This window comes from Macrotis lagotis, chromosome 6, assembly GCF_037893015.1.
Source record: "Macrotis lagotis isolate mMagLag1 chromosome 6, bilby.v1.9.chrom.fasta, whole genome shotgun sequence".
Lineage (NCBI taxonomy): Eukaryota > Metazoa > Chordata > Mammalia > Peramelemorphia > Peramelidae > Macrotis > Macrotis lagotis.
Genome location: NC_133663.1, coordinates 18530193 through 18602281, shown reverse-complemented (window position 1 = coordinate 18602281; position 72089 = coordinate 18530193). Strand labels below are relative to the sequence as shown.

Genomic DNA, 72089 nt, shown 5'->3' with positions numbered 1-72089 from the left:
ATAGGAAAATAGGACCAGGTTGCTAAGGGCTTTAAAAGTCAATCAGAAGACTTTGGATTTGATTTTAACCACAACAAGGGTTAAGGGTTGCCTTACACAGATGGCATAGTCTTAAGGAAAGTGTGGCCAATGCCTTAAAAAAAACCAGAAGCAAGAATTAATCTGATTTACAAGTTTATGGAGCAGGAGTGGAACATAGTGGGATCTGAGCTTTAGGAAACTTTTTGGCATCCAGGTAGAGATTAGAGGTCGAAACTTGAAAGAATCTGTCAAAATGTGTACTAGGCTAGCCCAGACTTCTAGAACCCAGGGTTGTCTTCATATCACAGTGCCACTCTAGAGTAAAACTTAAGCGGAACAATTTTTCATATTACTTTTTAGCCCAAGAGACAATATATCATTGTGGGAAAGACTGAGAAGAAACTTGAATTTAAACCCCACCTCTGACACCTACAAACTCTGTGCATTTTGGCAAGACTCTTAAGCTCTCTGAGATCTCAATTTCCTCATCTCTAAAATGGGAATTAAAATATCTCCTAATTCTAGATCTAACCCTGCTTCTAGCCTAATAAATTTATGGCAAGAATCAAAACATGGCTTATAAAGGGATTTATAAAGCTCAAGGCACTACATAAATATCAGCTTTTATTATTTTGACCTTTTCGTGTGTAAAACTCGAGTTTCCCCAACTAGACTACAAGGTCTTGAGAGCAGGAACTGAAGTTTCTCGTTCTTCATTGTTCTTCAGAACTCACTCCAAGCACATACAAGGGCATAAAACAGACTCCCATAATTCAATCCAATAAATGTTTACTGAATGTCTCCTATGTATTAGAACTACATCAAATACTATGGGGATGAAAAGAACCATGTCCCAATATCTGCCTTCTGGGAGCTCATAAACATTTACTAAAATTAATACAGCAGTGAGGGTATATGACTTATCATACCCGTATTTGGTATCATTCATTTATTGCCCTTACACAGATGGACAGTCTCAAGGAAGGTGCGGCCAATGCCTTAAAAAATAAAAAACAGAAGCAACAATTAATCTGATTTACATGTAGAATTTTCATTCCTGCTGCAATCTTGGGAAGGTGGATTTTTCTTCTGGAACTTTAGCATAAACAATCATAATTGATAGACACAAGTTACTGTCCATTACTTCTTGTTATCCTGGAAAGGATTTGGTGGTGTGGCACCATGGGCAGTAGTAGGCAGTTTATGGAGGAGGACTGGGACATGGCAGCATCTGGGTTTTAAGAAATTCTTTTGTGAGGTGGCTAGGTGGTGCAGTGGATAGAGCACAGGCCCTAGAGTCGGGAGGACCTGAGTTCAAATGTGACCTCAGACACTTAATAATGACCTAGCTGTATGGCCTTGGGCAAGCCACTTAACCCCATTTGCCTTGCAAAAAAAAAAAAAAAAAGAAACTCTTTTTGGCAGCCAGGTAGAGGTTCAGAGATCTATGCCATGCCCTCAGTCATTGACCATGGAAGTATGACAGACATGCCCGGGGGTCCATCAGCACTGGACATTATTCCACATTCTTAGCTAAGGGCCCTAATCATTTCCTTATCTGAAGATGCTAAATCACTTGGACTAGGCTTGGAAACGATTCCTCCTGATGTCTAATTCTAAAAACTATACATTTTTATGTGTTGCTGCAGTTGTTGCTACTGCTACTGTTGTTTAAAATTCAAGCATGAATGCATGGGCAAATAAGAAATCCCCCTCATTTCCCTTTCCTCAACAAATGGCCATTTCCTTATCAGAATCGTATCATGACAGTATATTTTGAATTTTTCCAAAGAAAAATAATCAACAGTCAATAAGCATTTCCTGAGAGTCTACCATGTGTCAGTCACTGGTCAAACTATTGAGTTACAAAGATGAGCAAAAAGACTATATCTGTATGATACTAAGGGAAATAAGTTTATTGTATTTTGGGGAGATCTGCCTCCTCTTCACTAAAAGGGATTTAAAATGCAATGTTTAACTTATCAGTAATGGTGACCTCAATGAAGTAACAATTCAATTTAAATTTCCTCCCCATCATCTTCATTTTCTGACATAAAAAATCAAGAGTGCACCATATGCCTCTGCTCAGGTTTAGAGTTTTCGTTCATATTCATTTTGTATCTGTGCCCATGATGCAACCCCTCTTGTCCAGAAGGTAAACTCTTGGAGAATAAGATCTGTCTTTATAGAATCTCTTAATAAATGCCTCTGAAATAGAATGTTTTCAAATGAATTTATAGACTTTACTGAACTGCTTAAATTCAAAGTAGAGGAAATTCGTGTGTCTAACAGTCTATAAAAAAGACTTTTCAAATTGGATAGATCCTTTTTCACCTCAGTCATCCAAGCTGTGCTCTGTAAATCACAGCTTCTCTCCATCAGGACATTTCCCAGGAAGGGTTGAAAGCTCTTTTGGCAAAATAATACAAAAATCAAACAAAAATTTGCTGTAATTTCCAATTGAGACTGGGTATGCTTTTCATTAGAAAAACTGGGAAGTTTTTCTAAATTTTAAAACTAATCTATTTCTCAGCCCACAGAATTCTGGTGGGTTTTGCTACTGATGTTTGGGGTTTTTTAATTCACACCTCAAAAATGCCCAAGTCATCAGACAGGTCTGAATTTCCACCATCTTCTACATTCTCCCGGTCTGTCCATAACTCCTGAGAATTTTTCTTTTAGCCTGCCAAGAAGCAAAGTGGTTTAGCAGCTTTCATCAAACTTGGAACTCATAGACTGAGAATGCTAATCCTGGATTTGCCACATGATTCATTGAACTTCCCAGCCCCACCTTTTTGGCAAAATGAGGATGGTCACCATGCCAAAGAGTCCCATTGAGAAAACCAGGGACTAATATCATGCTAGGAACAAAGAATATATCAATGAGACTTTATGATTAATTGATTAACACCATGAGATACTCTCTAATGTAGATCAATGGGAAGAGTATTAGATTTTTAATAAGAGACCTGGATTTGAATTCATCTCTGTCTACTTCACCAAATGTGAGCTTGGACAAATTACTTATTGTCTCTGAATTCCACATCTGTAGAAAAGAAGATATTAAGTAAGATCCCTTCTAACTTATAATCTGTGATTCTGTGAATTCTAATAACAGATTAATGTGCTATAATTCAACACATGGAGACATTATGCCTCTTATGAATATGTGCATAATGACAGGTCCATATTGCCAACAGCTAAGATGAATGTGGAGCATCCCACTCTGGGTAATTATTATTCCCTTATTAAGCTTCTGTTTTCCTGACAACCATTGGTGGCCAAGTCCTCACGTTCCTGCATCCTGAATTAGACTTCTCATTTCAAAAAAATGGCAGCAGTGATCAAATTAACCATGAACTCCAACTCTCTATATGTACCTTCATTGTCCTCCAGTGAGTAGCAGTCAAACCTAATCCCAGTCGACCTTATTCATCATTAACACAGGAGTATCTGCAGAATTATCTGTTACCAATTAAATTGGAGCAGCTTCTCTGAGGCTGTGGGGATGGCACTATCCCATTCAGAAAAGATATCCATTTCCTGCAAAAATCTACTTTCATTCAGCCTTCCTTGCCCTGACCCATTTGACTTTTAATTAACTATAATAAGTATATCAAGACAAAGCCAAGGAGTCAAGATGTATTTGTTATTGTAAAGAATTACAGATCTCTAATTACATCCACATTCTTTGGACACCTACAGCATATCTGCCAGAGCAGAGATTATAGATGCTCTAGAAACCCACAAAACCCTGTAAACAGCTAAGACTGAAGCTATAAATGGAACAGACTTGGATGCCTACTCCCTCCTTCCACAGGTGTATAGTCACAGCCCTCAGTTTTGAGTGGCAGAGAGGCAACATAGAGCAGTGGAAAGAAGACGGGATCTGGAATAAGTTTATTATCATGAAACCGCTAGGTGGTTCAGTGGATATAAATGCCAGACCTTGAGTTAGGAAGACTCCTAAGAGCCTTGCTAAAAGGGAAATGGAAACTTGTAGAGTAAGTGCCTTGAAGAAAGGTATCTCAAGAACATGACTATTGAGTAAAAGCCAGTCTGTTATAACAGGTGACTGGGATTAGTCAAAGAATGCTCAATCATTATGAGCACATAGGGCCCACTCTTCCTGAGGCACCCAACACAAGAACTTGGACATGGGTGGGGATGTTTCCAAGTCAGCTTATACCATAAGAAGACCTTGAGTTAGGAAGAGTTCAAATCTGGCCTCAGATATTTTCTAGCTGAGTAATCCTGCTAAAGTCACTTAACCCTGTTTGCCTCACTTTCTTCATCTGTAAATGAGCTGGAGAAGGAAACAGAAAAGTACTCCGACATCTTTGCCAAGAAAACCCCAAATGAAGTTACAAAGATAAAGAGAACAGAGGCAACAGATGTGGCAGTTTGGCTCACAGAGAGTGAACCACTTACCCCAAGTTATATAATGAGTGAACATCAGAGATGAGAGTCCAACTCATGTCTTCTTTCACTTCAGGTTCAACCCCTACCCACTATATCAAAATTGACTGGTGGGCTCAAAAGTCAATTTGTAGGAGTTGAGAAGAGGGAGAAGGGAAGAATGTGGAGTCAACAAACACATATTTATCTAGAAGCTGGTTATGAAAGGAAGGCAATAAAAAGGACAGTTGTCAAGTGAAATTTTGTTGTTATTGCTGTGGCTTTTAAAGATTAGAGAGAGGTAGGCATATTTGTTGGCAGCAGTGATAGAGATGGAAATTTTTAAAAAGAGAGAGATTAAATATTGGATGAGGAAGTATTGATCCAAGGGGAAAGCTCCCAGGAGGCAGAGCAGGGCATCACTAAGGTCTTGACAAGGAATAGGGTCACTTCTTTTTCTGAGGAAGAGAAAGGAAGAGAAAATGGAAAATGACCTTAAATGGGTTTGAGGAGAAAAGAGAGCTCACTATAGCTGGTCTCTATTTTCTAGGAAAAATATGAGTCGGGTCCTCTGCTAAAAGGGAAATGGAAACTTGTAGAGTAAGTGCCTTGAAGAAAGGTATCTCAAGAACATGACTACTGAGTAAAAGCTAGTCTGGTATAACAGGTGACTGGGATTAGTCAAGGAATGCTCAAACATTATGAGCACATAAGACCCACTCTTCCTGAGGCACAAGAACTTGGACATGGGTGGGGATGTTTCCAAGTCAGCTTATACCATATGAAAAAGAGGAGGTTTTTGATTGGCTGCTTAGCTAGAATGCATTCTGCATTCAAAAGGTACTAATCTACTAGGTTGTATTCACTTCCCTGCTTGGCTGTGCTCAGGTGAGAGTCCTTCTATAAGCCTTGAGATGGAGAAAGGGCAGAGGGCTTCCTTCCTCACCTGAGACTGGCAAGGAGCCAAAAAATATGGTCCTTCCTGCTTTTAGGTGAAAAGATTGGAAGTAACCATGACTTTGAAAGATCAAGACATTGAGCCACCACAAGACCTAGGATAAGAATCTAGGCCAGAGTTTACCACCATGTGAGGATCACACCAAGCCCAAGGGGAGCAGGGAGGCTCACCATCATCAATGCTGATTCCACAGGTGATTTTGGTGACATAAATGCTTTATAAAGTTTGAACCTACTCTCCCCAGGGACCAGGGTATTTTAGAAGAGTACCCTCCCCCTACTGTTGTGGTAAAAAAAAAATTTTTCCTTCTAATCTTGTTGGATCTCTGGAAATATGCCTTTATAAAAACTCATTAGTATTAATTGGTTAAATGGCATGAGTGTTAAACAGAGGTGGTTGCTTTTTAGAAAGAAGATACCAGAATAAGAACTCAAGTCAATAACATTAGAAAAGAATTACCTGAACACCTCAGGGGTACTTCTATAATTCTGAGGTGGATGAGACATGATTCATGCTCTAGGAGACCAGATTTATCCTTATGAGTGGGAGTCAGAATAAGTTATCTTTAAAGTTTTTAAAAACAACACTATAATTAAAAATTCACCATACAAAAAACACAAACTGGAAAAACAATTATGAGTAACAAGGGGATCGATCACTTTTATAAGATTATCAACTATATTATTTTATAAAATTACCAAAATGGTAAATCAAGAGAATGCCATTGATGTAGGACACATGTATGGTCTGCAAAAAGAGAAGAAAATGGAATCTGCAAACCATTGAGTTCAATTACTGCCAAAAGTCTCAATTCTACTATTAAAGGAATGTTTAGTGAAGAGCTAGAAAAAAAGCAGAAATCACAGAGAACTACCTTGACATTATCAAGAACATATCATTCCTAAATTTCCCTTTTTTGCCAGTGCCATAAGACCAAAAGATCAGGGGAACAACATAGAAATATTTTAACAAAGGATTTCATAAAACTTCTCATGCTATTTTTATGGAAAAGACAAACTGGACCAGTGGTTAGCAGACTATGGCCCATGGGTCAAACAAATCTGACCCATCTTCTACTTTTTTATAGTCTAAACACGGTGAAGCTTTATTTTACAATGTAATAACCATTTTTAGCTCATGGGGTCAAGCAAAAACTGGGATGGATTTGGCCCCCAGAGCTAGACAATAGTACAATTAGGCAGAGACAGAATTGTTGAATAAAGTGGTTATTAATGGTTCTACATCAATATTCAATATTGTTCCATTCCAGGTTTCCTTCCTGGCTCTCCTCCTGGGACTTTCCTCCACCCTGACCCAGAAACCTCTTCACTTGAGAGCATACTCCACCCCGAACTTCACACAATCCCAGCAATTCTTCCCTCTATTTGACTGCTTTCTCTCATATCCTCTGTTTTATTTCCTCTCTAGCTATACTCTTTACTGTCTTCCTCCATTAGACTATTATCTCCTTGAGGGCAGGGGTTGTCATTCTTTTTGCTTCTGTTTGTATTCCCAGAGTGTAGTGCTAGTAAGTGTTAAATCAGTACTTGCTGATTTGGTTTGAAAGTAGATTTCCGAGGTGGCTAGGTGGCGCAACGGATAGAGCACCAGCCCTGGAGTCATTAGTACCTGAGTTCAAATCCAGCCTCAGACACTTAATAATCGCCTAGCTGTGTGACCTTGGGCAAGTCACAATCCTATTGCCTTGCCAGAGAGAGAGAGAGAGAGAGAGAGAGAGAGAGAGAGAGATTTCCTGTGTCATTAAACAGATTTAGAAATAATTTATATAAACAATAATGTTGTGCGATGATCAGCTAAGATGGACTTGCTCACTTCAGCAGAACAATAATCAAAGATAATTCTAAAGAAATTTTGAAATTTTTCAGGGAAAATAAAATCATATCCAGAGAGAAGGAACTGTGGAGTTTGAATGCAAATCAAAGCTTAATATTTTCAATTTTCAAAAATTCTTGTATGTATGATGAGCTTTTCTCTCTAATGTTTTTGTTTTTTGTTTTGATTCTTCTTTCCCAACATGATTAACATGGATATATATTTAATATAGTTATTAGGTTGCTTTCTGTTAGGGGGAGGGGGAAGGGAAGGAGGGAGAAAAATGTGAAACTCAAAACTTTACAACACAATGAGTATTGAAAACTATCTTTGCATGTAGTTGGAAAAATAAATAAAATATTAAGGTAAAAAAATTTTATATATTCCTAAATTATTCAATTATCAGGCAGCCAAGTGATACCATAAAGCTCAGAGCACTGATTCTGGAAGATTCATCTTCCTGAGTTCAAATCTTACCTCAGACACTTACTAGCCATGTCACTCTGGGCAAGCCACTGAACACCATTTACCTCAGTTACCTCAAATTTTAAAATGAGCTGGAGAAAAAATGGCAAACCACTCCAGTATCTTTCCCAAGAAAATCCCAAATGGGGTCCCAAAGAGTTGGGCTCAGCTGTAACAATGAAACAGCAGTTTAGGGAATATAAATCATACCTTGTGACGGATTCAGGATTCACAGAGATCTTAAGGAGCTAGACCTTCAAGTCAGAATAAATAAGATCAGACTGAGTGGGGACAGTCTCCCTTGAGCTCCAAAAATCAGCTGCTCAGAAGACATTCTTAGAAAAATGATTTACAAGGATAATTTGGGGCTCTCTGCAATGGAGAATCCCATCTACATCCAGAGAAACAACTGTGCAGTTTGAACAAAGACTAAGGACTATTCCCTTCAATTTAGAAAAAAAAAAACAGCTATCTTATTGTCTGATCTTGCTATCTCTTATACTTTATGTTTCTTCCTTAAGGATCTGATTTCTCTCTCATCACATTCAATTTGGATCAGTGTACAACATGGAAACAATGTAAAGACTGACAAATTGCCTTCTGTGGGGAGTTGGGGGAGGGAAGTAAGATTGGGGGAAAAATTGTAAAACTCAAAATAAATAAAATCTTCAATAAAAAATTATTTATCTGAAAAATAAAAAAGCTAATGGTTATACCAGCCTATGATCCCAAAATGTGAAATGGTAGCCCCTAAATGGACAATCTTAGTCAGGATTAAAAGAGACATAAAATCCAGGACTATACAGTTCTGTGCTTTGATCACATCTGGCGTTCTGTGTTCAGTTCACATGCTAAGTTTCATTAAAGATACCAATGAACTTAAAAGTATTAGGCAGAGAGTAGCTTGTACAGTGAAGGGAGTGTTGGAGTAAGAAGGTCTCTACCCTTTCTCCACATTCTTTGGCCATAGGAGAGGTATGTCCCATATCTTAGGTCTCCTCCAGACTCAGAAAGACCATGAATTTGCTCAAATAGTAGAGAGAAATGAATTTTTAGCTGAACAACTGCAGTCAATGACTAGTGATGAATAGACCATTGTGGGAAGTCTTTGGTATTATACTGCAGGGTACTATGTGATAGCCTTTTTTGTGACTTGGTTGAAAATCTTGAAAAATGTATTTTTATCAAATTGGAAGATGACACAAAACTGGGAAGAATAATTAATAGGGTAAAAGTCATACTTAAAATTAAAAAAACATCTCATTGGTATAGAACAACAGGCTACAGTAAATAAGATGAAATGTAATAGGAATAAATTGAATCTATGACCTTAATGTATCAGCGATGCAGTTATATAACTATAGGATGGAGATACCTCAGTTTAATGATGGCTCCTGGGTATTGTGTGTGAACACGGGTGCTCTCTTGGTGTAGGTATCTAGACATGCTCTCTTTCTGCAATTCTTCCGGGGTATCTTCTGTCTTCTCTTTTATCTTGCTATCTTCTCTTTTATATTAACTTCAGGATTTTTTTGCAACATGTTAGATAAAGACAAAGCCCACATTTATAATGGTTGCAAAACCCCACCATCTGAGTGGAAGCACAACCAACTCTTCCTTATAGATATATTTTGAGTATGCCTGTTTCACATCTTTCCTTGGGAAAGATGTGGGTTTATAGAGTTGGCTCCTGGTTGTGCAGTATCACAGTAAACAGAAGGGCTGATGATGCCAACAAATGAAGTGAAAACAAAACAGAACCACCCTCAAAATTCTAGGATTTGCCAAGAACTACATGGGTAGATAATTGTGATTTGACTGCAAGGAACAAATCCAAAAAAAAGAAAAATTGTGATGGTTAATATTTTATTCTTGGTAGTTCATTTAGGGAAATCATTGCAGAAAGGATGGGAGGGAGGATTGAGTAAGATTTTTTTAAAAACTTTGATGATATTAGCATTGTTGCTCAAAGAATGTTCAGTAGGAGCCATCTGTTCCAAGAACAAAAACAAAATTTTGAAAGTATAAGCCAAGATGAAGCAAGGTTTGAATGTGAGGCAGGGTGGGAGTTATTACTGAATATCCTTAGCAATTAAGAAAAAGTTTAAAGAGCTATTTGATTACATATTTGACTTTTTTTAAATAATAACCTTCCCTGTTGCCTCACTGGTCCATGACAAGTGGTCACCTATCTCAAAATGTTTCCTAAAATGTTATTTTTTCTTTTGCATTCGACAAGATAAGGAAAACAAGAGTTTAAGGACTCATAGGAGTAAGTTAGATCATTAGATATGCCACCACCTCCCTGGTGACCTTGGATAAATAACTGAATCTTTGAGCTTCAGCTTCCTCATCTTTAAAATGATATGGTTGGAAGAAATTATTGCCAAACTTTCTTCTGACTTAAAAGTTAAATGACCTCCTTTTTTGATATCCTTTGGTTCTGGCAAGGTGATGGTATGGTTGGAAGTGCCATTCCTTTTATTCAGAAAGGGGGAAGCTGCCACTACCCTCCCTGGCTAGCCTAGTCCACTTTTTCTCATCATTATGAAAGTTTTCTTTATCTAAACCAAAATTTACCTCTTTATAATTTCCAAATCCTTCCTCCTATTTTTCCATTTAGAGAAGAGTTAGGTGAGGATGTGCTCATATAGAACAATTCCTGCATTTGGAGTCAGATCTGAGTCTTGACTCTGACACTATTTATGTGATCTTAGTTACCTGAGATCCTAGACCCCCACTTCTTGAAACAGCCCTTCAAATAGAAGATGACAGCCATCATGGACCCTTGGAAACATCTCCAAACTACCAACATCCCTAATTCCTTCCATCACTGCTCAGATGCTTCTCTCTCTCTCTCTCTCTCTCTCTCTCTCTCTCTCTCTCTCTCTCTCTCTCTCTCTCTCTCTCTCTCAGAAGGAGGGGACACCAAGCAACTGCAGCTATTGCTCTACCAGCGGGACCCCGGGAGTCAGTGACACTTGAGAATTGGGGAATGGATGCCAGAGACCAGGCAGGGTACCAGCTGAACTCAGCTCAAAGGCTTCTCTGCAGGATGAAAACTCCAGAAATTCTTTCTCTGTGTGTAGCTGCATTATTCAGTGACCTCTCTTAGAAGTTCAAGAGAAGCAATCTTGAGAAGAGCTTCATGGCCACTGAGGAACAAAAAAAGGGTGCGTTGCATCAACAAAAAACTCCCAGGGAAGAGGGGAGAGGCAAAAGAATTCAAAACTTACCACTGACATCATTTATATAACTTTGGGCTCATCACTTAATTTCCTGGGTCTCTTTCTCCATCTGTAAAATAAAGGGATTAGACCAGCTATCCCTAAAGTTCCTGAACAGGAGAAGGAGAATAAAAATATAATTGTATAAGATTTTAGATCAGTAATAGTATCTTTCTGGAACTATCAACATATAGGTTAGAAGAATATTCACTGACTTCTCAAAAACAGGTTTGCTTTGAGTTCAAATCTGACCTCAGATACCTACTGGCTATGTGACCTAAGTCACTTAACCACTCTGTGCCTCATCCGTAACATGGGGCTGTTGTTTGTCCTTCATTCTCAAAAAGGACCAATGACATCACGGTTTTGGTTTGACCTGCTAGTGAATTGGATTTAAGTGAGGCAGAGCTCAACAAATTCACCCGCCTTACTCTCTCTTCCAAAGTAATTGGATTCCAGTGGCAGGAAAATGGTCAAGACGATTGGTGATGACCCAGAATGCAGTGGATGGCCTTGGCATCTCCAAAGCCTGACCAAGCTCTAAGTGCTCTGCAAAGTCTGTTCCACGTACTTGGGGTAGACATCCCCCTAAGTCACCAACAGTTACCTTTAACCTGGTTTAGCCCATCTGCCACAACAGTTTGCCAGGATGCAACTATTGTGTTTGCTCCAGCTTCGACCACAGGTGAGCGCTAAGGGCATCAGAGGGATGCTAGAGGTGAGTGAGCAGCCCCCATATTAGAGGCACTAGTCCTCCTGAATACCCACTAAACCCTGATGGGGATAACAATGGCACCTAGTGGCATTGTCAAAAAAAGATGAAACTATCTGGAAAGCACTTTGGAAAGTGTATATAATGCAAATTGTTCTTCTTGTACTTCCTCCTTCCTATTCCAGTGCTTTCCCAAAACACCCTCGGTCTGATTTGCTTGGTCCAACCTAGTGACCCTGGTGGAAGACAATAGAGGAAAGATAAATGAAAAAGAAACTACACATCACTCCAAATTAGTGGGAGGTGATGACGGTGATCACTGATGATGGTGAGAACAACTGGCTTTCGAGGGGGAAGAAGACCGTTTTGGGGTGGCAAGAACCAAATTCATAACATCTAGGTAACAGTAAAGTATCAATTATGGGAAGAGAGGGAATGAGCAATTATTAAGTACCTACTGTGATCCAGGCCCTGCGCCACACTGCAAATCTCATCACATTGGATGTTGTTGTTAACACCATTGTGCATTTAGCAAATGAAGTTACGGGGTGATCGGTACCATCCATTTTTAGGATCTGAACCTTGGAAGGAAAATGGCAGAGGAGTGGCAGAGGAGAAGGAGGAGGACATTCTAGGATTGAGAGATGCCACACAAGTAGGAGACTGAATGGAATCACAGGTGGCCAATTTGGCTGTAACCTAAGACTATATAAATGGGAGTGATAAGATGTTAGTTTAGAAAGATAGGTTGGAGCCAAACTGGAAAAGACCTGGCATGCCAAGCAGAGAGACTGGCATCTATCCTGCAGGCAATGGGGAGCCACTTCTTGAACTGGGGTGCGGCCTAAGAATACCAGTGTGACAGCTGTGTGAAGAATTAATCTTCAGAGAGGAGATAATAAAGAATGAAAGATGAATTTGGACTTAGCTATAATCTGGGTGAGAGATGATGAAGTCCAAAACTAGCGGTGGTTGTAAGAGAGAAGAGAATGAATTTAAGAGAAGTCAAAATGATTAGACAAGATTTGGTAACTGATTGCATTGGAGAGGGAAGGGTTTAACTGGGCAACTGGAAGACCACCCTCAACAAAAATAGCAACATTAGGAAAAGGAGAAAAAATAATTACATTTTGGACACGAGCTTGACCTGATAATGGGATATCCAGTGAGAGATCCCTGGCAAGCAGTCAGTGATGCCAGCCCAGGGCTCAAAGACAGATAAAAGACTGGATATAGAGATTCAGAAGCCAGTTACAGGGAAATGATAGGTGAACCCATGGAGATGTAAAGAGAACCCAGAAACAGTTTAGAGAAACAAACGCTTGGACCCAGAACTGACTCCTAGACATGGATGATAATCCAGCAAAGGAGAGGGAGGAGGGAATAGAAAGCTAGGAGGAAAATCGGGGTCATGGACTTCTTTTGTTTGCTGATTGTTGGAGGAAAAAACAAAAACAAAACAAAACAAAAGAACATAGTGTATTGGTTTTGGAATGGCAAGAACAAAGCAAGTCCTATATTTCTAGTAAGAGTTTTGATGTTTCAAAAAAGGGGTGGGTAGGGTTGACATATTTCTGTAAGTCCAATCACTTCCAGACAAGCTCCTATACAAAACTGGGATGTGCTCCAACCAAAGAAATGTAGGGGGATGATTTTCTCAATTGCCACATGACTTTCTATTTTTAAAGGTCATGTACTATGAAATTATTGGTCATCCAGAGGGCAAAGAAGAGATATACAGTGGGTATGTGTGGGCTGCCACATATAGCAAACAAGAGAGTAGACTCAGATCCTGCCTCCACTTGGGCCTCAGTTTCTTCAGTGTGAAGAGAGGAAGTTGCAAAAGATGACCCTTCTTGTCCTAGATCTTTGAGCCTATGGAAATCTCTTATAAAATATAGCATCCAAGGAATGAATAATTCAGATGGATTGGACATAAGAAGGGCAAGGTATGACTTGTGGATGACTTGGCGGATGACACCAATATAATCTTTATATCTTTATGCCCCCAATACCCACAGGTTAAAAGAGAAACGTTTTCTTCCATTGGTGCTTCCACAACATGTTCTATACTTGAGGCAATTTCACTTCTCATGAAATATCCTCATAGTACAATGATTTTATTCTCTACAACTGTTGCTTGGGTACAGGATACTTCCTTATCTTTCTGGTTGACTTGATTGCTTTCTTTAAACTCTGTTGGCATAACACAATCATTTTTGACTTTTAAGGTCAACACATAACTCCTTTTATTTTATTTTTTATTTTTTTTATTTTTTAACACGTAACTCCTTTTAACACCTAGTCTCAGTCCTACACTACAGCACTGTCAATGACCTTCACTTACTTTGGCTATCCACAGAAATACATATTCCTTGAACCTCACCACAGGAACTTATCTGGGATTCCAAAGCCCCTTATGACACTCTGTGTCTGTCTGTCTGTCTGTCTGTCTGTCTGTCTGTCTGTCTCTCTATCTCTCTCTCTGGATGGGGATCAGGGGAGAGATGAGAGGGAACAGACCAGGAGTAAGAGGGGGGAGGTTCTTCTTGTATAGATAGTCTTTGTTTCCAAGCCTGATCCTCCTTGCTACCTCTGAAAAGTGAAATCTTGGCCCTGAGGAGAAGACCAGGGTCTTTCTAACCCTGTGGGACCTCACTTTCTGTAAATCTCCATAGGCCAGTCTCCTGTCTCAGAAGAGAAGGCAAAGACCTCTCCCCTCTCTGAGATCCTTCTCCCTCCCCAGCTCAATATGCAGGGGACCAAGACCTGGTCCAAGCAGGGAGTCAGAGAGAATGACCCTTGAGAACCATAGCCCCACCCTCCAACTGAGGTGAATGAAGCCCATCCACAGACTTGACCAAGATTATCAATCAAAAGTCATTTCCCTAGACATAGAGGATAGTCTATGATGCTAGCAATGTCCTACGTATAAATCATTTCTTTCTAAAAATAGGCATGAAAATAAATGTAGTGGTAACAACACCACCCTGCTTCCTCTGTATTTCAAACTGATTCAGTGGCACCCTAATTTCACTAACCCTTCTCACTCCCCACCCAAGACCATCTCCAATCATCCTGATCCAAATCTGGTCATTGGAACCAGATGACTTTTGAGGAGAAAGTGGGGCTAGTGACTTAGTATAGTCCTCCCCTCACTAAAATCCAATTCTTGTGCCTGTCATGGTGTCACCTCCCTGATGTCATGGTCTTTTTCAGGAATGAAGGACAAACAACAATCAACTATAAATCATGGACAAGGGTTGAAGAAGATGATCAAAGAAAGGTTGCAATCAGTGGTATTGATGAGAATAACCACATCTGTGAGAACAGAGCCATTTTACTTTGTCTGAGAGATTGAAGTCATCACTAACCAAAAGGTATTTATTGAGCACCTACTATGTGCACAGGACTACATTTGCATAACCAATCTCTAATCTGTTCACTAATCACAAAAACGTGAAAGCATATTGAGATCAGAAATGCTTTTTTGTCACTGCCAGAAATATAATAAGTGGTTAATAAATATTTGTTGACAAATCATATCTGAGGCACTATGGAATCATGCGGGTGAGCTAGCTGAATTTTAAAAAATGTAATTAAATGTCTGGAATGACCTAAGGAAAGTTGGAAAAAATCCAACCTAAGTTAGACCTTCTATCCTGTGCACCCCCACCCTCCAATACACCATAGTAAGATACCAAATGTCTGATTTCTGGTTCTATTCTGGTTCTGTTTAAAGTAGCAGGTTTGGAGTTTGGGGAGGAAAACATCTCTCAAGTATTTGCTTCCAGCTGCCATAGTCAACAAGTCAGACAGATAAGTGTCCCCTGTTAATATGGCAATCTGAGCAAACAAAACCAATCAAGTAAAAGCTAGAAGGGAAACAGTTCATTGAGAAAAAGACCTTTGCAGCCAATTTCTCTGATAAAGGTTTGATTCACATGTATAAGAATGAGTCGTTCCCTATTAGGTTGTCAGTAGCTATAAACAGGTGGGCTTCAAAGGAAGAAATTCTAACCATCAACAGCAATATGAAGAACTGCTGCAAGCTACTAATAATTAGAGAAATGTAAATTAAAGCAATTCTTAGGTTCTACCTTAGATCTCCTCAGTTTAGCAAAAATTACCCAAAAAAGGGGCAAAGTGACCAATGATGAAGGGTCTGGGGTATATAATCTCATTAATGCATTGTTAGTGGAGTTTTAAAATTGATCTAGTCATTTTGTAAAGTATGTAAAGTAAAACACTTAGAAGTATGCTTCAAATGTCACTAAACTGTGAATAACCTTTGAGCAGGGATTCCACTACTAGGCCCATATCCTCAAGACATCAAAGAAGAGAAAAGTTCATCTATAGCAGAATATTCTTTTTTTCTGATAACAAAGAACTGGAAACTAAGAGACTCAACTGAGGAATAGCTAGACACAAAATGGCAGATGTGGCATAATGACCATCAGCAATAGAATACTATTTCTCACCAAGAAAAGATGGACAGGATGGTTAGAGAGAAACCTAGGAAGATTCATCTGAATTGATTCAGAATGAAGTGAGTGGAAGGAAAAGAACAATTTTTATAACAACAACATTATAAAGAAGACTGTAAGAACTCTGATCAATGCATCAACCAATCACAGTTCCATGAACCATGATCTCACCTCCCAAGATTTTGGGATTTAAAATGCAGAAGAAAGTCCATTTTTGCATGTAACCAATGCAGGAATTTGCTTTGTTTGGCTAGGCATAGTGTTGATTTTATCCTTTTTTTCAGATGGGCAGAGAGGTGAGAAGGGAGAGAAAATGAATTCTTGTTAATTGAGAAAAAATAAAAGTCTAAGAAAGGAGACTGAGCTTCAAAAAAATGGTCATCCTGGGGCGGCTAGGTGGTGCAGTGGATAGAGCACTGGCCCTGGAGTCAGGAGGACCTGAGTTCAAATCCAACCTCAAACATGTAATAATGACCTAGCTGTGTGGCCTTGGGCAAGTCACTTAACCCTATTTGCCTTGCAAAAAACCTAAAAAAAAAAAGAAAGAAATGGTCATCCTACTCACCATGACTTGAACTTAGTTGTTTCATTTACTTCTAACTTCAAAGATTCCAGGAAAGTGCACAGCAAACTTGCAGTGGCGGCAGATAGCAGCAAGCTTCCTAGCACTTAGACTGAAAATGGTCAGGGCCTGACTGGGCATGCTCAGAAGCAAATCTACTCAAGATGAGAGACAAACAATATTTGTTACATGCCTCCTGTGTACCAGTCACTGGGTCTTTAAGTACCAGAAGTCTCTGGAATAAGCAGTTAAGGAAAAAATAGAAAAAGAACTTTAGCCAGGAATGACCTGACCAGTTAGAGAAGTAGCATGGGATAACCTGGACCTGGAGTCAGGAAGATTTGGATTCAGATTCTCCCTTCAATCTTTGCAAGCTGGGTGACCACAAGTAAGTCACTTGAGGTCTCTAAGCCTCAGTTTTCTCATCTATAAAATGGGGATGATCCTTATGGCATTTCTTCACAAGGCTCTACATTAATGCCAGATGTCAATCGATTAATAATGTCCCCATTTGACAGATGGGGTAATGAAGTCCAGAAAATGGAGCAATTTGCTCAAGGTCATGCAGCCTAGTTAAAAGCAAGGCAGAGGCTCAAACTCAGGTTTTCTGACTCATACTTTGGTACCCTGTCCAGCGCACCATGGCAGTGAATCAATAGAATAATTGACATTTTATTGAACAATAGTACTTTGTCAGCCTAAACCAAATTCCATTCTGTTCTTTTTCTGTAACAATAAGAAAACAAGCAGTTTCCCTGCATGCAACAATATTTCTCCTGTCCCAAAAGTACAATGTGCTCCAGGCTTCAGGAGTGGGACACAAGGATTTGGGACTCTCTTTATACACAGTTCTTGGGGCCAGCTTCAAGACTTTCCACACTGTGTACTTTTCCTCAGTTGCCTTCACCTCTGAACATCCTCATCCTTCTACCAAACACTGATAAGCTACGGCGACGAGCCTTGGAGTAATTTTCTCCACGTTGGCCACCATAGCTTAGACACCCATCCCTGAGTCATTCCCCACCCCTAGACTTGCTCAGCCCTCTGCATTTGGTATTTCCAGAATACTTGGCATTTGTTATCTCCTAAATACCTCCCAAGAGGCATATATAGGTATCCTTCCTTAGGTGAGTTAGAAGGGGTATGTGACCTGCCTGGGTCTGGTCCAAAATATGGTGTGATAAAAATCTATGCTTTATATTAATCTCCAGTTAGCGTTTATATAACCTTAAGATTGGCAAAGAGCTTTACCTCTAGCATCTCATTCAATTCTCACATCAACTCTTTTAAGATAATTGCTATTAATTATCCCCATTTTATAGTTGAGAAAAATGAAGTTAAGAGAGGTTGACTTGCCTAGATTCACACTAGTAAGTGTCTAAGGTGGGATTTGAATTCAGATCCTCCCAACTCCAGGTCTAACATTCAATCCTATGTTCTACGGCCCTGATTATTTACTGCATTTTGGGGTGTTAGACCTTATTTAATGCCCTCCAGAGGGTTAGCTTGAGTTGAGCATGGTTAATAAATTTTTATGCAATTATAATTTGGTATTTAATATCCTGAAGATAAGATTTAAGTGTACCATATCCCTCAAGTTGTTGGTATAATAGAAGGAACCATTTTGGTTCACTTGCTGAATTGTCACTTGAAGAAACCTCTCCCCAAAGATCCCACTCTCCTGACTAGTGTCTCCCTATCCCTGGCCCATAATTTTAGAAGAAGCCCAGGGATGCTCATGCCTCAACTCTCCCAGCTCCCTTTCTTTGGTAGTCTCCACTAAGTGATATCTCCCCCCCCATTAGCATGGAAACGCCTTGAGAGCCAGCACTATTTTGTTTGCTTGCATTTGTATTTCCTCCTCTTAGCAATGGGTCTGACACATTGGTGAGTGCCTAATAAATGGGTCCTCTATTCATCTATCTGCTTGGGATCAAATCATGGCTATCTCTTACATCGTTCATGAGCTTGGTCATTTCTTCAGCTACTCCCTGGACCTGAACTTCCTCCTGATCTTTTCCCCAAGTCCATCCCTCTTCTGAACCTCCCTCTTATCGCACCATTATCCTTCCCATCACCAGAACACCACCTCAGTGCCATCCTGACTCTTACTGCTCACATATCAAATCATCGGCCAAATCTTGTAACTAATTTCTCCATATCCCTCACACATATCCTTAGCTTTTCACTCCCACACCCACTAAGGGCTTTGTCACTTCTCATTGAACTACTGCAAAAAATTCTAATTGCTCTCTCTGCCCCAGTCTGTTTCCAATCTTCTTTCCACTATACAGCTGCCAAAGTGTTTTTTCTCAAAAGGAGATGTGCATGATTCCAGGGGATCAAAGATGAATTAGGCATGTTCCCATCTCCTAACAGGGAGATGATGTACTCAAAACAGAATGAGACATTTTGGGACCTGGCCAATAAGAGAATTTGCAGCACTTGACTTTGTATGTTTTTGATTTTCTTTTGTAGCTGTTGTTCATGGGGCAGGAGAAAGATGGGAGGAAGGGGAAAGAATACTAGGTTGTTGAAAAATATATTTAATTAAAAAATGAGTGTAGATTTGATCATGCCACCCCTCCATCATGGAATGATTCCCCATTATTTCCAGGATCAAATATAAGTTCCTCTATTATTTAAAGTTCTTCCCAACCCAGACTCCTCCTACCTTCACATTCTTCTTCTTCTCCTTCTCCTTCTTCTTCTTCTACCCTCCTCTTCTGTCTTCTTCCTTCTTCTTCCTTCTACCTTCTTCTTCTGCTTCTTCTTCTTCCTCCTCCTCCTCTTCTTCTTTCCTTGTCTTTCTTCTTTTCCACCTCCTCCTCCTCCTCCTTCTCTTCCCTTCCCTCCCCTCCTCCTCCTGCTTCTGCTACTTCTACCTGACTATTAACAAAGCAAGACTCTTAATTAGTAAAGACAAGTGTTAACATTCATATTTTAGAAAATTTTGGGTTCCCAATTTTCTCCCTCCTTCCCTTTCCCCTTTCCTAAAAGGCCAATTATGTGCGATCATGTAAAACATATTTCCATATTAGTTATGCTATGAAAGAAGAAACAGAACACAAGGAAAAAAACCATAAAAAGACTAGATTTTCACTCTACCTACCACTCTACATACTATTTTCACTAGTATGCTTCAGTCATCATTCAGACTCCATAGTTCTTTCTTTGGAGTGAATAACATTTTTCATTATAAATCCCTCACAACTGTTTGGATCACTGTTTTGTTGAAAATAACTAAGATCAATTCATAGCTGATCATTACACAATGTTGCTGTTGCTAAGTGCAGTGTTCTCCTGGTTCTGCTCTCTTCGTTATACATCAGGTCATGTGAGTCTTCCCAGGTTTTTCTGAAACCATCCTACTCATCATTTCTTATGGCACAATAGTAACCTATCACAATCATACCACAACTTGTTCAGTCATTCTGCAATGGATGGGCATCCCTGCAATTTCTGGTTCTTTGCCACCACTAAGAGAACTGCTGTAAAGATTCTTGTACATGTGGGTTTTTTTTTTCTTTTTGAACCTTCCCAGTCTTCTTATTCCCCATCACACATTATCCAGTCCAGTCTTACTGGCCTTCTGACTGTACTTCACACAAGACACTGCCTGAGTCTATCATCTCTTCACCTTGGCTCTGGCTGTGTCTCATGGCTGAAATATTCTTCTCCCTTTCCACCACAGTTTCTTACATTCCCTAACTCTCTTTAAGACATAGTTCCTAGATGCCTCCATAGTGCATAGAACACTGGGCTTAGAATCAGGAAGACTCATCTTCTTAAGTTCAAACCTGGTCTCTGATACTTATAAACTGTGTGACTCCAGGCAAGTCACTTAACCCAGTTTGCCTCAGTTTCCTCAACTGTAAAATGAACTGGAAAAGAAAATGGAAATCTAGCACCTTTGCCAAGAAAACACAAATGGGGCCTTTCTCAGGATCTCCAGCTGCTAATGGCACTCCCTTCCAAATATTCTATGCATGTACCTAAAATCATCCACAGATTATTTCCCTTATTAAAATATAAGTTCCTTGAAGTCAGGAATTGTTTGCATATTTGTCTTTATTTTACTTAGTAAATTTACTAAGTAAAATAACGTACTTAGCTTTGCCTGTCATGCAGAAGGGAGTTTAGCAAATATTTTTGATTGATTAATTGAAGAAGCAATGTGGTACAGTACTATCCAGATCCCAAATCAAAATGATTTGGATTCAAACCCTAAATCTGTCACTTTGTCAATGTGACCTTGGACAAATCTTCTTACCTGGGGGATAGGGGGAAGGGGTCTTTGTTTCTTCATCTGTAAAATGAGGAGGTTGCTCTAAACCTCTAGCTTGAAATCTATGATTTTAATATATGAAATGTCTCAAAAGTCTTAGTGCAGGGGTGGCTAGGTGATGCAGTGGATAGAGCACCGGCCCTGGAGTCAGGAGTGCCTGGGTTCAAATCCGGCCTCAGACAATTAATAATGAACTAGCTGTGTGGCCTTGGGCAAGCCACTTAACTCCATTGCCTGGCCAAAAAAAAACTAAAAAAAAAAGTCTTAGTGCAGTTTCAGTTTTTATTTTATTTTTTTTTTTAGTTTTTGCAAGGCAATGGGGTTAAGTGGCTTGCCCAAGGCCACATAGCTAGTTCATTATTAATTGTCTGAGGCCGGATTTGAACCCAGGCACTCCTGACTCCAGGGCCGGTGCTCTATCCACTGCATCACCTAGCCGCCCTGCAGTTTCAGTTTTTAAAACTTAATAAGTAATTGTTGTTCAGTCCCATTCAATTCAGTCACATCTGACTCTTTGTCACCCTATATGAGGTTTTCTTGGCCAAGATACTAGAGTAGTTTCTTAGCCATTTCTTTCTCCAGCCATTTTATGGATGAGGAAACTGAGAAAGTCAAAGAAAATCAAAGTGACTTTTCCAGTGTCACATGGTTAATAAATGTCTGAGGTCAAATTTGAACCCAGGTCTTCCTGAGTCCGAGTTAAGCCACTGTGCAACCCAGCTGTTTTGAATAAGTAATATAATACCAAACTAGGCTTTTCTTTTACAAAATACTTTCCTTAAAAATTCTTTCAAAACTTTTAAAAAATCCTTTCTTCCCTATTAGAATAAACATATCCCTTCCATGAATAGTGAAAAATTAAACCCCATTTATCCAACCCTTGTTTAAAGACATTTTTCCTGGAAAAGAGGTATGTTTTTCATTGTTCCATAGTGTGCATTTCCATTTATGGATAAGCACCTGAATGTTTATCCATTCTTGGAAAATTCCCTGACCATAGTGATTGATGGCAGAACAAAACTTGGGCATATTTTAGCCCAAAAGCATAAATGGGGCCATAAAGACATTGTTTTCCTAACTTATGAGATGCCAAAATCAAACTTTATTTGGTAAAAGTTGCAAAATTCAATACATGTGATACTGACGATATTCATTTCATTACATTACAAAACCATCTGCTAGTAATTATGAGCAAACACGGCCTCATAAAACATTTGCAAGAAGAATAACTCTTTTTAAAACAATATAATCTTTAAAAATAATAAAACTATAACTCTTTTAAAAACAATATAATCTTTAAAAAATAATAAAACTTCCTTCTCAAAATTTCCTGAATGATAGTGAAGGAAAATGTTGAGATTCTAAGCACTAGAGAATCAGAAATAAAATGATGATGATCAAACCAGGACAGCAACAACTTTCTCAGAAAAGGAGGCAAGAGATTCTTGAAAAAAAGAAACAAGAAAATGCAATGCTTTGCTACATATAAAACAGGAAAATTGTCCAACTCAATCAGAAATGATCAAAACCATTTTCTGTCTTTTGAAAATAAAACCCTTATTTATTTTTCTCTGGTACACTATGAGCTCTGTACCCAGCCTAATTTTATTATTAAGTTTATAAAAATTTGTGTGTGTGTATGTGTGTGTGTGTGTGTGTGTGTGTGTGTGTGTGTGTACTGAGAATTTCATATTAAAAGTGTACTTTGGAAATTGTCATTGAATTATCATTGAAATCAACTTGTGCATTGCCGTGAAACATATAATTAATAACTATCATTTATGATTATATCCAAGGATATTTCATGCTCTGATTTAAGTTAGGATCCCAAATTTTATTACTCCCTCATTCCCAATAATAACTCTGCAAGAAACTGGGCAGCACAGTTAAGATGTCTCCCATTCCTTTTGCTAATTGTCCTAATTCAGATGTCTGACTCATGGAGATCATGCAAAAGAGAGGGAAGGGTATTAGTGAAGTCCTTTATCTTTCTTTTGAGGCTGAATTATGACTAATGGAAATGATCTTAGCCCAGAAGGTCTGAATACTGTCATATCTCCTTTATTGCATTCTGAGTCCTCTGTGACTGCATTTCTCATGCTCACTGGACATCTGGGAAACAGCTCCTCTGAGTTTTCTTCAAAATCCTGCTCAGGTGGCAACTGACTTAAATGAGGCCTTTCCTGATCTTCCCTCCAAATACCCTAAAATTTGGGCTTTCTGCCCCCTGATATCACTGTGTAGGATGTTATAGTTACTTATGTCCTTCCAACAGGACGTTAGCTCCCACAGAGCAAAAGCTGTTTTCTTTTTTGGTCCATGTATCTTAGGGACTCGGGAGATACTGGACATGTTGGAGGGTAAGGAGAGGGGTGGGAATCTACCTGTCATGCTCAGGTGTAATAAGCTCTCTGGAGGAATTTCCTCTACCAAGGTTGAAGATCATCTTTCACCTCCCCTTATAGCCTTAGAAAGTTGTCTGGGTATGAGAAAAGTGACTTGTTCAGGGTCTCACCAGCCAGCATGAGGCAAAAGCAGGACTCTGAGGTCAGCTTTCTAACAACTATGCCCAAGTAGTCACCCTACTTTAAACACAACAGGCAGCTGGGTGGTGCCAGGCCTGAACCGCCTGGAAGTCATCTTCAGGAATTCAAAACCAGTCTCAGACATTTACTAGGTATGTGACCCTGGGCAAGTCATTTATTCCTCTTTTCCTCATATTCTTTATCTGCAAAAATGAACTGGAGAAGGAAATGGTAAACTACTCCAGTGTGCTTCTCAGGGATCAGAAAGTCATATACACTTGACATAACTGAACAACAAAAGAGATTAATCAAAACTTACTGAGTTGAATGGACCAGAAGTGGAAAGATGGGTCCAACCCAGCAGCTGCTACTGAAAGCACAATAGATACAGTCTTAGACTCTACTGAGGGGAAAAACATAGATCCATAAAACAAAGAGAATGCAAAGTAACTTTGGGGGTGGGCAATGTGAGGAGGAGAAGGAACAACTGGGGGGTGGAGAAGACTTCAGGGAGGGAGCAGCCTCTTTGGCTGAGTCATGTTGGAACAGAGTTCCCTGAGACAAAAGTAAGGGAAGAGAAGCATTTCAGGCATAGGGGAATAGCCTGTGCAAAGGCATGGAGGTGGGAGATGGGATAAGCATTGCCTCTGTTGCAAACTCTTTTGTTATATATTTTATATATAGAGAGAATATATTAATTATATTATATATTTACATATATATACATAAATACTGCTATATTGTCTTCTTTTAAGATCCAAATCACAAGTCCTCCTTCTATCCTCCTCATCATCATCATTCTCCATGATCATCATCATCATCATCATCATCAGAAAGCATTCCTATGAGCCAGGTTCCCTACTAAACACTAAGGACACAAAAAGAGGCAAAAGATGGTTCTTGCCCTCAAGGAGTTTGTAATCTAATGGGATTTCATGAAACCTTCCTTCATTCTATCTTATCTCCCTGTAACAGGAAAATGTTGATAATGGAAATTTTGAAAAACATTGATCCTGACCCCATAATCCTTTGAAATAAACCCCAGTAGCACACCCTAGTGCCTGTTCCCTACTAACTCATGGTCCCCAAAGTGTTACCTGGGGTTTAGGGTTCTCTATAAGTCTACACTCCAAAAGTTATAACTGATAAACTCCTACTAGTATGTTTCCCCTTAATAATAAGCCAGTTGACACAATTCGATCAAACAAAGGCATTTACTGAGATTGCATAGTAATTAGTATCAGCTAAAAAAATGTCCTTCATGAACTTAGGGCACCCTCTCCCACAAATACACATCAGTGGGAAGAGTAAACACATCCATACAGCTCATTAGAAAAGAGGCACATATTTAAGAAGGATGTAACCAAGTCCCATCCCTACTGCTGCAGAGTTCCTCCTCCTCCTATGACATCTGGCTGGCTTCACTGGACTGCCTACACTTCTCCCCACTGGCCAGTTCTAATCTCACCGCCTCCAACTTCCAGTTTAACTGCAATCCTCAGATGCCACCTTGACTTGCTTTTTCATCAACAGCAGAGATCCTTCCCTTAGGATTGACAGAAATCTAACCAACTCTTTTCCCTCAGGTTTTTCTGTCTCAGCACTGGCCACCTCTTAGGCCAGTGATCAGAGAACAAAGTCATGCCAACAACTTAAATGCTCTGAGAATTGGCCTTTCCTATCACAATTTTTCCTGCTGTGGGCCTAAAGTAAGAGACTTCCTCCTAATTAGTGATAGGTATCTCTTCACACTTCCTAAATCTTCAACTCTTTTGAAGCTCATCATAACCAGGAGATGGTCATTTGTCCAGTCATCAGAAAATGCCTCCAAGGGTCAGGGTTTTCCAGTTTAAATCTCTCCTGTTGGTCCATACAAATACAAAGGTAGAGAACTGCTCCAGAGGCATTCTAAGTCTGGGGACAAGACTAATTGAACTGCTTTTCTGACTCTTCCATGTCCAAATGAGCTACTCAAAACCTCATATCCTTGACAAGGTTTAAATGAATTAAATTCAAAATTTGCTCCCTTATAAGGTTCCAAACAATCCCCTCAACCCCTAAAGGGGTTTTCTTAGTCTCCGTGAGGTGGTGATTCTTTTTCATTATCTCTAGATTATTTGCCCCAGTACCATTCTTAAAAACTTAACCTATGTCTTCCTTCTTCAAGGTAGCGGCCACTCTTAGTAAAACCATCTTTGAGCAGAAAAGATAAATCAATCACATTTAAAATTTTCTAAATGGTGTTTATTTTTCCAGGGCAGTTCAGATAAAAGTCATCTCACCTGGTCAAGTTAGTCTCACCTGGCCTACTCTCACCTGCCCACATTCTGGTTTTTGTTAAGCAATTCTTGGCTCCTTAGATGTTATGCTCCCTGCCCAAAGCATTTTCCCTAATAAATTTTCTTGCCTATTAGCACTGTTAGGACAAGAGGATAAGCAGAAAGGAAAATTTTCTTGAATTTCTGTCTGTTTATTGGACATCTCTTTCTAGACTCAATCCAGTTTCCCCAAGACCAGAATTGCTATTCCCTCAGGGCAGTGTCCGTTTTTGTTCATTTTTTTGAAGAAAACCACAGCATCAAGGAGGTGATGCCATGACAAGCACGTGAATTGGATTTGAGTGCAGGAAGGCTGTGACAAGTCACCAGCCTCACTTTCTCCTCCTGAGCCATCTGGGTCCAGTGGGCAGATATGAATCAGGATGCGAAGTAATCAGGATTGAGTGACTTGCCCAAAGTCACACAGCTAGTATGAGTCAAGTGTCTAAGGCCTGGATTCAAACTACCATCCTCCTGACTACAAGACCAGTTCTCAATCATTACAACACCCAGTTCCCCCGGCGGTGGATTAGCTATCAAGGAGATCTCATTTTCAGACACTTACCACCTGTGGGGCCCTGTATAGCTAGCTCATTTAACTTCTCTGGGCCTCAATTTCTTCATCTGTAAAATGAGACTTGGTGAATTCTAAGATCCTTTCAAATTCTAAATCTATAATGCTATGTTTTTAAAACCTGAGTTCAAATCCCACTTCATCCATTTATAAGCTAGATGACACTAAGTTTTTTAATGTCTCTGAGCCTCAAATTGCTCATCCTTAAATGGGAATAATAGTAGTGCCTATCTTATAGGATACAATGAGACTTAAACAGAATAACAAATGCAGAAAGTTTATAAATCTTAAGACACTAAAGACTTAGCAGTTATTTATTATGATGATTGTTATTACTATGTCTTAGAATTCTCATGTGTCTTCAAGGCTGGGTTTGAGTACTGCCTTCCCTATTTTCCCTTGGATTACTAAAGCTATCTCACTGGTCAATTCTCCTCATACCCAACCTTTTTGCGTTAGCTCCTTGTTTTCAAGGACAATCTGACAGTCTGCAGAGCCTCAGAGCCTTGAACAGGACCTCACTGAACCTTAGAGGCCATCTCAGAATCACCCCCATATTTTACAGATGAAGAAATGAGGCCCAGAGAGCTTAACTAACCCAAGGTGAGGCAGATGAGAAGTGGTGACATTAATATTTGAACCCAGATCCATTGACTCTGCATCCAGATTTTTCTTCCCACACTGCCTGCCACCCTGGTAGGTTAAGAAGGACCCTCTGGACACTGGATGGCCTTCGGGCACCTCAGATCTTAATTGACCAAGCCCGAATTCAACTCATCAAGTGAACTATAGCAGAGAGGCACTTTGCAAAGACTAAAGCATTGTCTGAATGTTCACTCATCTTCTTATATTGGTATTTTCCCCAAAACTTGTTCTTCCCCAAAATGAGTCTTTTCAGAAGAGACCTAGAGACACGTAAAGAATAATGATAGATAAATGCATGATAAGGTTGGATAGATAGATAAATGATAGGGAGACATAGTAGATGACAGCAAGTTGAATGGATGAGAGATAGGAAGAAAGATAAACAGACAGAAGACTCTCAGATGGATAGACAGGCAGACAGAGACACTCTTCGAATGTGATTTGGGCTGGATCATTTGGGTCCAGTGGAACTCACATCCTCAGTTTGGTCATTGTATTCCAAAATTCTACCTCAGGGTCATGCAGTCCGGAGATGTGAGAGGCAAGATTTGAACCAGGCTCTTGGACTTTGAGGTCAGCTCTCTAGCCATCGTGACATGTTGCCTTAAGGACTGGCGTATACACTTCTATTTTTTTTCATTTAAAGAATGCTGCATTCCATAAGGTTCCCCAATGTCACTTCCCTCCAAGTCTATTGTCTTTCAGATGAAAAATACTTTGATGCCTGCCCCAACCTGGTTGTTGGGAGGAAAGTAGCTTCCCAACTTGAAAGGACTCTGTGTGATTTCACCAGGTTGGAATTCCCTCCCCCATGCAGATTCCAAGTCAATTTATAGTTAAGAGCCTTGGAGATTGCCCAAGGTATGTTGCCTAGGCAATGTTAGAGGTGGGACTCCAAACCACATCTTCCCACTCCAAGGCTTATCCTTGGACCACTTGCACCATGATGCTCCAAGCTATTGCTCTCATAGGATCATAATCATAGCCTTAGATGGGGCATCAGAAGTCTAGCCCTTCATTTTACACCTGAGGAAACTGAGGCCTAAGGAAATTCAATTATTTGCCCAAGTAACAATAGTCAGGCTCATGCTCTGACCTCAGAGTCAGTATTTTTTTTCCTACTGCTGTTGCTGCTGTAGTCCAACAAATCACTTCTAGATTATATACTATTCGGTTATTTTGTTTAAATGCTCACAATTAGCATATATTCAGCCAAGTTATGCTTTAACAAACCCCTAGAAAAGGTAATTGCCTCTACTTCCTCACTAATCCTCTCACTTTTGTATCCCCATAATCAGATCACAGCCATTCACCTGATAGAAATTGCCCCCTCCCTGGTCAGCCGTGATGTCTTAACTGCCCAATCCAATGAATGGCCGCTTGTTCTTTCTCCCACATTTGGCATTGTTGCTCTGCCTCCTCCTTTTGCTTCCGTGACCCATCTTACTGGTTGCACCCGTCCTTACCAATCTCCACTCTTGATTCCTGCTGTCCTGTAAATAGGGGCATCCACGAAGCCATTGTCCTTGGCCCTTTTTCTTTCTCTTGCTACACCCTCTCCCTTCAACTTCTCAATCACTCTCATGGCTTCAAGCATCAACTTTCTATGCAGATCATTTCCAAATCTCTATTTTAACCTCAGTTTCTCTCTGGGACTTCAGATGGATACTTCCAATTACCTCCCAAATGGGATTAATGGGTTCAGAGATAGAAGAGAATAGATGGTCAATTCATCTAATTCCCTCATTTTAAAATAGGGGGAACTGGGGGCTAGAGTCCAGATTTGGAGATTTTCCCAAGATCATCAAGTTCGTGAAATGAAGAGCCAAGATCTGAACTCCTGAGTCCTCTGACTCCAAATCCAGCACCATATAAGATGCAGTATCTCCACCAGACTCCTCATCTTTTCTCTGTCTGTCCCCTGAATTCTCTATTTTGTCCCCAGCAGGACAGACTGGCAGTCTTATAGTAAAGTCTTTTGCTCTTTCTCTCACCCTCTTTGTTTTCAGTCATGCCCTACAGGGTCTTCTTGGCAGAAAATATTGGAGTAGTTTGCCATTTCTTTCTCCAGCTCATTTTACAGATGAGGACACTGAGGCAAACAGGATGAAGTGACTTGCCCAGAGTCACACAGCTAGGAAATGTCCGAGGTGGAGTTTGAACTGGGGAAGATGAGTTCTTGACTTCAGGTCTGGGTGCTCTGAGCCCCATGGCATCACATAGCCACCCCTCTTCAATCTCCATAGCTAGGCAGTAGAAAAGAGAAAGGCCAACTGTTTGTACCTTCACTGAATCTCATCTGGCTCTTCTTTCCTTCCTTAGAGACCCTTAGCACCCATAAAATATGGGTCTCAACTGGCTCCTCTCTGTGTCCATCTGCCCCCTTATCTGTCTAGGCCCGCTTTTCCTAGTCCCTTTGATTGTCTTCTCGCTGGCCTTCATCGCTTTCAACAAAAATAATCTTAACACACAGATCAATTCATGTCTCGCTCCTGCTCAGAAAACTTCAGTGGCTCCCTATTGCTTCTAGAATAAAACCCAGACTGGGAATGGCACTCAAGGGACTCCACAGTCTAACTTCATCTTAGCCCTCCTGTCTTATTTTACTTTCACTCCCTTCATATCTGCTATTGGCTCTTTTTGTCATATTGAACTATAAAACTGCCTACTCACTAGGGCAGCTAGATGGCCCAGTGGATAGAGCACTGGACCTGGAGTCAGGAGGATCTGAGTTCAAATGAGACTTCACATACTTAATACTAGCTGTGTGACCTTGGGCAAGTCATTTAACCCCATTACCACAAAAACTAAAACTAAAAAATGCCTACCCACTTCCAGTCCTGTCCTATACTCTCTCACCTCTTTCATACACACTGTCCTTGGTGGCTGAAAGACACTTCAGCTTCACCTGCAAGGCCCAACTCAGGTACTACCTGCTCTGAAGACTGCTCTGAGCCCCTACCAGTGGAAAATCATTTATCTCCTCACGTTTTCCAGGAGCATCTCATCTAAGCTCTCCTTCATTCTCCTCGCCTTATGTCACCAGTGTATTGTGGAGGTCACACTCCCTGATCCTTAGACTCCTTAGAAGTGAGACTGTCTTATTTCATCTTTGTGCAGCCAGCAGCTAGCACATGGTATGTCTTTGAATTGAATTCTTCCCTTGCTCTGTTTGACATCATGCAATCTAACTCCACCCCCATCACACACTGATTTCTCAAGATATTTTGTCATCCCTGACCTAAATCGTGTTTCTCTACTTTTGCTAGGTCTGGAGGGGCAAGACTTTGCCCCTGGGGGAGGGGAGACCACTTGCCTTTCTTTAACTGCATTCAAACAACTGAGCAGAATAATTAAACCAGATTTGTATTGAAAAAGAGATTTAAAAAAAAAAAACAAAAAGGAAAAAAGACCTATATGTACAAAAATGTGTATAGCAACTCTTTTCTGGTGGCAAAGAATTAGAAATTGAGGGGGTGCCCATCAGTTGGAGAATGGGGTAAATGACTATTGTGCTATAAGAAATGATGAGCAGGGCATTCACAGAAAAACCTGAAAAGACTTACAGAAGTTGATACAAGGTGACACGTACCATCTACGAAGTAACAACAATACTGTGAAATAATAATCATGTTTGGCCTTCATTTTTGAAGAAGACCAAGACATGAGGGAGGTGATGCCATGACAAGGACATGAAGTGGATCTGGGGGGGGGGGGGCTGTGCTGTTCCTAAGCTCACTTTCTCCTCCAGAGCCATCTGGGTCCAGTGACCAATATGGATCAGGATAATTGGAGATGACTCTGGATATGAGGTAACCAGGGTTAAGTGACTTGCCCAAGGTCACACAGCTAGTAAGAGTCGAGTGTGTGAGGCTGGATTCGAACTCCTGTCCTCCTGACTCCAAGGTCAGTGTTCTATCTCCTGGGCCACTTAGTTGCCCTGGTAATGTTGTAAAATGATCAATTGTGAATGACTAAGCTATTCTCAGCAATATAATGATCCAAGACAACGCTGAAGGACTTACTATGAGAAAATGCTTTCCATCCCCAGAGAAAGAACTGGTAATATTTGAATACCTATTGAAGCAGCCTTTTTTTACCATCTATATTTTTGAGGGGTTTTTGGTCTATGTTTTCTTTCACAACATGACTATGTTATATTTGACTACATATGTATAACCTGTATCAAACTGTTTGCTTTCTCAAGGGAGGGAGGGGAAGAAGGAGGAGGAGGAGGAGGAGGAGGAAGAAGGGAGAGAATCTGAAACTCAGAAGTTTTTGTTTTGAGTTTTTTTAGGGGGTTGGGCTTTGGGGGTTTTTTGGGTTATTGCAAAGCAAGGGATTTGAACTCAGGTCCGCCTATCCACTAGTTGCCCCCAAACTCAAAGTTTTAAAAACAAATGTTAAAATTTGTTTTTACATGTATCTGGGGAAAATAAAATTCTAAACAATAAGGGAATAATTAGTCAAAATGGGAGACATCCTCCCTTGGTGAATAAATTGAAGGTGATTCCCCCTACATAGACACAGACAGACAGACAGACAGATACACGCAGATACATACACACACAACACACACACACACACACACACACACACACACACACACACACACACACACTCCCTCCTTTTAGTATCCTGAAACTTCTTTTCCCTGGTATTGCTCTGGCTCTCTAATTTCACACAGAGTCATATTCCAGGGTGTTCCCTGACCTTTATCAACAGAATTTATCCTTCAAAAGTGTTTTGGAGAGCATGTCTTGTCTAAAACGCCGAGCTGCCCGTCAGCTTTCCTTGTCTACTCTGTAGGCAGCCTTGAAGTTAGAGGCAATATTGGAATGGAGAAGCAAGCCATTCAGATAACTCCAAGGTTGTGGATCTGGGAGACCTGGAAATGGTGATCTCCTAGACAGAAATAAGGGGGGGCGGGCTCCTTTAAGCTTGGATATGTCCATCTGGGAGTCTCCCGAGTAGTGGCGAGGGCCCAGTAATCTGGGACGTATCCAGGAGCTAAGGAAGGCTCGCAAGAAGACTTCTTGAAGGTCGCCTCTAAAGAATGGTGGCATCTCCCATCTTCCCAGAGAAGTGGTCCTAGTCGGAAGCTGCCGTGTCAGAGGGGCAAGAAAGATGAGTAATGGGCCGAGAGAAGGCCAGGGACCCCGAGGATCACCGAGGCACAGGAAGGCTACCTTAGGGCAACCCCCCCCCGAAAAGTCTTCCCGTTCCCCCAAGCTTGTTTTCCTGGCTCCAAGGCCATTGGCTGTCTGGGCCTCAGTTTCCTCATCTGCAAAGTCAAACGCATGGCCTCTAGGGTCCCTGTTGGCTGCAGAATGCTAAGTCTTCGGACCTTACCCAAGCATCTGGGAGCGTCGCAAGTCTCCGGGACACTCGGGCCAGTGGTCTGGTCTTGGAGGTGAAGGGAGGGCACCCAAAGGTGGTCTCGGGAGGAGGGGGTGGGAGAGGCAGAGTGGCCGGGCCGGCCAGTCGGTCGGGCCAGAAGCGGGGGCACAGCCCCCAGCGCCCCAGAGGCGCCTCTCCTTCCCGGCAGTGAGCCGAGCCAAGGAGGCTGGAGCCAGAGGCGAGGCCGGGCAAGGGGAGAGCAGGGGAGGCGGGGGAGCCGGCCTTGGCTCCGCGGGGGGCCCGGGAGGAGGCAGAGGGAGGACCGGGGATTGGCCGGAAAGGGAGCCCCGGAGCCCCGGGGCGGGGGCGGGGGAGGGGCCGCCGGCCCTTATTTGTGCCCGCGCCGGCCGGCGCCCGGCTCAGAGCCCAGGGTCCCGAGGCTGCCGCCCCCGCTCCGCGCCCGCAGGCCCCCGCCGCCATGGCCCGCCAGCCCGGCTGGGGCAGCTCGACGGCCGCGCTGCTCGTGGCGCTGCTGCCCGCCTTCGCGCAGGCCTCCTCGGGCCTCGGCCCCGGCCCGGAGTCGGGCACCCCGCCGCCCTGGCTGCGCCTGGCCGTGGACCCCAGCCACCCCAAGCTCCAGCAGGCCGCCCGCGCCGCCCTGCACTACTTCAACTACCGCTCCGCCTCGCCCAGCACCTTCCGAACCCTGAAGGAAGTGCTCGGCGGCACCGTGTGGGTGAGTGCGCCCGGGCCGGGGGGCGGCGGGGGGCACGGCGGGGCACGGGCCCCGGGCAGCGGCTCGGCGCCCGCTCTGCCCGCCGCCGAGCTGGCATCCGCACCCCGCCGCATCGGAGCCCCGGGCTCCCCGGGCCGCCGTCCCAGCCTGGGCCCCAGTGTCCGCCAGCCTGCAGTCGGCTGGAGGGGGCTCCTGCCCGAGTTCTGAAAGTCACTGCCTGCGCCTTCTGGCCAGGCTGTCCAAAACTGCTCGTTTCAACACTGCGACTCAGGCTCCGCGTGCTAAGACCTCCTGGGACCCTCAGCCAAGGTGTCTGCCTTGGCACCGCCTCCAGGTCCTAGACCGCTTTGTGCCCCAATGCCCAAACCCCCGCCTCAGCGCCCTTGTTCTGACCCTACTCACCTGCCTCGAGGTTCTCGACCTCCTCAGACCCTAACTCTGAACTTCACCGTCTCAGCAGCCCCAGCTCTGCCGGCGCTCTAAAGTTGGCTTAACACTCTAAACTTCTCGGTCGCAACACTGTGCTTGCAAACCGGTACTGAATTCTCAAAACTGGCAGCAGCCGTGCACTAAAGCCGGCTTGATCACGAGTTCTAAGCCCGTGGGGGGGGGGGGGGGGGGGGCAGGGAGGGGATGTGGAAGGGGTCTGATGGTCCGAAGCCCATGAGCCTGAGGAAGTCCTAGGACAGACTGGCACCAGCGCCTGGCTGGCAAAGGAGTTTCAAAAGGCGCTTCCAAGGGAAGCTGGGCAGGGCATCTTAGATAAAAGGGTCCGGGTCATAGGGAAGCTGAGGATTCTCCTGCTCTGCCTAGCCATCTCGATCACTAATCATTCACTTAATCAATACATATTTATTAAGCACAAATTATAGGGTGGGGAGGAGGGGAGAAAGGAGAAAAGATCCAAGTGCAAAGAAATAAGCCATCGAGGAGCTCCTGTCTCCTTCCCCTCTGCTCGTCTTCAGTTTCCTCCAGCTGAAGGGCCTGGATGGTAAATAGGGGAGCTCGGAAAAACTAGGTCTAGGGTCCAATGCTGCCCTTGGAGTCAGGAAGCCCTGAATCTGAATCCCCCCCCCCCCCCCCCCAGAAAGACACTCCCGGTGACTCTGAGCAGCTTGGAGCTCCAGTTTTCTGGTCAGTGTGATGGGGCTCATAATAGCCGTCCATCCCCCAACGGACGTGAGGACCGTGTAAGACAATGTGCTTTGCCAGTCCGATGAGACCAGGCTTGGGGAGGCCCTATTTAACCTAAGATTTCTACCTGCCCATGTCCTGGGACCTTAGACCTTGGGAAAAGACACTGGACTAGCTGTCCTCCCTGCTCTCATCCGAAGCCTTACATCCAATGAGCTCTTCTCTGAGCTTGGGGAGGCAGGCATGGAGATGGCCAGGGCAGTAGAACATCCATCAAACGCTCTTTGTGGCCCTGACTGCTCAGCTCAGATAAAGGCCCTCTTTAGGGTACAGTTTCCTTTTCCTCATTTCCTATCAATTCTAGGTCTAGACACAAAGAAAACATGCTGTGACATGATCTTATTTACATTTCGCTGGGGAACTGCCATCACCCTTCCGAAAAGTATCCTCTGCCTTAATCTGATGGGACTGTTTGACTAGAAGGCAAGGTTTTCTTGATTGAGGATGGCCTTGCATTTAAAGCCACAACTTGTAATCTTGACATATGTGTATCTTGTCTTTATCTTGCAGTAATAGGACTGTGTGGTCTCTGTTAAATGTAAGCTTCAGATCAGATACGGTTTCTTGTTACTTTCTTCTCCCTCAGTGGCTGACAAAGCAGAGGAGCCTCATAAATGTGGGTTGTGGACTGATTAATTAGCAGTAGAGGGACCCAAGATGTGACTGCAAATGTTGGGGGGGGGGGAATCTAATCGACCCACGGCATTTTTGGAAGATCACAGTTGGAAGTGATTGAGTTTTTGAGTTTTCACCCCACCTCATCTATTCAATAAGACCACTCTGTCTGTTTTCTCATCTTACAATGGGGACAGCAACATTTCTCCTACTTACCTCACAAGATTGTTGCATCGTAATGGAAAATCTTGTATAAACCCTAACTACTTTGGGCCTGATATTAGCACAACTTTAAAGTGACATGGAAATATGAAGTGGCGTAGAGAGAGCTAGCCTTGGAGTGAGAAAGATCTCGCTAGATTTGAGTCCTGTCTCTGACACATACTCGCATGGTGACCTTGGCCAAGTCACTTGTCTCCATACATCCCCGACTCTCTTGGTCGTCGAACAGGTGCTTGTCTGCATTGATAGTCTAAAGATTCTCACTGAGAGTTTCACACATCACTGGAATCCCAGATCAAGTCCACAATAGAAAAATTCATCAAAGGGCAAAGACTACACCAATCATATCATGTTATAAATTTCATACTGACAGACACCAAATTTGCCTTAAAATATAACAAAGAAGGGGTGGCTAGGTGGCGCAGTAGATAGAGCACCAGCCCTGGAGTCAAATCTAGCCTCAGACACTTAATAATTACCTAGCTGGATCTCTGAGGGACTTCCATCTAATTCTACCTATGGCAGCTAGGTGGCACAGTGCTTAGAATCAGAATCTTTCTGAGTTCAAATCCAGTCTCAGACCCTTATTAGCTACATGGCCCTGGACAAGTCACTTAACCTGTTTGCCTCAGTTTCCAACTAGAGAAGGAAATGGCAAACTACCCCAGGATCTTTGCCACGTGGAGTCACAAAGAGTCAGACATGACTGCAAATCAACTGAACATCAACAGGTCTCAGTCATTTACATATTCTATTCAAAATATGTAAATAGTTGCAGCCTTCAGCAATCTCTAGCTTAGAGGTTGGCACCTAGTAGGTGAGAGTATTCCTCATTCTTGAGCACATCTAGAATGAGGGAAAATTGGAATATAAGAACCTCTGACTAGTTTTCTTCAGCACCCATCCCCAGTCTTGGTTTTCCAAAAATGGGGGTCAATGCATAGGTCAGTGAGGATAGGAAGAACATTGGACTCAGATTCAGGATGATCAAAGTTCAAATCCAGCCTCAGACACTTAGCTTTATGACCTTAGTTGAGTCACTTTTAACTTCTACCTCAGTTTTCTCATATGTAAAATGGTGTTATCACTAATGAGGATATAATGAGAAATTTGTAATGTGTTTGACAAACCTTAAAGTGCTAAATAAATATTGGCTACTATTACCATTATTATTAATTGCCCTGTTACCATTGTGATAGCTTCTTGAGAGACTAGTATCTTCCTGTCAAAACAAAGAAGCCTTCAGGGAGTTGAGTTCAGACCCTGCTATAACAGCAGAAAGGAAGCAATTGAAGATTTGCAAAGTGTTTTTACATTTACTCCTCACAAAAATTCTGAGTGGTTGGTATTATTATAAAACCCATTTTAAAAAAAAGCCAGGCTTTGGATACACCCAGGGATACATAGCTAGGAAGTGTCTGAGTCAAAATTTGAATTCAATTCTTCCTTGGTCCAAGCCTGTTGCTCTTAACTCTTTTTTTTTATCCTAATAATATTTCCCCCCAATTACAGGTTTTCAGTATTCATTTTTGCAAAATTTTCTCTCTCTCCCCTCCTCAAGGCAGCAAACAATCAGATCTAGGTTATACATAACAATCATGCTAAACATAGTTCCATAATTATTCATGTTGTGAAATAAGAATCAAAGGGGGAAAACCACAGGAAAGAAAAAATAAAAATGTTTTTTAAAAAATGAAGAGGATTTTTGGTCTACATTCAGACTCCATAGTTCTTTCTCTGGATGCAGATGGCATTTTCCATCACAAGCTTTTTAGACTTGTCCTTAATCATTATGTTGCTGAGAAGAAATAAGTCTATCAGAGATGACCATCATACAATGTTGCTGTGACTGTACACAATATTCTCCTGGCTCTGCTCACTTCACTCAGCATCAGTTCATGTGTTTCCAGTTTTTCCTGAAATCTGGCTGCTCCCCATTTCTTATAGAACAATAGTATTACAATACATTCATATACTACAATTTGTCCAGCCATTCCCCAATGGATGGGCATCCCCTCAATTTCCAATTCTTTGTCACCACAAAACAAGTTGCTATAAATACTTTTATACATGTGGGTCCTTTCCCCTTTTTTATGATCTCTTTGGAACACAGACCTAGCTAGTATCTCTAATCAAAAATGAGTTAGAGCATTTTTTCATATAACTTAATAGCTTCATTTTTTTTATCTGAAAACTGCCTGTTCATATCCTTTGACCATTTAGCAATTGGTGAATGACTTGTGTCCTTAAATATTGGCTCAGTTCCTTTATATTGTAGAAATGAGGTCTTTTTCAGAAACACTGACTGTAAAAATTGTTTCCCAACCTTCTGCTTTCCTACTAATCTTGGCTGCATTGGTTTTGTTTGTGCAAAACTTTTTTTTAATTTAATGTAATCAAAATTACCTATTTTGCATTTCATAATATTCTCTATCTCTTTAGTCACAAATTCTTCTCCTCTCCATAGATCTGTCAGATGATCTATTCCTTGTTCCACTAATTGGCCTTTGTTATCACCCATATGTCTGAATTCTGTGTAGACATTTCGACCTTATCTTGGTAGAGGGCACTTTTAACTCCTGATCAGCCTAGTTGTACAACCTCCTTCACAGGGTTGATATGAGTCCAAAGTTTTGTAAATGTCAAAGAGCTAAGAAAAATGGGATATTTATTATATTATTACTATATCTTATTACATCCTATCTTGTATTATCAAATCACTTCAGTATATCATAAGAGCCGTGATTTCATCAGATCAGGTGCTCTCTCCACGGATGCAGTTCTCCTGCTCCATAACGGAGTAGCTAGTTCCTCAAATTGATGTGACCATGACCTCCTGACCAGGTGATCAGTTTTTTTCCCAAATTTAGCCAGCTTCCCATCACTGGACCCATCCTCTTGGGAGGACCCAATAGAATTTAAGCTCCTTGGTCCTACTCTTTGAGAGACTATGGTCATTCATTTCCATGCCATGGGGGGTGTGATGGGGGAAAGCTTGGTTACCACATGCACAGGGACGACTCCACTCAGACAGCAGGCAAACTCTGGTTCATGTGGATATAACCTTCTCAATGATGTCTGGATAATGGGGTGGCTAGGGGGCGCAGTGGATAAAGCACTGGCCCTGGAGTCAGGAGGACCTGGGTTCAAATCTGATCTCAGACACTTAATAATTACCTAGTTGTGTGGCCTTGGGCAAGCCACTTAACCCCATTTGCCTTGCAAAAACCTAAAAAACAATGATGTCTGGATAATCAGGAAAAACCCCCATAATATCTATGTTTGTACATGCATCCAAGAAAAGCTTGGTTGAAGGTAATTTTGCTATTCCTCGGAACAGTTCCTGGGTTCCACACTACTGATTTTATCAAAGTGAGGTCCTTTGTGGAAACTCTCTCCATGGATATGGCTTCTAACAATCTGAGTCCTGAGAAAGACCTCAGATTAAAAAGGTCAAGGTCTTCCACTGCTTCCAGGGCCATTTTCAATTATCCTGATCTATATCTGGCCACTGGACCCAGATGGTTCTGGAGGAGAAAATGAGGCTGTCAACTTTGCACGGCTCTGTCTCACTTAAATCCAATTCACTTGCTACTCAGGACATCACCCTCCTGATATCACTGGGTCCTTAAACAACAAGAACTCCATTGATGAAAATCCTCCATCATTTCCAATCTGAAAGTTGCCTGGAGCAATGACAGATTGACTGATTTACCAGGATCATTCAACCCATTTGGGTCTAAGGCAGAACATGAATGAACCAAGGATTTCCTGACAATGAGCACAGCCTTCTACATGATGTGCCATGACAATATGAAGAAATAACACTATTTCCTGATTTCCACAATGGAGCTTAAAATGCCTCCAGAAAAATCCAGAGAATATTTCCTCTCCCCACAGAGAATTAATTTGCTATTTCCTATCTCCAATAAGTGAAATATCACATCATTTTTAAAGCATCTCATCTTTAGCTAAAGGAAGAAGCAGACATAATGAGGCCAGGAGAACTTGACAGCTGAGAGAATACCAGCCACTGAATGTGGGGAAAATGCCAGCTGCTGTGACCATCCTTACTATCTTTGGAGCAGTATTGAATTACCCTCAAAAATGATCAAAAGAGCAAAGTGGTAAGAGACTCATGATAGAATTTGCTCAGAGATGCAGTGAAAAGGAAGCCAAGCTTGAGATTCTCTTGCCTGAGCCTCCTTCCACTCTGTGACCAATGACCCATTCCTATCTTCATTTCTGTACTCTTACCTTTCATTCAGGAAACATTTATAGAGCACCTATACTACATGCCATCCTCTCTTTGGAAGGTTTAAGGAAGCTTTGTATGGGGTTTTGTTAAGTACTAACCAAAAATCTTTTAGAACTAGAGTGCTGAGGTTCTGTTTGCTTTCCTGTGGGGTGGCCGCTAACTAGATTCACGGGAGACCAGGGCCACTCTTTTTGAATCAAGGTGAACACCTACTGGCCAATTCCTCTTAATTGGCACAAGAGTTGGTTACCAGGCATTAACTGATGTGGCAGACTAGGGATACAACGAGAGGCAAAGGATAGTCTCTGTTCTCAAAGAGATCACGAGATAAGGAGGGTGGACAGAGTTTACCAATAATGAAGCACATACAGAGACAGACAGGATAGGAGGAAGTGGAGGGGACTGGCAAAAACCCTCCTGAAGAAAGCAGGACATTGAACTGAGGCTTGAGGGAAGACAGGGAGACTGGTGAAGAGGACGCCCACCTCTGTGATGGCAGGTCACAGTCTGTGTGGGGTCCTGAGACAGAGGGTGATGTGACGTGGGTGAGAAAACCAAGACAGATGAGGGCAGCTGGTTCCTGGAGTGTAGGGAGGGGAGGAAGGTGTGAGAAGACAGGAACAGGAAAGTGCAAAAGGGGCTTATTGGGAAGTGTTTAAATGCTAACCAGGGAAGCTTATATTTGATCCTAGTAGTGAGAGGAAGCCTTGGGCAATAAAACAGTTAGACTGGTACTCTAGGGAAAGCATTTAAGAACTGAGAAGAGGAAGGGTTCAGGTGAGAATTATGTCTGTCCTTCATTCTTTTTTTTGGCAAGGCAATGAGCTTAAGTGGCTTAAGTGGGTAATTATCAAGTAACTGATGCCGGATTTGAACCCAAGTCCTCCTGACTCCAGGGCCCATGTTCTATCCACTGCACCTCCTAGCTGTCCCTGTCCTACGTTCTTTAAGAAGACCATGACATCAGGGAGGTGATGCCATGACAAACACATGAATTGTATTTGAGTGAGGGGGGTTGCGCTAAGTCGCCAGCCTCCCTTTCTCCTCCAGAGTCATCTGGATTCAGTGACCAGATAGGAATCAGGACTAGAGATTACCCTGCATGAGCAGGGTTAAGTGACTTGCCCAAGGTCATACAGCTGGTAAGTGGCAAGTGTTGGAGGAGAAGGCTAGTTCGGTGGGACAAGAGTACGGACTAGAACCATAACTGTGTGAGTGGAGAGAAGGAGCACGTATGCCAGATGCTGGCCAGGCAGAAACAACAAGCTCTGACAATAGATTAGGGGTGACACTGAGGTGAAGCCAGGGCATCTGGCAGGTGCTGGCGCCTCGCCATAGAATAGGGAAATTTGGAAGAGGAGAAGGTTAGGAGAACGAGCCATGATCAGCTTGTAGGCTAGACCCAGGCTTGCTTTTCTTATCTGTAAAATGAAAACAAAAACTGCTCTTGGCCCCCTCCCCACAGGCTTGTGGTGAGAATCAGAGGAGAGGTTGTAAAAACTGGGTCACACATACAATTAAAACTCATATCGGACTGGATTCATTCTCCAAGGGGCTGTATGATATGCTCTGCCTTGGGTGAATGGCATACTGGACTGTGAGAGGTTCGGATGCTGCCCGGCCGGATGCCTCTGCATAAGTCACTTGGCCTCTCCCGTTTCCTCATCTGGATGGAAGGAGCAGGGGAATTCTCAGAATTCCCTTCCAAGTCTAAACTTTATAGACGTAAGCAATGGGACTGCCCAATTTTCTTGGAAACACTAGCGGCCTCTAGTGGGCAACAGCAGCAATAGGTTTATGGGATCATGGTGGGGAGCAGGGACTTGGCAGGCCAGAGAGGTCCAAGGGAACAGAGGAAAGGTCTGAACCCAGAGCCAGACCCAGCCGCCCAAACCATGGTGCTCCGTTCTTAAACCCACTCTTCTTAGAGAGCGGGCACACTGGCTCATGTGGATGTCACCTCCTCAGTGGTGTCTGGATGATCGGGGGAAAAACCCACACTATCTATGTTGTATGTTTATATGCCTACACCTGTATGCATACTGTGTGTTTGCATGTTTCTATGCAGCTGTGTGTATTTGTGTGTGTTTACATGATGTGTGCAAAACAATGGACATTCGCATCCAGAATCCTTCTGTTTCTCCAGCACAGCAGCTAGATGCTCACTGGGCAGTGAGGTGGCAAAGTGGATAGAGCACCAGGCCTGGAGTCGAGAAGACTCTTCTTCAAAGAGTCCACATCTGGCCTCCAACACTTTCTAGCTGCGCAGCCCTGAGCAACACTGTTGGCCTCCGTTTCCTCAATTGTAAAATGACCTGGAGAAGAAAATGGCAAACCAGGCTAGTATCTTTGCCAAGAAAGAGTTGGGTCACAAAGAGTTGGACAGGACTGAAAATGACTGAACAATGATAAATATTAAAATACTTATTAATGGACCAAAAAATCCCCCCCACACACACACCCCAAAACCAACTCTGGGGTTACCTGATATTTTTCAGTTATGAGTATAACTACTTCTATGTTCTTCTGCATAAATGCAAATAATTCTAAACAATTATAAAAAAGAAAAAAAGCATTCTAAGCTGCCTGGGGGGGGGGATTCTCTCCACCCCACTTACTCTCCCTGTTATGATCACTAGGACATCCAAAGATGACTCCTGAAATGATATTTTTGTCATTTTTTTTTTAGGTTTTTGCAAGGCAAATGGGGTTATGTGGCTTGCCCAAGGCCACACAGCTAGGTCATTATCAAGAGTTTGAGGTTGGATTTGAACCCAGGTACTCCTGACTCCAGGGCTGGTGCTTTATTCACTGCGCCACCTAGCTGCCCCATATTTTGTCATTATTGATTATAATTACTGCCATTTACAGGATGCTTTCAAGCATTTTATGCACCTGGTCTCTTTGTATCTCACAACTACTCTATGAAGTATTCTATCCCCATTTTATCAAAATAAGAAACTGAGGTTCCCCAATGACTCTCCCATTAAATGACTTTCATCTGATGTGGGGGTCCAGCCTCCGCGGGGTCCTTAGAACCTGACAGGAGGGATAGAGTTGGCAAAATGAGTTGAGCAACATGGGTTAAAGGCAGGAGCAGGTTGACTGACTGTCTGCTGCTCAGATTTATTTTTATAGTCTCAGAATCATGTATGCATCAAGCAAGCAAGCTAAGATCATTTTCTTGGTTACAAAAGTATACAATTTTCATTATCAATCATATAGTTCATATGGTTACAAGTTTGATCATATAGTTAATTTTTATCCCTGCTCAGGCCATGATGACCTCAACCTGTCTGCTACCTAGTTTGTTGTTGCATTGTAAAATTATTAATTCATTTAAAGTCATAAATTAAGCAATTCATTTAATGGAAAGTTTTTTATACTTTCTTTATAAGTAATGTTTCTTGATACACTCCCTTAACAATCTATAGCGAGGGTCATTATGCTTGCCTACCCATCCGTTAACTCTTACAATAACCAAATTTCCTTCCAGGCCTTGTTGGTAGAAACCACAGTTATTGTGACTTTTTTATTCTTTCCCAAGAAACTAAGGCTGTTAGAGTTCACATATCGGTCACCTGTACTAACTATTCTCTCACCATCTTTTTCATATATTCCTGTGTATAGTAAGGGGGGGGGGAACTGTTAATTTCCCTGGAATTCTAACTGATCCATCTTGTATCTGGTTTCCCTGTATATATATTCTGACATCTCCTTGGAATTCCCAGTGCTGGGTTTTCCAGAGATTTCATAATTTTGAAGCCTTTTTTTTTTTTAGGTTTTTTTTTTTTTGCAAGGCAGTGAGGTTAATTGGCTTGCCCAAGGCCACACAGCTAGGTAATTATTAAGTGTCTGAGACCGGATTTGAACCCAGGTACTCCTGACTCCAGGGCCCATGCTTTATCCACTGTGCCACCTAGCTGCCCCATGTTGAAGCCTTTTGTATGCCTCAGGGAGAGGCAGTCCTGTTAAATTTGGACAGAGTTCACAATCTGTTTTATTCAAGGAATTTCTCTGGAATCCTTCCTTTATAGTCATTCCACTATTAGAATGAGTAAGTTTTCAATCAATATTAGAACTATAAATATTGGTATGCATGGAATCCCTATATATATTGAAGAAGGAAATGTTGTTCCATCAGGCAGTGTGGCCTCCTTGAGTCATCTTGCCACGACTGTGTCAAGCAGCTTAGAGACCCTGGCTCCCAAAATCTGACAGTTAGAAAGACCAGTTCAGGCCTTCCTGATGTCAGCTTCAATCATCTTTTCAAATCATAGAGGTCTGGACTTAAAAGTGCAAAGAGATCAAACTCTCTGAATTTTACAGATAAGGAAACAGAGGCCCACTTTTGAAGCAATCTGCCCAAAGCCAGACCAGTGACAGGGAGAAGAGCTGAAACTTCAATCCACAGAAAGTTCTCTCCATTTCTCTAGGTGAGCTCCAGGAGATGGATGACCTTCAAATGCCCTCAACCTCCTTAGCACCACTTTTTAACCAGCCAGGCTAACCAGATGCAGATGGATTAATAAGGAACAGCTTGAGGAACTGGCTTTGCAGTTCAGTCTTTTCGGAACAGAAAATGTTTCACCCTGTGGAAAAAAAAAAACCAAACATGTCTCCCAGCATAGCAATATGACATCCAGGGGCCATTTTTATTGTTATTGTTGTCATTAGAAGGTTTATTCAGCCCCTGAGTGTAGGGCTATGGTGTGGGTCTGGTGGCTTTAAGGCTTTATTATTTGATCAAAACTTTGAAAAGATTGATGTTAAGCACAAATTGACCTAACCACCTTCCTAGTCTTATCTCTCTGCATGTCTTTCTCTAGCAAAGCCTTCCTAACAGTAATCTAGCCCCCCCATTCAGAATGTGGGGTTCAATTATCCAGCCTTGAGATTCATCAGCTAAAGCCTTGGAATTCTGATGCCAATGCTGCATCACCTCCTGGGACCCTGGACAGAAGCCATGAGAGGTATGACCCTGAGGTTGTGCCTATAGACCAGAACTTCCCTGTATGGGCTGGGTTCACCGGGATGGCTGATCTCTTCTTCTGGCTTCCCTGTCTGTGCAGGCCACCCACAAAGCAGGGCTCATCTTGAGAGTTTGCTCAAGGACACATCCAGACTTAGATGATCATAATAAGAACCATAAGAAATTCTAGGCAACCAACAAAAATTTGCTGAGATGGTAGAGGTTCTTTTTCCATGACATTCTGAAGTAAAATGTCATCTCAATTCTACTTCTGTTTGTCATTTCTCAATGTTTCTCCTCTTTACTTTGTGAGCCAGAATCCCAGCCCCAGAGTGGGTAGTGGAAGGTCACAGAATGAGATGTGTTCGTGTAATTTCTTCTCCTAAGCTCCTTCTTTAAGCGACCTTAGTGGATGTTTCTCTTCTCCTTTGGAAACTTCAAAAACCAGAGAACAGAGGAAGAACCCAATCAACACTTGTTAATTGAGTTTTCCCCAATATCTTTTTTTTACCAGCTGCCTGAACAAAGGCATAGCTGGTAAGCTTATCTCAATTGTAGATGACAGGAAGCTGGAAGATAGCATGACCACATCAGGTGACCGAGCCAGAATCCAAAGACGTCTTGGCAGACTGGGATGACAGGTTCAAGTCCGATATTTAAGATTCAATATTCAAGTGACTGTGGGAAATCATATCGTTCTTGGAGACTTGGTATTTTCCATCCTTAATCTGAGTATAATAATGCCTGCTGTGTTCTCCTCACAGTTGCAAGGATGAAATGAAATAACATCTCAAGGCATTAGGTTGAGGGACAGGGCATAGATTATATACCTCCTAGCTGTTGGGCACTGAGCTAAATATAAAGATGCAAAACCAAGCAAGCAAACCACCTCTTGCCCCCACGACCCTTATATTCTGAGAGGTTAAGACAACATAAAAGTGGCCTGAAAGGGGAGAGTGGATGGAGGTGGCATGGTGCCTGCTTGGAAGCAAGAAAAGGTTCAGAAGGTCCCTTATCAGAGATCAGGAGGGTTCCAAGGTTGGAATCTAAGGCTCCTGTGGAGAAGAGGTGAGCCAGCTAGGAAGGGCTTGCTGGCTATCATTCTTGTTCTCATTCATAAGAATAATATACCTATATGTACATTTACATACAGACCTTTATGAGCTGCCAATCTTGGGACCTGGTGGCCATCCCAGTCTGGATCCAGCATCATCTCCTACCTCAGTGCCTTCCTTCCTTCCTCAGGTTTCTACCCTCTGCCCACCATTTTCATTGGGCATACTACCCCATCTGGGCAGGCTCCTGTTTCTGAAAAGGACTCCCTTCTCTGCCTGCTAAAGATCCCTTTGGGGTGCCAGACAGGTGCCACCTGATCTGTAAAGTCTTCCCTTTGTCACAGTTGGCAATGCTGCGATCATTAGTCATTGGTAAGAGGTAGGCTTTGAACCCATCTTCTTGGCTCCAATCTGATTGCCAATCATCTATGTCTTGTCATCTCATTAGTGAAAGGGTTCACTCAGTATTGTCCTCTAAAATATTTAGGGGAAGACTCTCTCTTGTGGGACTTGAGTTGGTTGCATTTCATCCACTAAAATTTTCCATCTTAATTAATAAAACATTAATAATATGGCACTATGAGGTCAAAACCTCAGTTTATCTGTTGCTTTGGCTTTGTGAGCACAGTTGTAGAGAGGGACTCCAATCGATCTTATACCAGAGTTGCCCACTAGGTGGTGTCTTTGACCTTGGATTCCTGGGACTGGTTTTTGGAAGCTTCTAGCACTGGAACATGGAATCAAGGTTGGAGTGGGGGCCATGGGTGTGGCATATGGTATACACTTTAGGACTTGGTTGATGTATTGTTGACTTACTGATCTGGTTTTTTTTTTCCTCTTCCTTTTTTTTGTGAAAAGGGATGGCTGACTGGGTAGAGGAGGAAGAAGAGATATAACTCAGAAATTGTTCACAATTAAAATTCATTTACTGAATAAATGAATAATAGCTGGAATGGAATTAAGGATGCAGAGAAAATAGAATGGCTATGCCAAAGTCTCAAGCTTCCTAACCAAGCTAGTTCTAATTAGCCACTAGTTTCTGGGAGGATCCAAGTATTTCCATCCCCTTTTCTGTGATTGTGGTGTGGAGGAGGCCCATTATTCCTCAAGGGGAGAGCAGCTGAGTGCCACTCTGGTAGCTGGACCAAATAAGAACCCATAATAATGGCTAGGATTTCTATAAGTTTCTTAAGATTTACAAAGCACTTGTTTTCTCATGTTATCTCATTGGGTCCTCATCTAGCCCAAATTCTGATTATCCCTATTCTACAGATAAAGAAACTGAGAATGAGAGAGAGGATAAATTACTCATCCAAGATCCCATAGCTCCCAAGGGCCTATGGCAGGATTTGAATTTAGTCTCCCTGACTCTCATGCTCTATTTACTATGTCTCCCAATGGAATGTCTTTGATCTATTGACTGGTTCTTTGTCTATTTTCCCCAGAAAGAGTAGAGCACCCCAGCTCCAGAAGGTCAGCTCTTGGAGGTAATTTATTTTGACCCTAAAATCTCCTGAAATGGTCACTAATTTACAAAGGGATTACCGTCTATATCAGAGGAGGGGGCACCTGTAGCAACAGAGTCACACATCTGCTGGATGAGTGAAAAGGTCTGTTATCCACACTCTCTGAAGTAAGTGGGGATATTTTAGTGGGAAAGAAGGTCTCCCCTTTGCAGTCAGAAACACAACCTAATAGTGAGAAAAGATCCTGGACATCAGCCAATCCAACCTATACTGAATAGAATATGTATGTATGTTTGTTGTGCATGTATGTGTGTGTGACCATACACACACATGCATATAAAATTTGTTGTTGTCAATCAGTCATTTCAGTCATGTCCAACTCCATTTGGGATTTTCTTGACAAAGTGGTTTGCCATTTCCTTCTCCAACTCTTTTTACAGATGAAGAAACTGAGATAAGCAAAGGCAAGTGACTTACCTATGATCACCCAATAGAAGTGTTTGAGGCCAGTTCTTGCTAACTTCAGACCTGGCACTCTGTCTATATGGTGTCAAGAGTGGACATTTTAAAAATTCATTCACCTGATTAATCATTCACAACAATGAAAACCTCTCATCACAAGCACTGACTGAAATTAGTAGAAGAACATCGCCGGCTCAAGGACCCTGTCGCCAAAGGACGCTCTGTTTTCTGGGGCAGGAGACCACGCAGATGATGCAGCGCTGTGTTTTCTCATCTCCAGACAGATGATGCAGCGCTGTGTGTTCTCATCTCCAGACGGATGATGCAGCGCTGTGTGTTCTCATCTCCAGACAGATGATGCAGCGCTGTGTGTTCTCATCTCCAGACGGATGATGCAGCGCTGTGTGTTCTCATCTCCAGACAGATGATGCAGCGCTGTGTGTTCTCATCTCCAGACGGACGAGGCCTGAAGCTGATCTGTTGAAAGGATATACTCATGTTCCAGAGTAAAGCATTGCTCATCCCAGTCCTATATATCCACACGTAGGTAATAGAAAATATAATAGAATTATATAGTAGCACATATAAAGTGATAAGTGTCATGTGTAATAGAATTATATATTATGCAATGCAAATACCATATATAGTATGTATAGATAGATAGATAGATATAATTGATATATAGCCTGTCTGATAAGTAGCCAGCCAGCCAACCACCACCTCAAGGTTCTAAGTGATGGGAATCCATTAGTCTTTGGGGGTCTCTTGCACCAGGCAACTCTCTGTTACAAAGTTTTGTTCTCCTCCACTATCTCTTTGTCCTTGTTATTATAGGATCTAAGAGGTAGGAATGAGTATAGAGAATGCACAGTCCAATTCCGCAGAAAGGGGAACTGCCCTAGGGAAGAGAAGGGAAAAATAAAGCCAAGATTCCAACCATGTCTAGCAAGTTCATTAATTCAATATAGCCTCCATCATATCATATGATCTGATGTTCCTGGTTCTGCTTTTGAGGCCAAGAAGAATAAAATCATGGCCCCATAACATTTGCAGTCAGCCGTTGGATCCAATCTCTAGGTCCATCATTGTGGTTTTTTGGTATTAGTGGTTAGGAATGATTCCCTGAAGTATGACAAGTAGGGCCTGTCACTCAATGCAATGCTTATGTGCAGTAGCTAAGACCTAGAGAAAGCATCTGAATCACAGAGTGGACATGAAGGTTTTAGGGATGGTCAAGTCCATCCTGTGTGCTTGAGATACATAAACTGAGACCCAGAGATGTGGTCTGAAACTTCTGCTGGGAAAGTGGGGCAGACTGTATAGTCAGACCTAATGTTTATTATATAGACTCTCATTGTTCTGAAGAAAAGAAATCTGAAGCAGGACAAGGACAAGCCAAATTGACTAAATTGTGGTAGCCATAGAGTCCAGAACGTGAGAGACGCCAGTCCTGCAGTAACTCTCTGCCCTGGATAGGCAAATGTCATTGGAGTGCCATGTTTTGGAAAGATATGGATGAATTTACCTATTCTTTAGATCAGTAATTTTCAAGCATCCTGGTCTCAGAGCTCTTTTACACTTCAAAATTATTGAGGACTGCCCCCAAATTCTCATTTAGGTAGATTGTATCTCTATTTACCATATTATAAATTAACATCTTAGTACTAATACAAATTGGTTTTGACCTCATGGGTCCCCTTAAAAGATATCAGACAGATCTTGCTATCTTTTTTACTTTATGTTTCTTCCTTAAAGATAGATTTCTCTCTCATCACATTCAATTTGGATCAATGTACAACATGGAAACAATGTAAAGACTGGCCAATTGCCTTCTGTGGGGGGGGGGAGTAAGATTAGGGGGAAAATTGTAAAACTCAAAGTAAATAAAATATTTTTTAAAAAAAGATATCAGATATCTTCAGGTCCCACTTCGAGAAGGGTTTCTTTAGATCACCCCAAACCCAATTCTTCCAAATGGGCCCAGTTCTAAAACCCAACCTTAGGAGAAGATGCCTCTCAAATTGGAAGAGATTCATATCTGTGATTTCTAAACACAAAGGCTAGAAGAAACAACCAGGATAGAAAGAGTCATTTTTTTAATGTGAATTTTTAAAGTTGGTAGAGCTTGTTCTGAAATCAGATTAAAGAAATCAGTCCTTAGCAACCAAGGGGAGGTGGGCTGGAGTCCAAGGATGAGCAATGTTTTACTCTGGAACATGAGTATATCCTTTCAACAGATCAGCTTCAGGCCTCATCCGTCTGGAGATGAGAATACACAGCGCTGCATCATCTGTGTGGTCTCCTGCCCCAGAAAACAGAGTGTCCTTTGGAGACTGGGTCCTTGAGCTAGTAATGTTCTCTTACTAATTCCAGTGCTTGTGGTGGGTGGTTTTCATTGTTCTGAATGATTAATCAGGTAAATGAATTTTTAAAATGTCCACTCTTGAAACCAATCAATATTGTGCTCAAATATCCATATTCCTCATCCTTTATCAGGTTTCCCAGATTGATAACTGCCCCCTTCCCATAGCTCTTTCCATGTTTTTTACTGTATACTCCCTCTATGATACAGAATATTTCACACAGGTATGAAGGTATGTGTCCACTCCATCCATTGATGTGTAAATCAAAGGGGTCAGATGAGGTGACTCTAATACCCTCTCTCCTCTCAGTTTATGAGCTCCCAATTCACCAAGCCTCATCAATGCCCCCTCCACAGTATATTTTGCATCCATTCGCTCTTGTAGTCATGAGGCTATTTCAGGCCCCTGTCACTCACCATTTATTAGACTATTACACAATTGGACTCCAATTTCTCTTTTCTCCCTGCTTCAATCCAATCAATAATCATTTATTATTTGTTAGGCTCTGTGCTAAGCACTTACAAATGTCTCATTTGTTTCTCAAAACAACAATGGGATGAAGGTACTAGGATTACCTCCATTTACAGATGAGGAAACTGAGGCAGAGAGGGTTAAGTGTCTGAGCTGAATTTGAGCTCGGGTCTTCCTGACTCCACTGTGCCAGGTAAATGATTGCTGTAAGGGTCAAATAAGTGAACCTAAATATAGGGGTTTTGCGACCCTTCGAGCTGTGTATAAACACCGGCTCTTCTGATGGCCAGCAGGAGGAGGCGGAGCTTGAAATGCCAAGCTGCTAGGACAATGGCCAGCGGCTAGGATGGTAACTGCCACACAACCGGGCAGTTGGTGGGGTTTTCATGGAGGTGCTGGACTGGATGGAGTTGGGAAGAGGGGGCGATGCGCTTTAGCAAAATCCCTTTGGCAGCTGAGTGGAGGATGGTGTGACGGGGAGGGAGATGGAGAAAGGGAGGTCAGTGGTCAAGGCCAAGGGGCTGAAGCAGAAGTAGGGTTGGTGGTTGCACCAATAAGGGGAGATGTTGAGAGGTTGAACCACAAGATTTGATAGGAGATTGGACCTGTGGGTGAGAGGCGGTGAGGAGTAGAAGATGACCCTGAAGTCATGAGCCTGGATGACTGGGGCGACGGTCAAGTCTTCAACAGTGCCAGGCAAGCTTAGAAGAAAAGAGAAAGGAAAATGGGAGAGAAAGAGCACACCGGCATTTCTTCAACTCTGACTTGCTGTCAGGCAAAACAGGCCCTGCCCTCAAAGAACTTACATTTGAATGGGGGAAGACACCGCATGAAGGGGAAGTGGTAAGTGTGGTTGGCGCACACCCAGCAGCCTGGTGTGGAGAGGGACAGGACCAGGGCAGAGTCTGGTGAGACAGCGAGCTATTTTGGACACTTGAATTTGAGCTCCCTGTAGGACATCCTGGAGAGAAACGAGGGGTGACTGTCCAAATCGTAGAATTACTGGAATAGAGATGAACCTAGAAGCCAGGGGAGCTGCAGAGACACCATTTGGGTTATTGTAAGGATGAGGAAGGATTGTTTCCTTTATTGTATCTGTATGTCCAATGACTAGGACAGTGACTGGCACATAGTAGGCATTTCATGAACGTTTCCACAAACGTGGATTGCACTAGGGCTCCTTCTTAACTCTGACAAGCATAGTATTTTGTCATCTCTTTGTATTAAGTTATGTTTGCTTCTTTGTGTACATTATTGTTTCCATGGATAGAAACTAAGCTCCCTGAAGGCAGACTTTTCTGGGTTTTTTTTTAACTTTTGTATCCTCAGAATTAAAACATATAATCAAGGAGGTTAATCAGTTCTTACTAGCTGGAATTCTAGCAGGAAGTGTGACATCTTGCACATAGTAGATGCTGAATGTTTACTATTGACATTGAGAATGGTGAAAAAATTAGACTATCTCACCTGAAAGACTCTAATAAGATAGACAGAGGCTCCCAGTGGATATTTCATTTTATCCCCTCCCCCAAGATGCAAATCTAATCCTTCTCCACAAGGATCCTGAAGCTGTCACCTTAGCAAATTGAATCAAAAATGCACATTTCAGTCCAGAAACATCCTACTGGGTAGTTTGGAATTGCATGACAAGATCAAAGATTTAGAGCTGATCTGGAACGCATCTTCCTGAGGTCAAGTTTGGTTTAGCTCCATGACCCCATGGAAGTCATGTAACCCTGTTTGCCTCAGTTTCCTCATCTGTCAAATGACAACTTTGTGATTCTGGGAAAGTCAATTTACCTCAATTTTCTCCTCAATAAAATGAGATGAGATGTGTGAACTGGACAGATACCTCCCAGCTTACCCACTGGGTGGTGAGAGAAGTCCAAAACCACTTATTGAAGAAATCTTGACATAGGACGGAACCATTTGGTGACTTCTGATCAACTTTCTGACTTTTCGTCCAATTAAAAACAAATTCTATAAATATCATCTCACTCCTTCCTCCAGACTGTAAAGCTCCAGGGTCCTTTCCTTTGTCTGAATTTTCTTTACCAAAGGAGCCTGGCGCTGGAAAATATGACCAACAAACCTTCTCTGCTTCTGGCTGTTGACAAAACCTGATGATAATAAAAGTTAGAAGAGAAGGATGTCAAGAATTCTCATCTGTCTCCCAGATGATAAAATGGGGCAGTGGGAGGAGTCAGGGGAGAGTTAGAAAAGGAAAGAAGGACTGTTTCCTCAAGCTGATGCTTTGTACAGTTCATAAATACAACTGGGACGAGCCTGATACATTCAACAAATAGTTACCATATGTCTTACTGGGTGCTGGGGACCTTCCTAGGTGCCGGTAATTAGATTGCAAACTTCTCGGTTCAACTCTTAGCTCATCAGGGATAGGGGCTATCTTGGCCTCTTTTTATCCTCATTTATCCTCTTAATAAAGGTTTTTGCTTGATTGATGATAATGTCAGTATAAAAATAAAACAATCCCTGCCCTCAAAAAGCTTACATTCTATTGAGGGATAATTTGCACAAAAATAGGTAAATATAAAAATCAATACAAATTACTGGGGGGGGAGCATTAAGGGGGGAAGGAGGAGAGATCAGAAAGGGTCTGGTAAAGGAATCTGAACTAACCCTTATATAAACAGCTGGGGATTCAGAAAGCAGAAGTGAGGAAAGAGGCATTCTGGGTATGGGGGCAAGGTAGAAAAAGGCAGAATTAGCAACTAGAAGCTCATGTATAGCAGTGGTGCTTAACTTGGGATCCATGAACTTGGCTGGTTGAGATAGATATAGACACACACACATATATATCCATCTATATAAGCTTGACTCATCCCTAGGAATGTTTGCAAATGTACATATATGAAACCATTCCAATGTAATTGTTTCCCTTTGTAATCCCATGCGTGTTATTTTTATGCATTTTGAAACAAATCCATACATATCACCAGATTAATCATCCCAAGGATCCAGGTCACAAAAGGTCCTGATGGGGTGGACAGAGGGAGATAGGTGTTGCTTCCTCCCAAGTTGTGACCTTGGGCATATTTCTTAGCCTTCCTGGGGCTCAGTTTCCTCACTTGTAAAAAGAGGGGGCTCTGCTGTAGACCAATAGTCTAAGGAATTCAATGTGACTCTGGTCTTTGTTCATCTCTGCCCAGCATACCATAATTGGATATTTCCACTGAACTGTCTCCTTTGCCACAAGTCATTTCTGAACCCCCCATTCTGCAGGGAATTGGGGCTCCCAGGCTTTTGGCAATCTGCTTCGGAGCAGAGTAGAGGCTTGGGTAGAAAGTTCAGGGTCAAGCTGACCAAAGAATGAGTGGTACTAACCACTGAGATCACTGGCAGCTCATCCTTCCTAATGGCCCTGAACAAGATGGTGATAGAGAGAGGAGACCAGAGGTGCAGGATGAACATTCCCAGTGTGGGTGAGTCTCCAAAGAATGTCTCCTTTAGGAGAAGGAAGAGTGAATTCTAACCCTTCCTCAGACACTTCCTGGCTGAAACACCCTCGGCCTTCTCCTCTCTGACCTCCAGTCAAGTGTGTCAACTCAGTAGAAGCAGAGGCGCCAATCCCCATAGAAGGATCCCTGCAGATGCAGCTTTGGGACTTCATTTTGGAATATGATGTTATCTCTGTTCTCCTGCACTTTTATTTATAATTTTAAATTTTTCCCAGTTTTATTTAAAGGTCAGTTGTGCTGCCTGGGGAGCCTTGAACCCCTTGTTCTAGGTTATCTCCAAGCAAAGCTGCTGATCTACACTGACTGGTCCAAGGAGTTTCCTCATCACCCATGCCTTAGTTCCTTCTGGTCCTCCAAACCTCTGTTCTTCAATACTTACTTTTTTTTTTTGGCAAGGCGATGGGGTTAAGTGACTTGTCCAAGGTCACACAGCTAGGTAATCATAAAGTGTCTAATTTGAACTTGGCTCCTCCTGACTCCATGGCTGGTGCTCTATCCACTGTGCCATCCAGCTGCCCCTTCAATACTCATTTTTGAAGAGTTCCTTGGGGTTTCAACTTTATTTAGTCATCAATAACTCAAGATTTGGCTCCTCATCAGTGTCTTTCTATCAGCCCTGACCACTTGTCAAACAAGCAGTAAGCAGTAATTAAGTGTCTACTGTGTTCTAGGAACTGTGTTGGGTGGGTGGGTGGGGGTCCAAGTAGCTAAGTGAGACAGTGATGAAAGGGCTGGCACTGGAGGCCTGAGCTCAATTCCCATCTTAGACAATAATTTACTAGCCCAATCTCCTCTCTTTACTGATAAGGAAACTGAGTTCCAGAGTAGAGTGACTATGGTCACATGGCCAGGATTCAAACCCAAGTTCCTTTTCATCTTCAAAAGTATCTGTGACTACTTAGTCCTCTCCTTGCAAGCTGCCAGATGATAAGTATCTGTGAAAGCAGTGAGACTGGTCCTTGGAGCAGACATAGTTCAAGAGTGGGCCCACACTCAAAGTCTGGCAATCTGCTGGGATGGCCTTTGAGAACCCAGGATCGTTTCATGTCATGATGATGCATCAAAGGAGAACCTAAGTGGAGTATAAGAAGAAGGTCCACTGTTACCTTCATCATCACTATTATAATCACCATTACCTTCATCATCCCCATCATCATCACTATCATTCCTATTATCTTCATCATAACCGTTACCAACAATATTCTCCTCAGCACCAACACCATCATCACTATCACCACTATACCTTCACCATAATGATTATCACTAGCACCTTCATCAGCTTCACTATCACCATCATGACCATTTCACCATCACCATCATCACTCTTATCACCATCATTATCACCATCATCATCTAAGAACAGCCCAACAAGTGATCATCCAAGATCCCCCAGGAGAAAATATACTTGCTGAGGGCCATTTTTGTTCTGTTTTGAGGACCACAGGATTATCAGGGATCTTAGAGGACATGAGTCCAAACTTCCTCATTTTTTTCAGAAGAGAGTGCTAAGCAATTTAGCCAGGTTTCATTGCAAGTCAAATCCAGTACTCTATCCTTCATCATTACCTTCACCATCATTATCATTATCATGACAATCACCATCCAACAAGACTCTATCCACTGCCCCACATAGTCTTTCCAGCACATTGTGCTTAATAAATAACTAAACTCCCAATGAAAAGCCACAATTTTGCATTTTGAGATGCTGCTGCTAATCACTACAAGCCCTGTGTCATCCCCTACGAAAATACTTTAACGATTGATGATGAATAAAATCATTGTCTCTTTACTTGGCATAGGGGCTAAAGAGCCCACCTCAAGACCAGGAAGACCTGGGTTCAAGTCTTGCCTCTGTAGTGTGCTGGCTGTGAGACCTTGGGTCTCTCTTAGCTTTAGGCCATTCTGAGACTATAGGAAAGGTGCCACCCTGAAATGGGAGAGGGAGTGTCCTCAAGGAGAACACACTAGACCAGTGAAGCCTCAAGTCCAGTGTGGGGCCCTTTGCAAACCTCACTCCCTTGCATAGCTTCCCGAGGGCAAAGATCTGCCCTGGTTGTCTCTGGATCCTGAGGGCCTTGCCCACTGCCTGGCCTACACTTATTAAGTAGGCACTTAAGAAATACTGGTGGACTAGCTCCCCCAGCACTCTCTCCTACTGGATTCTTAAGAGGAAGGAGAGGCCAGCAGTGAATAGACCCCTTCCTCTTGCCCTGGAGCCTTTCTGCTGTGAAGATTCAGAGTCCAGATTGGAGAAAAGATAGCCATTTCCTATCCCCGGCCCTCAGAGCAGTGTGACTGCCAAGGTTTATCTCTAAAGAGTTTAGTCAAACAATGATAGGAACCTCTGAGTCACGGGGAGGAAGAAGGAAGGGAGGGGCCTTTGTGGGACCTAGAAAGAGCCTTTCCAGACCATGGCTACCAAATGGAATCAGTAAATAAAACAACTATAGAAAGATCCACTTCAAGGATGACTCAGCTCCTGCCCCTCCTTAGTGATACAGAGGGCAGCCTGGGTATTGGGTGCTTGCCCACCAACAGACTGAATGCCCAGGTATGCCTGGGCTCTACAGATGGGCACGTCTCTAAAAAGCCATATGCAAATCAACAAATGGCCAAAATGAAAAAAATGAAATGGAGGAAGTTATGACTTGACTAGTTACCTCAGGAGTCCTATTGTGCATTGGAGCGTGAGAGTAACCACTCCGTGGTTACTTGGTGTCCCTTGGGAGAAAGCATCCTGGTAGCATCTGTTGTTCATTCATTTTCCAGATTCTTCATGACCCCATTTGGGGTCTTCTTGGCAAAGATACTGGACTAGTTTGCCATTTTCTTGTCCAGTTCATTTTATAGATGAGAAGACGGAGGCAAACAGGGTTAAGTGACTTGCTCAGGGTCACCCAGCTAGAAAGTATCTGAGGTCAGATTTGAATTCAAGTCTTCCCAACTCTGGGTCCAGTGTTCGATCCTCAAACTGCCCCTTGTACTATCCATCTCCAAGTGCTTCTAGAACGGAAACGTCTCGAGGGCAGATATGATCTTTATGTTTCTTGGGGGCCCAGCACAGTAACTAGAACATAGCAGGCATTGCTAGATCTTTGACCAAGAATGGAATAGTGGTACAAAAAGCACTTTGAGATCCAAAAGGTCTATGGAAGGGTGGGCTCCTGTCAAACTGGCCTCTGCAATTACCAACACACAATATGCCATCTCCTACCTCCTGACCTTTGCCTTGGTGGTGACCCATGCCAGGAATGCATTACCTCCTTATCCAGACCTCTCAGAATTCCTCATTTTCTGCCAAGTTTAACTCCCATGAGGTCTTTCCTACTCTCCCCAGCAGCAAATGCCTCCAACCCCACCCCCATGTTTCATTGTTTTGTACTTCTACACTCAGTGTCTAAAGTCTGGAACACAGTAGGTGCTTCATCAATGTGTGCTGATTAATTGATTGGCCCACCTGCTCTTAGAAAGAACTGAAGAGAGGCAGAGCCCTTCTCCAGTGATCTCCAGTTTCACTGCATCATTAACCTCAACAAGTGTCCCCAGTCCCATTTGCCACAGACTTGCAGAGCCCCATTGCTGGTCTGGGGCCCAGCTTTCTGATGGAACCTGCCACATCTGGTACCAGAGGCATCAAGCCACTGGCATGACCACACTGGATGCCTTGGGGCTAGGACCTGCAGGAATCCCACACACCAACCCAGTTGGCTTTCCCGGCTCTAGTAGGCCCTCTGAGGAGGACGTCAGTGGAGTCAGTACTATCCATCAACCAACCAAACAATAAATCGGCAGGCATTTATTAAGCACCTACTGTACACGAGTCATTGTGCTAGACACGGGATCTACAAGCACACAAGAATAAAACCAGCCTTTGCAAGGAGTTTTTGTTCAAGCCAGGAAGCAAATATCTAAATAAATGTTGTTCAGTTTTGTCCCACTCTCTGTGACCCCATTTGGGGCTTTCTTGGCAGAAATACTGGAGTGGTTGCCATGTCCTTCTCGAGGTAGACAGGGTGAAGTGACTTGGCCAAGGTCACACAGCTAGTGTCTGAAGTCAAATTAGCCCTCAGATCTTCTTGGCTCCTGGCCCCTCACTGTCTACTACACTACCTCTATCTAGCTGTCCACCTACGTAAATATTGCTCTAACATGAATAAATGCAAATATGTTCCAAGTAGTTCAACAGAAGGAGGGTGCTAAGTTAAGAGTTGAGCACTGTGGGGCAGCTAGGTGGCACAGTGGATAGAGCGACGGACGTGGAGGTCAGGAGGACCTGGGTTCAAATCCGGTCTCAGACACTTAATAATTGCCTAGCTGTGTGGCCTTGGGCAAGCCACTTAACCCCATTTGCCTTGTAAAAACCTAAAAAAAAATAGTTGAGTACTGTGAGTAACTCTGGGATGGTAATGGAGTGGCCTCAGGCTTTTGTCTGAAAGTGTGGACTGACCAACCATTGGGCTAACCTTTCATTTCTCTATTACAGGTCAATGGAAAAAAAGGAGAGAAATATGAATTGGAGTTCACAGTAGACAACTACAAACCAGGGGTAGGCTGGATTTCCAGAAATGTCAGTCATGGAGGAGGAAACCAAAGGGAAGGGAGTCATTGAAAGTCCTTTGATAATGGGAATCTCACCAGGGGCTTGGTGCCAACTGGTCTGGGCAAGTGAATGGGCATAGGCAGAGTCCAGCAGGGTCACCCTGAAAGTCCACTGAAGCCAGGGGAAGTCAAAGGGAGGGAAGACCAGGGGGAACATGCCAAACCCAGAAGGCATGGGACTCTTTGGGAATAACTTGGAATTGTCCATTACTTGCAGTTCACCCTAGCTTGAAGCCAACACAGTTCACGGGCAGAAATCTCCAAAGGGGATTCAAGCAGGAAGGGTCCTCTGAGGGCATCTCACCCATTCCCCTTGGGGATAAATGACTGATCCAGCTTCATCAAGCTAATAAGAGTCTGAGGAGGGATTAGAACTCAGGTCTTCCTGAGACCAAATCTAGTAACTAGCTGCCACACTTTGTTCTCCCTTATTCCTTCCCCAAATATTCTATATGGATTGGAAAAGAAGATGCCCCAAAGAATCTGAGAGGTAGTGACGGAAGGAAAGAAGCCTTTTTTGTCTCTTTTTCCCCCTTCCTTCCACTCCCCCTCTCCCTCCTCCTCACCCTCCTTCCCTCTGTTTTTCTCTCCACTTCCTCCTCTCCCCTCCCTCTCCCCCTCTGTTTCTCTGTTTTTCTGTCTGTCTCTGTCTCTTTTTCTGCATCTCTCTCCTTTCCTCCCTCCTCTCTCTGCTTTCTCCCAGAATTTAAGAGTTTCTTAATGTGTTGAGAATGGTTCATTCCCAGATGATTCCTAGGGGAAGCTAAAAGAGATCATGGAGCCCAAGGAAGAGTAAGTGGGACCCATCTCCCCCCAGCTCCCTCCTCCTTCCTGCATTAGTGTAAATGACTGAGGAAGGCTCCTTATTAAGCCCTCAACAGAGAGCAAAGCTCTGGCCCCACCGCTCCAAGTATAAACTCCAGTCACCACCCTGAAGTAGCAGAAATTCTCAGGCCAGTTGGTTCAAAAGCCAGAGTTTGGGTGTCTAAAGATCCCAAGGAGCTGGTCAAGGCTGAGGCCTCAGCTGCCAGAGCAGTCAGTTGGCTAAGGCCAAGGAGTTTGCGGCCTCTGGTGTTAATGAGAAGCTTTCTCAGGAGAAGGGAAAGAAAATGCCCTCCCAGGGACCCCAACTTAACAGACATGTGGTTTCCTGGAAAGGGTTCAACTTGAGTTAAAGAAGCAACAAGAGACAGGAAGAGAGTCAATGACAGATTTTTATAATGCTGAAAAAACAGGATCTCTCTCCCTGTTTTCAAAATAAGCTTTACAGATGCCTTTATTTATTTAATTTTTTGTTTGTTGGTTTTTGGGTTTTGTGAGGCAGTGGGGTTAAGTGACTTGCCCAAGGTCACACAGTTAAGTATCCTGAACTCAGGACCTCTTGACTCTGGGACTGGTGCTCTATCCACTGTGCCACCTAGCTACCCCAATACCCTTTCTTTTTACATCAATCATTTCCTGATAGAACCCCCTCTAACTAATGCAAAATGGCCATTCAAAAAAAAACAAACCCAAAAACCGATTAAACAGAACCAACAAAACATAAGGCTTGTAGCTTAGAATATATGCAACATCTTGAGTCATAGTCCCCCACCTCTCTGAACACAGCAGTAGCTTAAAGTTTACTTGGGTTAGATGCAAACCCAATATGGGCAATGAAATGAGGAAATGAGCCAACGAAGTGGAGAGAAATCAGAAAGACTTGGGTTCAAATCCTATTTCAGATTCTCAGTAGCTATGGAAATTGAGGGAAGTGTCTTAATCTCTTTCTGATTCGTTTCCTCCTCTCTAAAATGGGAACAAAAATACATAATATGAGGACCAAAGAAAATACTTTGCAAACCTTAAAACAATAATATATAAACGTTGGCTATTAAATGAGAGGCAACATAAATAGAATGGAAAGAGCCATGAACTTGAAGACTAAAGACCTGAATTCAAATCCTAACTCTGCCACTCCATGAGTGACTTTGGTCACCTCCTTTCTTTTCTCTATGCCTCAGTTTTCCTATATGGAAAATAAGGGGATTGGACAAGATGACCTCAGAGGACCTCTCTGTCACTAGAGTTCTATAAACTTCATATTTTAAATAAATGTCAGTCATTTGTGGTAGTGATAATATTAATAACAGAATTATTTTCCAGAGAGAATTTATTCAAGCTGAGATTTACCCATCCTTCTCTCAGGGCAAACTTCTCTCTGGGTGATTCAGACTCTCTCTCTGTCTCAGTCTGTCTGTCTGTTCTCTCCCCCCCAGTCAAATGAGGAACGTCTGGGCACGTGTTCTGCCTTGGTGATCTTCAAAGATCAGAAGCCCAAACCTGCAGTCAATATAACTTGTACACGAATCCTAAGTGAGAAGGAAAGAGAGAAAGAGGATTATGAACTCTACAAGCAAATGAAGCAGCTGAAAAAAAACCCCGGTGGGATCAAAATTCCAGGTATGGGCCAGAAGGCATCTTGTTTCTGTAGCCATTGAACCTAAAACCCTTTTCTGGAACAGTGGTAACAGGCGGTTAGAGAATGGAGGCCAGACAGCTGTGGAATGGGGCCAAAATCTTGAGTGCTTGATTGTTTGGACCAGACTTAAAACTAGCCTGTCCTTGCCGAGTTGTTCACCTGACTGCTGTGGGTGGAAAAGAAAAAACTGATTTCCAGTCAATGTCATGGTCTTCAGAATGTCTGATAGAAACATCTGTAAGTCATGCTCTCGGACATTTCAGAAGATGCTGCCTGCAAATTTTGATTTGGATTACTTCTCCAGGAATCAAAGTATTTGATCCAACAAGAGGGATGTTAGTGGTGTTCTTATCTGACTTATGGTGATAGTTCTACTTGAATTATGTAGTACTATGAAATATAGCACTTAAAGGAATACTTAAATGTAATACAAAGTGAAATACAGAGTAAAATTAGAATAGTGGAGGACCTCAGTATGCTCCTTTCAGACCTAGAAAAAGTAGCAAAAAAGAATTTTAGGAAATTTGAATAAAGTAGATTTCTGGTGATTGCTACAAGAAATAGAAAGAAGTGTGTATGTGTGTATATGTGTATGTGTGTGTACTTTAAGCTATGTGCACCATTTTTATAAAAAACTGACCATATATTAAACTAAAAACACCTTACACATGCAAAGGAGAAATATTAAATATAACTTTTATTGGTCATAATGCAATAAAAATTATATCAAATCGAGGACCAGTGAAGAAAGCACTATAAATTAACTGGAGACTAAATAAATTAAGCCTAGAGAAATGGCAAGTCAAAGAATAAACTATGGAAACCATAAAAATTTCATTCTGATAACAATGAGATAACATATAATTCTGGGAATGCAGTCAAAGCAATCTCTAGGGGAAAATTTTTATCTCTAAGCACTTTGATCAAAAATAGAGAGAAAAAAGAGAGAAAGAGCAACTTGGTTGGATATTTAACTAAAAAAACCTAGAAAATCAACAAATTAAATTACATTTGGAGTAGGTTAATAATAAATAAAGTGAATTTGAGACCTCCAGTTTTTCCTGGAATCCACTGATCATTTCATTTATGCTAAGGGTCTCACATCCTAAGAAGTAACCTTGATTATTTTGTGTGTTGACATCAACAATGGTAACAATAGACCTTCATATGCCATTTTGATTTTTATAAAGTTCCTTCTGTATGTTATTCCCATATGAACTTCACAACCCTGAGAAGTATGTAGGGACTATTTTTACCTCTATTTTATAGATATGGAAAACTGGTTCAGAGAGAGTAGAGGTTAGTACATCATCATACAGCCCATCACTGTGAGACACTGGACTGGGACTCAAGTCATGCCTCAGTTTCGACATCTATAAGATGGAAGAAATAATAAACTACCTGTCTTTGAAAACCTTGAGGTTTTATAGAAATTTAATGATTCACAGCTCAAGATGCTACTTTACCATGGACAGATGAACAGTAGCTTTTTATTGAATTAGTTCTTGTTAACTTTGGGTTAATCCTCTAGGGCATGAGAAGTAATGTGATATACATCCATGGAGTCAAAGAGACTCAGGTTCAAGTCCTACCCCCGGTGACCCTTTCCCTCTCATTGCCCTTCTCAGTTCTCTAAGACTTTGAACTGAAAGTACCAACCTGCTTTGGGAGACTGACTTTCTCACCTGGGAATCCCTTATGAAAGGAGAGGTCCAAGCTCCATCCCCAACAATGAGCAGGTTCTTCTTCAGCAAAAGACTAACTTTCCATGGATCAATTCGCTTTCTTCAGTGTCAGATTTCTAGCTGACAGAGTTAAAGAACATAAGAAACAGTAGGTGAAACATGATAATCAGAAACAAATGAATATAAGGCAGTTAGGGGATGCGGTACGCCAAGCTCTGAACTCGGAGACAGGAAAATCTGAGTTCAAATCCAGTCTTAGGCACTTACTATCTGTGTGACCTTAGACAAATCATTTAACTTCTGCCTCAGTTTCTCATCTATGAAATGAAGCAGGTTTCACCCAATTCCATATTTAAATTAATATATATTAAATATATTATATATTAATAATATATATTAAATATACAGATATGTAGATATGCATCTTTATATATAAATATACATAAAATACTTAACATAGTGCTGAGGACATAGTAGGCATTTAACAAATGCTTCTCATATCTAAATCTAAGCTGGATTAGCAGGTGTCCATAATGGGACATCAGTGGGAAAAATGAGGAAGATGAATTTGTGAACCTTTTTTCTTCTTTATTAATGTTTTTGCCTCACTGTTCCAAACAGCATCTTTTGCTCTCCCTAATGTTCTTTGAGCTTAGCTCTCCAGCTGTTCAGGCATCATGGTAGCAAGGAATGATAAATCCATTTTTGAAATGCTGATTAATACCTTTGTGAGAGAGAACCGAACATCTGGACCCATTTTCTATGGGAACGTCTGCAGGAGCAGCCATAGTTTCCCATTTATCCCTGCAGCTAACACGCTGGGAGTGGGGAGATGAGAAATAACCTGGGAGATTTAGACAATTAAAAGGCAAATGGGATGAAAAAAAAATGTTGACTAGCATGAAACTGGCTCAACAACTCAGTTTGGAGACCCTGGAGGATTTTTTTTTTTTACAGAGTAGTCTAAGAATCAGAAAAATGTGGACGCATAACTGCTGAGAATAATAAGGAAGAAACCTTAGATAGTCCTGTTTAGATAGTCATCTATTTTTCTTCCTTGAATCACAAATCACTTTAGCTACTATTCCAACATCTCCGTAAAGATGCAAAATCAAAAGCCAGCCAACACAGGATTGAATTTGTGCCAAAGATAAGTTTACTGAGAGTTCATTTGCTAAGGACTGATTCTTTTAAGAGTCATCATCATGCACAAACATGGGTGTGCTAGCTTGTGAGCTCAGGACTGCAGACAGACTGGACCCAGGGAGACCCAGCTGGTCATGCCTTGTCCATCACCTAACTGAGTCATACACTGTGACACGGCCACAGCAGATGCCCAGGGCAACCCGAGAGACAGGGCAGAGACATCAGGCAAAGGAGAGGCAAGGCAGGGTCCCCAGAAATGAGAGGCCCCACAAGCAGCCCTTTGGGCAATGATTATAAGGGTGGCTGCATTTTCATGGTGCTTTAAAACTTGCAAAATCCTTTCTCTCTCATCAAGGAATAGTATCAAGAGCTGTCATTTATAAAGTGCCTCCATATATTATCTTATCGGTCCTCAATCTGGGCACATCCCACAGTTTCTGTAATCTCCAGTTTATGGATGAGGGGGACTGATGTGGAGATGAAGAGTCCAATGGACTTCCAACCCAAGGGCATCTCTGCCAATTCCGGACCCCATCCTCCATAAAGGTGAAAGACAGTGTGCATTGATTCGATCTACCAGGGACGAGGTTGGCCCCTTGCTTGATCCCATTCTGCCATGAGGCTCATTCTCGGCCATCCAAGAGTCAATCAGCAGTCATGTTCTGACCAGAAGGTGCCAAGGGGAATTATCAAGCTGTGTGTGATCCTCAGAGAGCTGGCTGCTTTTGGGGGGTGGCATGGCTCATCCCATTATTCCAGAAGTGTGGTCTCTGTGAGTTCATCCCATTGGTCTCTTGGCTTAGCACACTCCTCCTCACCCCTTCTTCCCCCCTCCCATGCATTCCTTCTTTCCTGAATTTCAATTTCAACTAAATCAGTGGCATTATCTACTGGAATGGCTCACAAAAGAGAAACGGAAAGGAGAGAAACAAATCTGCAGCATGTCCCAAAATTCTTAGGCTAGTTCATAGCTTCATATGGAGGCCTCTAGGCCACTGTTGGAGAATAGCTCCCCTAAGGATGATACATTCTTCCTATTAAGGTGGCCCTTAACAGTCTAGAGGATCCCTCCAGGCCGGAGCATTTAAGAAAAACAAGACCTGGACACTTGGCCTTCAGGCTCCTGCCCTCTCTCCTACAGGGAGGAAGAAGCAGCAGCCCCTACTTGGAGGGTCTTGGCTGGCCCATCCCTCGGGGTTCCCACCTACTGTCAACAATGCCATGGTCTCTTCTACACTGGAGAGTCCAGTGGTTGGGAATCTCCATGGGGCATGGAAGTGTCTTGTTCACTACTGAGGATTCATCCCATGTAGGGGCTAGGCCCCGTTACTCACAGCTCCTTCTCTCTGGCTCCAATCTCTGTCCCTGTTCTTTAACTCTTCCTTTGATAAGCTCTGTAGGTAGGACCACTTTTGGAATTTTAGGTGCAGGACCCACCCAGGACCTAGGACCCATTTTCTTGTCTTCCTTTACCTTCAGAGACACCAAAATGAGGAGGAAGTCATGGCTTCATTTCTAAAGTCATTTCCTGATGCCTATTAGGTAGAATGAAGACTCATTATTCACCAGGTGTTTTATAACTGGCTTCTTCAGAATAACAAGAAGCAGCAAGGAAACTTTGAGAGGACAAAGGAGATAAGAGAGGAAAACATCACTAGCTCCAGAGGCCAACCTCAAAGCCATGGGGATGGCTGTTATAGTCCTGGTCTTCCATTCCATGGTTGAAACTTCTCTTCATTAAACTAACACATCTGTGCTTGCTTCCTTCTTCTCAGATGTTTTTGGCTATGTCGACCCATCTCTGCAGCCCCTGTGGCACCTAGCCATGATTGGCAGCTCTTACGTGATGTGGGAGAAGACATCGAAGTCCTTATACTATTACTTGACGCAGCTCAATGGGGTAAAGCAATGGGTAAGCCATATAGAAAACAATCTACATTGAAGGCTCCATCCTACTCTCCCAGTGAAGGAAGGAACAGGACCCAGAATGTACGCTGGTCTGACCAGCAGCCTGTGGACTAACTTGCCATGTTGGGGGTTTCTGGAATTTAGATAAGGATTTTCTTTTTTTTTTAAATTATATTTATGGCAATGGGGTTAAATGACTTGCCCAAGGCCACACAGCTAGGCAATTATTAAGTGTCTGAAGCTGGATTTGAACTCAGGTCCTCCTGACTCCAGGGCTGGTGCTCTATCCTTGGTGTCACCTAGCTACCCCTATAAGGACTGTTGATAGCATAAAAACATAGGGTCTGCCCCACTAAGTTAGAGATAAACTCATTTTCCAACTGTGGGCATGATTTGTTTGAAAATCATCTCTGTCTCCTCTGAGAACACATGTTTGCTAACAGTCAAGGCTATAGAGGGCCTCCTATCCACAACCCTAGTGCAAGGAGTTAGAATTCTCTTCTTGTACCTCAGATTCTTACTTGCCGGATGACCCTGAATTTCAATGACACTTTGTGACTCAGTTTCCCCATGTGTAAAATGAAGGGTTGGACTAGATGAGCGCTGTGGTGGCTTTGGCTTCTTAATTGACACTCCTCCTCTCCTGTGTCAGATAGGTGGTCCATGATTGCCAACAGCATCTAGAAAGGGTAAAAATCTATCCATCAAGACATCTAGCAGGAGGGGCAGATTCTACTTGGAAGGACCAGATGACAAGCCCACACAGGTTGCATTCTGCTCCAGGGGAGGGAATATTCCTGAAGTCTCAAGTCATTCATGAGATTCAGTTCAGCTCAATTTGGTCAGTGGGATTAGCCTTCTTCTCTGGTCACTCACTCTTCCTAAACTATTATAAAATGATGCCCAACCAAATCATCCTGACACAGCTTAGCGGCAAGTCCCACTTCTGACAGTGTGGCTTAGGAGACCTCAAACAAGTCAAGAACCAACTCCAGGCCTCAATTTCCTTCTTTGTAAAATGTGAGAGACAGACTGTAGGGGGTGGACAAGCAGGCCACTGACCTCCATCTGGTTCTAGAGATAGGATCTTGTAGCCCCAGGTGCCTTCACCATATCATCAACATGGCTGTTGGTTGGCATGAGAAATTCAAATGAAAGCCTAAGGGGAAATCCCTACAGATCATGAGAATTTATCTCCTATGATCTAGAACATCCTGCTGGTGCCTGATGGCAAAATAAGCAGATATGTGGATGGATCTGGGTTTCCCCCATGTGGTACTTCCTCCACGGTGAGGATTGCATCACATCTCCATCTTTCTTATCCCATGTGAATCTTGACCATCTTTGCAATGAATTCATCACAGAAAATCTCTGTGTGCTTCTCTAGGTCTCTGGCTATTGGCTCCATCTGGATATCTATCTAGTGTCCCCTGGATTAGCTATATTATTATTCTACCCCTCTTCTGGGCCATGTGGAAACTGGAAACAGGGACTGAGGACACAATATAGAGAGAGATTCACCTGGGATGGGAAGCAGTGGCTTGTGCCCCTAGTAAAAATAAATAAATAAACAACTTTGGGGGCTGTACCTTTGATTTCTTTGGGATGGGAAACTCAATCCAGTTCAAGAAGCCTTTCCTTATTTCCATCCAGCGAGGAAGCTCTCTCTATCAAAGCAGATCCCTACCTTCTGGGCTTCCTCAATAGGCTGCAAATATTTAATAAGTATGTGTTGCACGCAAAGTTGAATCTTAAAATATGGCCCAGGGCACCAAGAGGAGGTTCCGTGTAGATCTGAGAAACTGTATTGGCGCACTTATCTGGACCCTAGATTTTAAAGTTATTGTAATTAGAGATAATGTGGACAGTCCAATTTGTGAAAGCCTGAAGTTCCTTTTTAAAAAGTCATTTAGCGTAACAGTGTTCAGATTGTCTGATCTTGTGACCACTGTGGGGCTGACTGACCTTTCAGAAGGCCCCAAACAGTTGGCTCTAGGAGACGGTGTCCAGGGCAGCTGTGGCCAGAGGAGAGCTGAGCAGGCTGGGAGCCTTGCATGTCCTTCCACAGGCTACGTGGGGATCAGAACTGGCTCCATCCCAACCAGAGGGGTCTGGGCCAAGACCCTTCCTCCAAAGCACTGTGGCTCCTGATGACTTTATGAGACAATTGTGCCAAGAATCGCAGGCCCCTCTCCTCAGAAACAAGTGAAGCCCAAGATACGCTAATCACCTTGGGGTAGTGAGGATCTAAGTAAATAGAACCACAATATCTCCAGGCTCCCTGCCAGCCACATCACTCTCGGCCTCCTGGGCCGTGGGGTACAACTTGGAGAAAGTTCTGAAAACAGAAAAGAATGTCTTTGTCTGAGGATGAGGACTAGAGCCTCTCATTCAAGCTGAAAATTCAGAGAGAGAGAGAGAGAGAGAGAGAGAGAGAGAGAAGAGAGAGAGAGAGAGACCAACTTCCTATCAAGGATTGGATGGTTCTTTCTCTCTCTCTCTCTCTCTCTCTCTCTCTCTCTCTCTCTCTCTCTCTCTCTCTCTCTCTCTCTCTCTCTCTCTCTCTCTCTCCTCCTACCTTTGCATATGAAGACTCACCAAGAGAACTGTTGAGTTCACGGTGGGGGAAGCCCACTGAAGGTTTCACCAAACACACCCAGTGCTCTCAGGGCCACATTTACTGTAGATAGAACACAGAAAGCATTTGGGGTAGTAAGGAGAGGAGGATTGTCAATTAAGAAACCAAAGCCACCACAGAGCTCATCTGGAAGCTTCCCTTGGAATCTCAACTTGTCCCATCTCTGACATCAAAACCAAACCAGTCCTGGCTTCCCATCTCATTAAAAAGGGTAAAAGACAAGATGATGAGAAACAAAAGCCAGTGAAATAAATCCTAGCTCTGAAGTCATAGGATCTGAGTTCAAATTCTATCTCTGAGGCTTGGTACCATAAAATGAGGAACTTAAAATAGGCATCTATGAGGTTCCTTACAGTTCTACACCTGTGGCCCAGTCTTCTATCAAGGTTGAACAGATTTCTTCGAGTGAACAAAGCTACATCATTACAGTGAACAATCTCCTTGACTCCACCAATTAATTGTGGTCGTTTGTCCAAAGCCAAGCAAAATTATTTAAGTGTTGACCCTATCATAATGGGACTGACAAACACCGGAATATTCTAAAGTTCAAGAGGGATTCTGGCATCTGCCCTTCTCTCAAGAGCGAATCCAGATGAGGGGTGAGAGGGAGGGAGGGGGAGGCAGCCGCATAGATAAGTATCCTTCCCTCCAGCCCCAGCATCCTACCACTAAGGATTTCTCTTTGGAGTCTACTGAGAGGCTTCATCCAGGAAAGCAACAGCCCCAAGAACAAGAGTTTCCTGGAAGAGTTGCCTGGAAATTGCCACTTGAGAAAGGGACAATGTCTTAATTTGTTGGACGTGTCTCATGTAGATTATTTTGTCCAAGGGCGTGGGCCAGATTCCCATCATTGACTTCAACGCAAGCCCTGTTTCTGTTTAGCCTAAAGCAGCCTCCATGACAGCTACCCCGAAGGACAGAATTAGGAGAAATTGTCCTGGGAACATCATCCAAGATTTAAAAATAAAACAGATTTTTTTAATTACTGGGAAAAAAGGATGACATAGACCAGTCAGGCCTTGAGAAGTATAGCAAAGGAAGAGAAGAAGCTAATGAGATGAGCCGGACAAAAAGACGCACGGGGACCTTGGTGGAGTAGTCTCCTTTCAGACCCAAACAGAACAAAGTGAATCTCGTCACCCCAGAAGAATCAGGGCCAAACGGTGCCTGGAAATCAGCAAAACGTTTCCTGAACAAGGGGAGGGGGTTTTCTCTTCTGAGTTCTTTCCCCCTCTTCAAGGGCCAAGGTTCAAGCCAGAATTGTAGTGGCCAGCTACGTCTTGATCCCAGCATTCTGCTTCACCAAATCTCTTGGAGGGTGAACTGCCAAGAATGGAAAGAAGCTTACCAACAGGGTTTGGTCAACTCTTGATTGTGGATCATCCAGAGCCTAGAAAACTCTTATCTGCCATACCCCACATACTGGGCACAGCATAACTTAGGGTCATGCATTGAGGACTGGAAGAGACCACAGAGATTATATAGCCCAACCCTCTCATTCTACAGATGAGGAAACTGAGGCCCAGGAAGGTTAGGTCACTTGGCCCGTGGAGTAAGAAGAGTTGGAATTCAGGTCCAGGATTTTTTCTGCTATATTATGGCACCTCCTAAGAAGAGGAGTGAAAAGAGAGCTGAGTAGCCATTTAGTCTGACCCCATTCCTGGAAAAGAAGCCCCCCATACAGCATCCAATGAATGGTCATCCAATCTTGTCTTGGGAGGCTGTGGGCTCTCCAGCCCCATGGAGGCCATCAAGAAGAACCAGATGCTCATTTCTTGAGTATATATTAATTGAGGTGATTTTTTTAATGGATTAAACTAGATGGCAGCTGAACTCCCTTCCATCACTAAACTTTTGTGTTTTATTACCTCCCAAGGCAGGTTGGATGATACTGGATAATAATTATTAGGAATTTTAGCTTGGCAGCTAGGTGGAGCAGTGGATAGATTGCTGGACCCAGAGTCAGGAAGATAAGTTCAAATCCCTGAGACCAGGACTAGCTGTGGGACCCTAGGCAAGTCAATGAACTTCTATCTGACTCAGTTGTCTCATCTATAAATGAAGATATTAATAGCACCCAGAATTGCTGTGAGGACAAGATGAGAAAACATTTGCAAAGTGTTATATAAATTTTAAAGCACAATATGTTAGTTATTATTATCATTTTAATTGTTATTAACTTGCTTTTTCTACCCAGCCCTTTGGAGCTGGAGGAAGCCTAATCCCTCTTGTAACAGGAAACAACCTTTCATAATCGTTATCATCACCCCACTACCGCTAACCTTCTCTAAGTCTTGGGAACTGTTCACACCTATGTGTTTTACAAGATCACAATTACAAATTGGTAACAAAGCAGAATTGGAAACCTGCCTCTTCCATATCTCATTCTAGAACAGAACATCATCTAGAACATTCTAGAACAACCCAAGGAAGTGAGGCATGTAGGAAAGAAAAGGAAGGCTGTTATCTACCATGATGTCAGTCAACAAGCATTGATTATTTATATATCTATATCTACACATACACACACACACACACACACATGGGTTCTCACTATGTGTCTGATATTATGTTAATCCAAGACAGACAAAAACCATCCCTGCCCTCAAGAGGCTCAAAGTCTAATGGGTAAGACAACATCCTACAACTAGGTAGATACAAGACATGGACAGTGTAAATTAAAGTTCATTATCAATGGAGTTAAACTGAATAATAAACCTTGCTAACCCATGTAGACAGTTCCTAGAATATCTCAGGTTGTTGACTTGTCTTGACTTACTCCAACAATTTCTCACCCTCATCCTTCATTCCTTTACCAGGTAACAAGCGGTAATTTGATCATTTTCAACTATTCCATCCTTCTCCATGAATTCTCAACCCAGGTGAGAGATCCCAAGTGCCCTTAGTAAATAAACATGGGGCTCATTGTATGTGTAGTAATGGTACTTTCCATTCCATCTTCTCTAGGAGATCATTCTCTGCCGGATTCATCTGCTTTGGTATCCTAGCAAACCCCTTAAAATATGGTCTTTCTGTCCAGAACCCTTGACACCAGGGGAAGGTTCTGGCAACAGCGAAGCCTCGGCGGAGACACCGACAGAGATCCTTAGTAATTTCTGAAAGATGGAATGCCTTCTTACACTTATACCAAATTTAAATGATTATACTCAATGGCTTCAGCTGCTACCTGGTACCATAGGTGACTAGAATCAACTGTAGATATTCTGAAGAGGCAGGCAACACAGTGATTAAATAATATGTTCAGAAAAGCCTACAGTATTTTTTCTTTAAATTAACTTTCTAGGAGCACATGTCTGATTCCAGTAATTCATGAATGCACTTAACTCCACTCAAAGCTACTTTGAGGCCATCTGAAAGGAGTGATTAAGCCCTAAAATACTCTGCATAAAGTCAGAATGAATTAACAGCTCTGAAAGAGTAATGTTCTTCGGCTGCCTTTTCGATTCCCAGATTTGTGACTAATATTGCTTTTGAAACTATAGCTGATTATTTATACCACTCAAATCTCAGTGTCCATACTAGTAGGGAAATAAAATAATATATTTCAATGAAAGAATACTCAAAGGGAAATATTAAGCTGATTTAAGACAAAGTTTGTGATTTTTTTTAAAGGTTTCCAGGAGAATTTTTTTCTTTAATCTGAGAATCAATGGTGAAATAAATATGGTTACATTTCAGTAAGACCATTGGCTTTGTAATCTTTTCCTTGACTATAATATTTGCTTAGGATGGAGGGATTGTAATGCATGGAGTGGCAACATCTAGGGCAAGATCTTAGGAGCAAATATATAGAGATGGAGGAGACTAAAGAGGCCTCCTTGTCCAACTTTCTCATTTAACAGACGAGGAAATGGAGGTCCGGTAAAAGTAAGCATCTCCCCCACAAATGGAGTAAGTTATATCTGAGATGAAATTTGAAAAACCCAGCACTTTAAGCCAGTCATCAGTCCACTCTACCATGCTTCCTTCTGTTTTTCACTTATAT

At 42.4% G+C, this 72089-nt stretch overlaps 1 protein-coding gene across 1 annotated transcript; it reads left to right on the top strand.

Moving 5' to 3' along the window:
- Positions 1–32794: 32794 nt before the first annotated feature.
- On the top strand, positions 32795–71787 carry RARRES1 (retinoic acid receptor responder 1). Its single transcript, XM_074190835.1, has 6 exons — positions 32795–33089; positions 58130–58192; positions 60504–60687; positions 65313–65449; positions 70903–70965; positions 71051–71787. The coding sequence occupies exons 1-6, from the start codon at positions 32832–32834 to the stop codon at positions 71201–71203; spliced, it is 858 nt and encodes a 285-aa protein (XP_074046936.1). The 5' UTR covers positions 32795–32831; the 3' UTR covers positions 71204–71787.
- Positions 71788–72089: the final 302 nt, after the last annotated feature.

Coding starts and splice junctions, on each gene's coding strand:
- RARRES1 (XM_074190835.1), top strand. CDS start 32,832: ATGGCCCGCCAGCCCGGCTGGGGCAGCTCGACGGCCGCGCTGCTCGTG. Junction 33,090..58,129: donor TGCTCGGCGGCACCGTGTGG/GTGAGTGCGCCC, acceptor TCTCTATTACAG/GTCAATGGAAAAAAAGGAGA. Junction 65,450..70,902: donor TCAATGGGGTAAAGCAATGG/GTAAGCCATATA, acceptor TTCCTTTACCAG/GTAACAAGCGGTAATTTGAT.